This window comes from Enoplosus armatus, chromosome 1 (assembly GCF_043641665.1).
Source record: "Enoplosus armatus isolate fEnoArm2 chromosome 1, fEnoArm2.hap1, whole genome shotgun sequence".
Taxonomy (NCBI): Eukaryota; Metazoa; Chordata; class Actinopteri; order Centrarchiformes; family Enoplosidae; genus Enoplosus; species Enoplosus armatus.
The window spans coordinates 28,897,011-28,969,099 of NC_092180.1; the positions used below are offsets into that span (position 1 = coordinate 28,897,011).

Below are 72,089 nucleotides of genomic sequence, written 5' to 3' on the forward strand. Positions count from 1 at the left end.
TGAACGAGATCCCAAAGTGAAGCTTTCATTCAAAACAGGTCAAATATGCAGTTTGAGACTGAACGAGGGACAAAAGTGAATCTTTCATTCAAAACAGGTCAAATATGCAGTTTGAGACTGAACGAGTGCCCAAAGTGAATCTTTCATTCAAAACAGGTCAAATATGCAGTTTGAGACTGAACGAGGGCCCAAAGTGAATCTTTCATTCAAAACAGCAGGAAAGGACAAGTTTTCAGTCAAAGAGGCCTGAATGTAAAGTTTTCAGTGAAAGAGGCCTGAAAGTCAAGTTTCCACTCAAAAGAGCAGGAAAGGTCAAGTTTTGACTGAAAGAGGCCAGAACGTGAAGTTTTCATTCAAATCAGCTCCAAAGTCACGGTTTGACTCAAAACAGGTGTAATACGCAGTTTATGACTGAATGAGTGGCCAACGTGAAGCTTTCATACAAAACAGGAGGAGAGGACAAGTTTTCAGTGAAAGAGGCCTGAATGTCAAGTTTTCACTCAAAACAGCAGGAAAGGTCAAGTTTTGACTGAAAGAGGCCTGAAAGTGAAGTTTTCATTCAAATCAGCTCCAAAGTCACGGTTTGACTCAAAACAGGTCAAATATGCAGTTTGAGACTGATCGAGGGCCGAAAGTGAAGCTTCCATTCAAAACAGGTGAAATATGCAGTTTGAGACTGAACGAGGCCTGAACGTGAAGTTTTCATTCAAATCAGCTCCAAAGTCACGGTTTGACTGAAAACAGGTGTAATACGCAGTTTATGACTGAATGAGGAGCGAAAGTGAAGCTTTCATTCAAAACAGGAGGAAAGGACAAGTTTTCAGTCAAAGAGGCCTGAATGTAAAGTTTTCAGTGAAAGAGGCCTGAAAGTCAAGTTTCCACTCAAAACAGCATGAAAGGTCAAGTTTTGACTGAAAACAGGTGTAATACGCAGTTTATGACTGAAAGAGGGGCGAAAGTGAAGCTGTCATTCAAAACAGGAGGAAAGGACAAGTTTTCAGTCAAAGAGGCCTGAATGTAAAGATTTCAGTGAAAGAGGCCTGAAAGTCAAGTTTCCACTCAAAACAGCAGGAAAGGTCAAGTTTTGACTGAAAGAGGCCTGCACGTGAAGTTTTCATTCAAATCAGCTCCAAAGTCACGGTTTGACTCAAAACAGGTGTAATACGCAGTTTATGACTGAATGTTGGTTCAAAGTGAAGCTTTCATTCAAAACTGGAGCAGAGGACAAGTTTTCAGTGAAAGAGGTCTGAATGTCAAGTTTCCCCTCAAAACAGCAGGAAAGGTCAAGTTTTGACTGAAAGAGGCCTGAACGTGAAGTTTTCATTCAAATCAGCTCCAAAGTCACAGTTTGACTCAAAACAGGTGTAATACGCAGTTTATGACTGAATGAGGGGCCAAAGTGAAGCTTTCATTCAAAACAAGAGCAGAGGACAAGTTTTCAGTGAAAGAGGACTGAAAGTCAAGTTTCCACTCAAAACAGCAGGAAAGGTCAAGTTTTTAGTGAAAGAGGCCTGAATGTCAAGTTTTCACTCAAAACAGCTCCAAAGTCACGGTTTGACTCAAAACAGGTCAAATATGCAGTCTGAGACTGAACGAGGGCCGAAAGTGAAGCTTTCATTGAAAACAGGTGAAATATGCAGTTTGAGACTGAAAGCGGGCGAGGAGGAAAGGACAAGTTTTCAGTGAAAGAGGCCTGAATGTCAAGTTTTCACTCAAAACAGCCCCAAAGTCACGGTTTGACTCAAAACAGGTCAAATATGCATTTTGAGACTGAACGAGGGCCGAAAGTGAAGCTTTCATTCAAAACCGGTCAAATATGCAGTTTGAGACTGAACGAGGACCGAAAGTGAAGCTTTCATTCAAAACAGGTGAAATATGCAGTTTGAGACTGAACGACGGCCGAAAGTGAAGCTTTCATTTAAAACAGGAGGAAAGGACAAATTTTCAGTGAAAGAGGCCTGAAAGGTAAGTTTTCATTCAAATCAGCTCCAAAGTCAAGGTTTGACTCAAAACAGGTGTAATACGCATTTTATGACTGAAAGAGGGGCGAAAGTGAAGTTTTCATTCAAATCAGCTCCAAAGTCACGGTTTGACTCAAAACAGGTGTAATTCGCGGTTTTTGACCGAAAGAGGGGCGAAAGTGAAATTTTCACTCAAAACAGGAGGAAAGGTCAAGTAATCAGTGAAAGAGGCCCGAAAGTGAAGTTTTCATTCAAATCAGCTCCAAAGTCACCGTTTCACTCAAAACAGTAGGAAAACGTAGGTTAACGTAGGTCACATCTCTTTCAAGGACAGACAGAGGTGTCGATGTTAGAGGAGGGGGGGGGGGCACTGTGGGGGCAGCTGTGGTGGTAGGAGGCGTGAAAGTTCAGTCCCAGGTGTGATGAGGGGGTTGGGGCTGTTGGGCTGGAGTTGGTGGGTGATGGTGTGGGGGATGGTTTTAGGACTTTCCCATTGTCTTTCAAAGTGACAGTAGAAGTTGTTGAGGCTGTTTGCGAGGCGTCTGTCGTTATCAGAGTTGGGGGCTCTTGGCTTGTAGGTGGTGATCTGCCTGAGCCCCCTCCACACAGAAGCAGAGTCATTGGAGGAGAATTGATTTTGTAGTCTCTCCGAGTACAGTCGTCGCCTTACTAAACCTGTACTTGGCTTCCTTAAACTCTGCTCTGTTGCCACTCTTAAACGCCTCTTCCTTTTCCAAGCTCAACTGTCGCAGTCATGCTGTGAACCAGGGTTTGTCATTGTTATAACTCACCCTGGTGCGAGATGGTACACAGCAGTCCTCACAGAAGCTGATATATGATGTGTACCTCTGTGTACTCATCCAGTCTGTTGGTAGCAGTCCTGAAAACATCCCAGTCAGTGCAGTCCCAACACGCCTTCAGGTCCTCTGCAGCTTCACTGGTCCACTTCTTCGATATTCTCGCAACAGGCTTAGAAAGTTTTCATTTCTGCCTGTATGCAGGAATCAGGTGGACCATGTCATGGTCAGAGTGTCCCAGTGCAGCACGGGTGACGGCCTGAAAAGCATTACTGACTGTGGTGTAACAGTGATCCAGAGTGCTCCCCTCCCTGGTGGGGCATTTAATGAACTGTTTATATTTGGGGAGTTCATGACTGAGGTTACCTTAAAGTCACCAAGGACAATAACTAAGGAGTCCGGGTTGGTCCGCTCCATTTCCAGTATCTTGAGAGTGCGCGCTGTGCGTCCTGCACGTTGTCCTCCGGTGGAATGTAAACACCGACCAGAATGAATGAAGCGAACTCACGGGGGGAGTAGTAAGGTTTGTAGTTAATGAAAAAGGTTTCCAGGGAAGGAGAGCAATGCCATCGGATCACTGTCACGTCGTCACACCAGCTACTGTTGACGTAAAAACAAATACCTCCACCCTTTGTTTTGCTGGAGAGGTGTGCGTCGCGGTCAGCTCGGAGTAGCTGGAATCCGTCCAGCTGTAGTGCCGTGTCGGGAGTTCTTTCACCCAGCCATGTCTCCGTGAAGCACAAAACAGCAACTCACTTCGGAGCTGAATTGGGTAAAAACTTGAGTTTTCCACCTCATTCGAGTGAAAACGTCACTTAAGAGCTGATTGGGGTGAAAACGTCAATTCGGACCTGATTGGGGTGAAAACATCAATTCGGACCTGATTTGGGTAAAATCGTCACTTTGGAGCTGATGTGGGTGAAAACGTCACATCGGAGCTTATGTGTGTGAAAATGTCACATCGGAGCTGATTTGGGTGAAAACGTCTGTTCGGAGCTCATGTGGGTGAAAACTTAGGTTTTCCTCTTTATTCGAGTGAAACCCTCACTTCGGAGCAGATTTGGGTGAAAACCTCACTTCGGAGCTGATTTGGGTGAAAACTTGAGTTTTCCACCTAAAATGAGTGAAAACGGCATTTCGGAGCTGATTTGGGTGAAACGTCACTTTGGAGCTGATTTGGGTCAAAAGTTGAGTTTTCGACCTTATTTGAGTGAAAACGTCACTTCGGAGCTGATGTGGGTGAAAACGTCACATCGGAGCTGATTTGGGTTAAAACGTCTCTTCGGAGCTTATTTTGGTCAAACGGTCACTTCGGAGATGATTTGGGTCAAAACTCAAGTTTTCCACCTCATTCGAGCGTAAACTTCACTTTGGAGCTAATTTGGGTGAAAACGAGTTTGAAGGTGATTTCAGAGAAAACTTGAGTTTTCCACCTCATTCGAGGTAAAACGTCACTTTGGAACTGATTTGGGTGAAAACGTCACTTGAGTTTTCCTCCTCATTCGAGTGAATCAGAATCAGAATCAGAAATACTTTATTGATCCCCTGGGGGAAATTGTACAGTACCGGTGCTCCCATTCAAGAGTAGAAAGTAACATAAATTTATAGCTAAAAGTATGTACAAAACATAAAAATAAGAAATAGAAAATAAAAATATACACATTTATAGTATTTAAGTGAAAAATAAAAGTAAAAAGATATATACACTAACAATGTATATGTATGTGTATATATATATATATATATGTATGTATTGCACTATTGTGTATGACTATATATGTATTGCACTGAAACATTTAAAGAATACATAATGAGGTAGTATATGGCAGGTGATGTAGGTCCATATTCCCAGTCTGTTTCTTCTGAGTGTCAGTGACACTCAGAGGGAGGAGTTGAACAGTTTGATGGCCACAGGCAGGAATGATTTCCTGTGGCGCTCTGTTGTACATTTAATCATTTATACATCTTCAGAGAGCACAGTGCAATCATCTATGGCCACCACTGGACAATCTTTGAGAACTTGAGAACACTGTAAACACTACTCAAACCTATTATTTGTTGTAGTTTGTTCAGAGTCTGCTGCTGATCATACTTTATATCCTGACATACTGCTCATACTGGAGGAATGAGTCTCCCACTGAAGGTGCTCTTGTGTCTGACCAGTACATCACGGAGAGGATGTGAAACATTGTCCAAGATGACCCGCAGCTTGGACAGCATCCTCCTCTCTGACACCACCAGAGTCCAGCTCCACCCCCACAACGTCACTGGCCTTGCGGATCAGTTTGTTGAGTCTGGTGGAGTCCGCCACCCTCAGCCTGCTGCCCCAGCATGCAACAGCATAGAGGATGGCACTGGCCACCACAGACTCATAAAACATCCTCAGCATAGTCCGGCAGATGTTGAAGGACCTCAGCCGCCTCAGAAAATAGAGACGGCTCTGGCCCTTCTTGTAGGTTAGTGTTCTTTACCCAGTCCAGTTTATTGTCAATGTGAACTCCCAGGTACTTGTAATCCTCTAAAATGTCCACACTGACCCCCTGGATGGAAACAGGGGTCATCGGCACCTTGGTCCTCCTCAGATCCACAGTCAGTTCCTTTGTCTTTGTCACGTTGAGCTGCAGGTGGTTCTGCTCGCACCATGTGACAAAGTTGTCCACAGCAGCCCTGTACTCCTCCTCATCACCCTTGCTGATACATCCAACTATTGCTGAGTCATCAGAAAACTTCTGAAGATGGCAGGTCTCTGTGCAGTAGCTGAAGTCCGTGGTGTAGATGGTGAAGAGGAAGGGAGAGAGGACAGTCCCTCCTTTATGATGTGGGAGGTCAGTTCCACAGGTCTGTAGTTCTTGGAGCCACTGGGACGCGGCGCCTTCGGCACAGGAACGAGGCAGGACGTCTTCCACAGCATGGGGACCCTTTGAAGACATGGTGAAGTACTCCACATAGCTGGGGGGCACAGGCTTTAAGCACCCTGGGGCTGGCACCATCAGGGCCTGCAGCCTTGCTTGAGTGGAGTCTCATCAGCAGTCTCCTAACATGGTCAGCAGTGAAGCACATTGTAGAGGTGACCGGCGGGGGAGGGGTGGTGTCGTCAGGTTGAAGAGTGCCGTCAGCCTGGGGACTGGGGAACGAGGTGTGAGGAAAGCTCTCACAGGGGGGTGGGGGGCTGTGAGGAGCAGGAGGGGGAGGGGGGAGTGGAATAGGTGAAGGTTGGAGGCAGAGAGCAGAAGAGTCATGGGGGTGAGCAGGGCCCACATAGTCAAATATTCGTTCGCCCGGTCCACATTGCCTTCAACTCCTCTTTGTTGTTGTTCACTTTGTGGCTCTCCCCAAGCTCCCCAAGTAGTCATGATATGTTTTATAAGATAATTACTGCTTGTACTGCCTCCAGTGGACACACACCTCCCGCCTTGCTTGTCATCCAGGCATCAGCTGAACTCTGTCCCTCCTAAAGCAACGTTTCTGGTGGCCCTCCATGATTTGTGATACTCTCTATCTTTTCCATGTTTGCTCATGCCAAGGCCTCCCTCCAACCCCCCACCAGCTTACTTCATCCTCTGCCTATTCCAGCCCGCCCCTGGTCGCATATTGCGCTGGATTTCATCACATTGTCGACAGATTCTCTAAATCTGTTAATTTTGTGGCTCTCCCCAAGCCCCCCCACAGCCTTTAAAACTGTGGACCTTCTGGTGAACCATGGTAGACCCCACCGTGTAAACTTCAAGTGAATCGAAAGCAGAGTGTCACACGAGGGTCACTGCCTGTTGCTAGTAGGTGGCGTTGTGACATGTAGATGTGTTCAGGGCAGGACCCTTATCACACGTGAAGTTTCGGGCATATTGGACATTGTACAGTGAAGTTATGGCTCCATTTTGTGTAATGGCAAAGAATCGAACAAATGTCAAAATTCGCCACGGCCAAACTGTGAGTTCTTAACAACTTTTAATCAACAACTTCTCCTCTACAGGCTGACCGAGTTTGAGATGGATCGGATGAATCCCCTAGGACGAGTTCGTTAAAATATGACTCTGGAAGAGATACTGGAAATACTGAAATTTTTGACAATAAATTCAAAATGGCTGACTTTCCTGTTGGCTTTAAGTCATGGCTCCAAGAGACATTTTTTTCATCTTTGTATGTTACATGTACCTCATGTCATTCATACATATAGCTTAAACGTGCTGCGGGGGCTGCTTCATTGAAAATTTCTAGGTGGCGCTATAGAGCCATTTTGGGACGTCCGATGCTGATGACTGGATCAGATATCAGGGTGGAGCAACCTTGACGTGTTTGCCAAGTTTTGTGAGTTTTCAAGCATCCCTTGCCTGTGCAAAACTACTTCTACTTCCACGGCAACAGCGTTCAACAAAATGTCACAAGCTTCACAGGTGGCGCTGTGGAAATAAATTAATGTTTCAATTCAGATGTGTTCAGGTCGAGACTCTCATCAAACATGTCAAGTTTCAGGCCGATCTGATCATGTACTGTTAAATTACAGCAACTTCCCGTTTCTTAGCGAAAGACCGAAATTCGCCACACCATTTGACGAAAACGCCCAATCTTAATAATGCAAGATCTTAAGGTTCTCCTGAGTGAATTTGAGGTGGATCTGACCAACCTGCTAGGAGCTATAAAGCTAAATATAGAAACATGTCATTTCTTGTTGCCACAAGGGGGCGCTGTCACTAAAATGAATGTTTGCATATGGATGTGTTCAGGGTGGGACTCTTACTACACATGTCAAGTTTGGGGCGGATCGGATTACGTACAGTGAAGTTATGACAATTTTTTTGTCTCATGGCTGACATGTCTCGTCATTTAAGTTACCGTTTTTGTCTCGTTTAGTCATGTTGTCATGTCATTTCCTGTTTTATTTTGTAGTAACTGTGTTCCCTCTCGTTTCAGACCACTCGTCTTGTCCTTTATGCCATGATTACCAGCCGTAAGTCTGTGTCTTGTTACCCTGTTAGTTCCTGTTTGAGTTGGTTCAGTGTTCTTGTTATTTTGTTCACTTTTCTGTCTAGGTTTTCCCAGTTTTGTTCCTTCACTTGTAGGAGTGATTTTCTGTTGTTTACTTTGTTAGTTTAAAGCTCCTTTGTTTTCTTGCATTTTTGTATTAAGGTTTTTCCTCCGTTTCTTAGGAGTGATTTTGATTTATTACTTTGTAGAGATATCTTGCCTGGTCAAGCTTCTTATTTTGTTATCAATAAAGACTCTTTATTTATATTTTGTTTGAGGCGTGCGTGTGGGTTCATTTTTGCCTTGCCCAGTCGTAACAATGGCGAAGGATGGGAGAAATATCGAAATTTGCCATGTCGCCACGGCCAGGCCATGTGTCAAAAACTTGGATTTTAACAACTTTTCATCATGCATGACTTTAGATTGCACAGTTCAAATTTGAAGTTGATGGCTTTAATTCTCTAGGAGGAGTTTGTTAATGCACACTGTCCAAAAACTTTTTGTAGGGGGCACCATTAAGCCCCCATACCACACCCACACACTTGACACATTTTACGACCTATGATGTGTGTGCTGAGTTTCGTGAGATTACGAGCACATTTACCCTAATTTATAGGCTACTTCCTATCCAGATTTATGGTTAAGATTCACCGGGCCGCCATGGCCACGCCCTTTGATAAAACATCAAGTTTTTAACCACGTTTCATCATCAAGGTGTTTACATGACACAGACCAAATTTGAGATCGTTTGGGTGAAATCTGTGGGAGGAGTCTGCTACAACATGTGCAAATTGCCAAAAATTTCACAATAAAGCTTTAATAATAGCAATAACAGCTTTAATAGTAACAGAACTACTAAACATAATAACTGTAGTGATGAGAGTCAGGCAGGCCCTTGGCAGCAGCACCCAGGCGTACCAGGACCACGATCCACAGGAACCTGCGAAACGACAAAGCACAAAGAAATTCCGGAAGATATAAAGTTAATAACATGCATTGGAGGGAGATGAATGTGTAAAGATGGAGAGGGAGAGGAGGAAAGCTCAGTGCATCATCCCCCCAGCAGTCTAGGCCTGTAGCAGCATAACTAGGGGGCTGGTCCAGGCAGGCCTGAGCCAGCCCTAACTATAAGCGTTATCAAAAAGCAAAGTTTTAAGCCTACTCTTAAAAGTAGAGAGTTTGTCTGCCTCCCGGACCCAAACTGGGAGCCGATTCCACAGGAGAGGAGCTTGATAGCTGAAGGCTCTGGCTCCTGTTCTGCTTTTGGAGACTCTAGGAACCACAAGCAACCCTGCATTCTGGGAGCGCAGTTCTCTAGTGGGGTAATAGGGTGCTATGAGCTCTTTAAGATATGATGGTGCCTGACCAGTAAGAGCTTTGTAGGTCAGGAGAAGGATTTTAAACTGTACTCTGTATTTTACAGGGAGCCAGTGCAGCGAAGCTAATACAGGAGAAATATGATCTCTTTTCCTGGTACCTGTCAGTACACATGCTGCAGCATTCTGGATCAGCTGGAGAGTCCTCAGGGACTTATTGGGACAGCCTGATAATAAGGAATTGCAATAATCCAGCCTAGACGTGACAAATGCATGGACTAATTTTTCTGCATCTGTTTGAGACAGGATCTTCCTGATTTTTGCAATGTTACGGAGGTGAAAGAAGGCAGTCCTTGAAGTTTGTTTTACATGGGAGTAAGGGACATGTCCTGATCAAAGACAACTCCGAGATTCTTGACAGTGGCACTGGAGGCCAGAGCAATACCATCGAGGGTAACAATATCCTTAGATACTGTGTTTCTGAGGTGTTCAGGGCCAAGAACAAACTTCTGTCTTGTCCGAGTTCAACATCAGATAATTACAGGTCATCCAGGTCTTTATGTCCTTAAGGCATGCTTGGAGCTTGGCTAACTGATGAGGTTCTTCTGGCTTGATCGATAAATATAGCTGGGTATCATCCGCATAGCAATGAAAATGTATGGAGTGTTTTCTAATGATATCTCCTAAAGGAAGCATATATAAGGTGAATAGTATTGGTCCAAGCAAAGGACCTTGTGGAACTCCATGACTGACTTTGGCATACATGGAGGATTCATCGTTAACATGTACAAACTGAGATCGATCTGATAAATACGACTTAAACCAGCTTAGTGCGGTTCCTTTGATGCCAATTAAATGTTCCAGTCTCTGTAATAGGATATGATGGTCAATGGTGTCGAATACAGCACTGAGGTCTAACAAAACAAGTATAGAGACAAGTCCCTTGTCTGATGCAATTAGAAGGTCATTTGTAACTTTCACCAGTGCTGTCTCTGTGCTATGATGAGCTCTGAAATCTGAATGAAAGTCCTCAAGCAACTTATTGTCATGTAGAAAATCACACAACTGATTGGCGACTGCTTTCTCAGGGATCTTGGAGAGAAAGGGAAGGTTAGATATAGGTCTATAGTTGGCTAAAACCTCTGGATCAAGAGTGGGCTTTTTAAGAAGAGGTTTAATTACAGCTACTTTAAAGGACTGTGGTACGTAGCCTGTTAATAAAGTATGAAACGACACATGTGATGTTGCCAGTAGGTGGCGCTGTGGAAATAAGTGAATGTTTCAATTCAGATGTGTTCAGGTCGGGACTCTCATCAAATGTGTCAAGTTTCGGGCAGATCTGATCATGTACCGTGAAGTTACAGCAGCATGATGACATGTATATGTGTTCAGGGTGGGAATCTTATCACACATATGACGTTTGGGGCTGATTGGACATTGTACAGTGAAGTTACAAGAACTTCCTGTTTCATGGCGAATACGGCGTCGCCATGGCAACAGCCCATAGAGAAAGCTGACCAAGATTTAGATGGATCGGATGAATCCCCTAGGACAAGTTCGTTAAAATATGACGCCTGTAAATGAGCGAAAATACCGAAAAATTTCACAATAAAGTCAAAATGGCTGACTTCCTGTCCAAGAGATGTTTTTGTTCGTTACATATACCTACCAAATTTCATACATATAGCTTAAACGTGCTGCGGGGGCTGCTATATTGCAAGTTCGTATAGTGAATTAGTAAGTGATTGAGGTAATTCCTGGAATAAATATTGACTAAATTCCGGATTTCATATCACTAGACCCTTTTAACCTATCCTAACCCTAAGGGGCCAGGCTAGTGCTAGTCAACTAGCAAGCCACCAAAATGCTCAAAAAACAAGTCTACTCCAATCGACTCACAATTGCCTGAAACGACTCTCTGGAAGGACTATTTTCTTAGGGATTTTTCTCCTCCCTCCACACTTTCGCTTGAAATTCGCCCCATTCATTTCCTATGGAGGATGTCTGCCAATCCTATCTCCACTTAGGAAGGTCGTAGAGACCCGTAGGTGGTACCGTTGGAAAGGCAATATTCGATATATGCTAGACGGACGTTTGTCCATGTCCGATATCTCCCGAACCAAAGGTCCTAGAGACTTGAAAACAGCTTCCGTCTGCCATAATTCGACTCTCTACGACCTTCCGTTCCCGAGATACAAAACTTTTGTACCAAAGGAAGTGACGTAGCTCCGGACCGGAAGGTCGAGTCAGGGGTGGTACCGTTGGAAGCCCCGTAGCCGATATGGGGGGTTACATCTTGGTTTCATCTCTCTATGACCTTCCTATCTGAAGTTAAATAGTTTTGTCTCCCTTTTGTCCAGGCGGACAAATCTCTTTTTACCCCCTAACTCCTAACCCTAAACCCTAACCCTAACCAGTCAGTGCTGAAGGACCTCTTGGATACAGAGATGGATAAGCGAATACCTTCCACTTATGCAAGAGAGATGTAAATGTTTGAACCCCAAAAGCAACTTTACCAAAGATGACCTAGTGTCAATCATAGACAACACCGTCCCCAGAAACTCTTGGCTCCTTGGGCGGGTTGTTGAAACCTTGCCCAGATCAAAAAGTCTTGTGCAAAGCGTCATGGTGAAGACTAAATCAAGTACTTTCGCGAGACCAGTAAATAACCTGTCTTCTCTTGGAAGCTGAACCTAGAACTTACTTTACTTTATTACTTTAGTTTCATTTTGATTAATTGGCTCAGTTTTTGTTTTTTAGGTAATTGTTCTCCTATATGGCTAACAATTAGGGCTGGTAAGTTAGAGCCAATTCAGTTTGATATGCATTTTAATGCCTGCTAGATGCCAACAGGATACGGCACCCCTATTAAAGAGGAACTGAGGCCTTAAGAAGGGGGGTTAGTACTGGAAGCGAGAGTGAGAACAGAAGCCAACAGTTTTTTGACCATATTTTATTCATGAAGTTTAGTTGTAAAAAAAACCCAGGTTGATCAAATAGGAATAAAGAAAGAAATGAAGAGGGAGAAGCTTTATTTTGTAGGATGCTGTCATTTACATTTAGAAGGACCGTAGTTCCTGTTTTCTGTGGTTGTGGATTATAAACGCTATAAGGAATTTGTTAGTTTGTTTTGTTTGTTTGAACATGAGTCTGAATTCTCCCTCTGTCTCTGTGCTGGCTGGCCACTTGAAAAAAGTGGCAAGCCGCTACAATATACTGTCATGATATGTGCACTTCAGTTACCATGGTAACACTACTCACATCATCATCCTTATCATATCATCATAACGTTACTTGACAGCATTATTGTCAGTGTTAGCCAGCTTCTCCAAAATGGACAACAAAGAGAATACAAAAAGAAAAAGAAAGCAGAAGATATGTGAAGATGAGAATGTTGAAACGGTAGACTTGTATACCTTGAAGTCATCTCCCACAACACTTGCAGGACTGCTGGCAAGGCATGATTCCTCCTAGTTTGGTGTCCAAGGTCCGGTTCAAGTTTTGTAGATATTTTGAAGATCTACTGACAGTCAAATCTGTACTCTCAGTTGCACATCACTCATAGTGTCCCGTGGGTTTTCCCTGGAGGTGTCTCCTCCTCCTCTTCAATCACCATAAATTCAGCCATCGTCTTTTGTTCCAAAAATTATCTCACTCTTAAGAGACTAGTATAGTTCCTTTAAAGTTTTCTCAGGAAAATGGTTACTAATACTTAACTAGCTCAGGGTAAACACTTTCCCTTAAAACATCCTAAGGGAATCCTTCTGGTGATTTTATGCAACCCTTTTTTCTCAGGCATCCTTAGATGATCCTTAGTGGTTTTATGCAACCGGACACAAATCTCCACTGACTCTAGAACTGCCCCTGAGTCAACATTAAAGCTCAGGAAAAAAACATCCCTTGGTATTACTTCTTAAGAGTTTAAAGCATTGTAGTGACTACAGTGAGGGAGAGTGTCTCCCCCAGTTTCATAGACATCCTGCAGGACTGATTCTTCACCTTCAGGAATTCCAAAGGGGGGTGAAGAACTCTCTTTGGGGAGACCTCTCCTGATCTGTTAACTGACTTTTCACATCTTGAATAGTAAAGGTGTCATTGGGACACTTTCTAGAGAAAGGACCAGGACTTTCTACCCCTGTGAAATACACATATTGTCAAGATAACAAAGTAACAGATGTGAAGTTACAACATGACTCTTCTGATTATTTTAGTTGAATATTAAAGGCAAAGAGGAGAGACTGAAAACATCACACTCTCTCTCTCTCTCTCTCTGTCTCTCTCTCACACAGCCTCTTCTCTCTGTCCTTTTCACCTCTGATCCGGCCTGCGATAAGATGACCAGGCCTGTCGTTAAGTGCATTCCTGAGGAAGTAACACTATTATATTCAGCCTAAGCCTGAATCAACATTAAAATAAGAGGTAAATTGAAATCAGTAAAACTGGAAAATAGTGTAACTCCGATCTGTGCAATGTAAGACGACTGAATTATTAATTCATGGGTTTCATACATTGTGTACCATTTGGCCACAGTGCCATCTGCTGACCGTAGAGAATGAGTCTCTGTTTACTAAGGATGCAATTCTAAGTGTGTAAAATGGTAGTTTATTATAGTTTTAATGGTAGTTTAATTAAGTATTAACCCACTGTTCACCTATTAGCAACATTGGAAATGTATGTTAGTAGTCAGGAATGTTGGATAACTTCTTGAATGATTTTCTGAAATATGATTTGCTGCAAAACCACGTGTGCCCGGAATGATTTTGTAACTACTATGTTATAATATGTCCTGAATCATGATTGCATAGCCATAGTGATGTTTGAGAGTATGTGAATTTTGCGTGTACAATTTAAATTCATTAGAGTCAGGAAACATGAACAGTAATATTAGCGTTTCAGACAAAGGAAAAGAGTTTCCATGCGAAACGCCTTCCTTCATCCCAAACTCCGCCTGTTTTGGCACAGTGTTAAAATAGCCTGATGATCTCCAGTCTTTGGGCTGGTCCTCAACTTGAATTCAAGCATCATCTCTTAGTTATCTTCGTAATCAATGCACAATGTAACCCTTTTTTTAAGCAAGTCTCTGAGTGCCTCAGTGTTAAACTGAAGAGTTATTTCCTTTGATTTTTATCATTTTTGTACCACTAACCCTAACTCACGGTTTTGGATTATTTATTTATTTCAATTTGAAGGTGGTGCCCCCTTAGGTCAGGTTAGTAGGTCAACGGCCTGTCACAAGGTGTGATGGCCACGGCCACACAGGGTAATAAAATCCCAATTCACACTCTCTCACCTTATTAGTTTTGTAAACATACTCAGGTAATTTAATTTGCAGTCATCAAAACTTTATCAATTAACATCACAATTTTTTGATTGGTAATTTGTTATATTGATCATTTGTTTCTTTGAGTTACCATGGTTGTTGTTCCTGGTCCAGCAAAAGGCGTGGCTGAGGGCTCTTAAATCCTGGAGCCAGCTCATCGGGCCAAACCATGTGCTGCCTTGTCATGGGGGGATTTGGGTTTAATTAGTTTTGCTTTGTATTTAGTTGTAGTTGGTGTCCATTTTGTTTACCCTTTGCATTTTACTTGGTTTGGCTGAGCTTCTATATATGTTCCCTTGTGTGTCATTGTGGGAGGTAAGTTTGTTCAGTTAACACCTTGTTTAGTTGTTATATTGAATATAGTTATGTTGGGTGGACCTCTTTTATAGGCCTCATTATCAACACCTTGGTTTACAATGTTTTTGCATTGTAAATACCTAGAGTCTGGTTCTGCTCGAGGTTTCTGCCTCTTAAAAGGAAGTTTTTCCTTGCCACTGTCACCAAAGTGCTTGCTCATGGTGGGAACTGTTGGGTCTCTGTAATAAAATTATTAAGAGTCAGTCTAGACCTGCTCTATTTGTGACTTTTGTTGCGCTATATAAATAAAATTGAATTGAATTGCATTTTTTGGATAAATAAAAACCCAGTTTTTCAACTCCTGTTTCCTTGTTACCTTACTGCTTGGTCCATGACACAAGGCTAACACAAATAGACAATCACTCACTCACATTCACACCTATGGGCAATTTAAAGTTGCCAGTTAAGCTAACCTGCACCATTATCACTACATTGTTATGTGCTAGGCGTAGCATAAAACTCATACAGCAAGCCATCTCTCTTAACATCAGAGGGCAGCCAAATGAACTAGTGATCATGCTGTCCATGACCATTTTGGTATTTTAATGGTTTCCAACACAATTAAGCGGCCGTTGAACACAGATTTGTTTCTAAGATAAATGATCTAGCTATGTTGAGGCTATGTTATATTAGAAGATGTGGTTATATTAAGTAAGAAGCTAAGTTGAGCTGTTGGATGGAGTGTGTTTCTGATTAAACTCTTGAATAAATTTAAGTCTTCTATAGTTGTGGGCTAGAAAACCAACAATGTGCTCTGTAGTGCTAACAACAACAGTACTTCTTATTGTTGTAAAAAGCACATTCATTATAATGCAGTTTTGTACATGGTCAGTACAGAATATTTGTACACATTCCACATACTGCAATTCATACAAATGCCCATTTTAAAAAGATCCATGAAATGACACCTGCCTTTAGAAACCTGCAAACATACAACTGAAGAGTTTCAAAAGTGACATATCCACCATTTGTAAAAAGATAAAAACCTTGTTATGATGAATAGCACAAGTTAGCTTTTTATAAATGATAGATTAGATAGAGCTGATTTGGCCAAATGATACTACTTCAGTTGTTATCTTTGTTTAACACTGATTGAGAGTAAGAGGTCTTCGGGAGGTGGTTGGTTCCTCATCCATTCATCAGACAGGTACGGCAGCAGAACTGACGGTAAAGCTTCTTCTCACAGAGACGGTTGGACTTGACCATCTCACAGAACACCTCATCAGCTGACAGACAGATCAGAACAGAGACAGAGAATCAGCTTAACTAAGTAAAGCTTGCGTTGATCTGCTTTGTAAAATATGATTGATTACCATTTTTGGTACCAATTATAAGTGATTCAAGTGAGCTGACACACTTTACAATACGATTGTTCAATTCTGAACATGATCTGAAACCTGAGGCCCGATTTTCATGTGGTATTAACATGCAATCTTTATCTGGATAATGACATCTGATCACAGGGGCCTTTGCATTTATACTTATATAAATACATAATACCAATATGAAAATTCATTGTACTGCTGTATGGGATACTTGTTTTTTCAGAGGAAGTGCACAAGGAATATGTGACCTTTCAAATTATTGGACACATTTTTTGTGGTCACAAAAAGATGTGGTCACAATGTACAGATGCCATTCACACTGACTGAGATTCAATTTAATTCAATTTAATTTTTTATAGCACCAAATCACAACAAAAGTAATCTCATGACACTTTACAAATAGAGCAGATCTAGACCGTACTCTTTATAATATTATTACAGAGACCCTACAGTTCCCATCCAATTGATAAATGAATGGTAAATGATCTCACTTAAATAGCACTTTTCAAGTGAAACAGCTAAGTCTCATTCACCCATTCACTCACTGATGGCGACCGAGGTGCCATGCAAGGTGCTGGTCTCCATCAGGAGAACCCATAGGGTTCAGTGTCTTGCTCAAGGACACTTCGGCATGACAGGGGTAGCCAGGGATCAAACCCCCGCTCTACCCTGCTCTACCTCTCGTGCGACAGTGCTAACCACTGCACCACCGTGCCGCCCTTGATCAATGCAAGCCAGACCACCTCCAGAAGTGGTCTAGCCAATCAGATTGCATCCAGATGGTGTTCTGCATAAATTTATACCTGCATTAACACGTGTTTATCCTTATCCAGATTGCATGTTAATACCAGGTGTCAACATCTTACATTGAACTTTAAAAGGGGCCCTGTGGAATTTTCTTGTAGTTCTGTTTAAATTCAGTGTCATGCAATAACATTTTCAAAATCTTATCCTAAACTTCTCTTACTATTGTGAGGCTTGTTTGTACGAGTGTTCCAAGTCGGATTCACCAAGCTCTCTTCAAAAAAAGTTGTGATAAATTCTTTGTTTCAGCCTGACAAATACCCATTGTTCATGAGGAGGAGTACATTTGTCAGATTTCATCACTAGCATTATCTACTTTACTTCAAAACTGCCATATAATGCTATCTGTTCCACTCTGTCATTCACAAAAATGTTATGAAAGAGACAAAAGACGACTTTCACGCTGCGGTGCTGCAAGTCCTGCTGTTGGAAATCAGCAGACAAAAACATTTAGCAGTAGTGATGTTAGAGGACTTTAACAATTAGAAAATATTAGTGGTACAGCTGCCAACGATGTGTCATCAGAGCACAGCTGTACTGTGACAGACATAAAGAGGGAATGATTTGACAAAGTTGGTCAAGTAGGACTCGGTCAAGTAGATGTGACAGTCGTGGAGATGTTAGATATTTTCCAACTAATTTGTTCGTACCTCAAACATGGTATATGCCACAAATGATCTTACATGCCAGAACAAATCTATTTGTACGAATGGTTCTTGCATGAGACACATTGTGTGTATCCTTGAGGTCTAACAAATGTCTTTTTAATCTAAATCTAAATCTTAATCTTTAATCTAAATTGTGCATTGTTTACATTCATGTTTACTTGCTAGCAGTCTTCTTCTTTACCTACTGTTGATTCACAAAACAGCGTGAAACCAGGGGCAGGATGAGAAGCGTGTGCTCGTGTGTGTGTGTGCTACAAACAGAACGGGAACCCACTCTTAAAACATTGCTCTATTGCGCTACTAGTGGCCAAAAACTCCACAAGGTATCTTTAAGTATTTTGTTGTACAAATTAGACAGGGAGGTGAGTTGTTATACTAGTCTTAGTTAGCTGACATTATCTAAACATAAAATAGGTCAAATCATTTATTGGGGAAATGTTCACTTCCCAGTTAGAAAAAAAGCAAAGAAATTAATAGGACATTTTGAGACAAAAAGCTGTATGGAGCTCTTATCCAAGAGATCCTCCAGTATTGCCAGTAGACGTGTACAACATCACACAAAAACCCTAGGTGATGGGGGTTATAATTTCAAGCTCACCATTATTACAGGATGCATTCACAATACAAGTCCTGCTGACCAGACTATAACCCTCTTTGCATCTGGTGCAAGTAGTTCCGGGGCCACTGCAGCTCAGACAGTTTTCCTCACACCTGGAGAGTCAAAGTAAGATAAAAACCTGGACAACAGAGATGACATCAGACCCTAAACAAAAAACCTATTTCTTCCACTTCCTTTTATAGAAATGGTTGAGATTGGGGTACCCCCAAGCAGCAAAAGTATCATTAATTTAACTTTTAAATGAAAATACAACTGAAGCTGGTGTGTTCTGCCTTTTTACCAGAAATTATCAGGTGTATAATTCAAATGTAACAGTACGATCCAAGATTCCAATTTTACAGTGGATTTTAAGTTAAGAAGAAAAACATATCAAAATGATCCAGGTATGAACCAGTGACATCTGTATGACTGAGAATCACGTACCTGTGACACATCTTATGAGGGATTCCTGCTGCCTCTCCAGAGTAGTAGCCAGGTGTACAGGTCTGCACACACCTCCACTCCTGCTGCATACAGCCCTCAGCACACTGAATACACTCCTCCTTACCTGGCCCTGGGGAACACACGGAAAACTTAATGTCACACAAGAGGAAAACCTCAAGGTCATTGTACAACACATAGCTATTTTGGAAAGACATGATCAAAGGTATTCACACCTGTACCTGAAACTCTTCAACTTTGTCTGCTAGGCCACATGTCTTCAAATCAGCATGTGCCATCACCAAGAGGTTTTATTTCTGGTGCTTCTGTGAAGGCACTGTAGAAACTGCACATACCTGGCAAACACACTGACCTGTACAAGTCCTACAAGAGAAATGGCATGGGCTGCACGTCATCTCTTCCAGATGGAAAAAGGTTCCATCGGTGCATTCAGGAACACAAGTCATCCCCGCCAGACTATAAAACAAGACCCCAAACTACATTACAATATGTTGTTTTAAACCAAAGTTCAAATATAAATGGCAGTCTAACTGTCCTTACATACCTGTAGCCTTCTCTGCAGGCAGTGCATCTGTCTGCATACCTCAGGCATCTCATACAGGTGTCATGACACTTCAGACACTGCCTCTGATCTGGCATAGACAGCATGCACAAGCATCAATACGGTGGTGGAAATAACACAAGTGGGCCTCCTGGATTTTCTTTACATCTATTTCATTTAAGACTTATTTACACATGTATTTATGTAAATAAAAAAACTAAGTATTATTTTCATTCAATGTTTCACACAAAAACGCATTGTGTGTGTCCTTGAGGCCTAGCAAACATGTTGATTTGCATGTTGCATTTCCTTCCTCATAAAACATTTGCGAAGCCAGGTTTGTGAATATTTTGAAACCTGCATTGTTTGCATCCATGGTGGCTAGCTAGCAGTTTTCTTGTTCCCTGCCTTCCGCCGGCATATTGCTACATTTCTTGGTTCATTACTGCCACTTACTTTCAATCAGGGGAATAGTGCAGAGCCAAAAACTAAATAAGGACTCCCTAATAAAAACTTTGCTCCATAGCGTTACCAGACTTCAAACTATAATATCAAAAAGTTTCAAATATTTACTTAAAATATTTCGGTAACATTTTATATTAAAAAGGTACACATATTCACCATTAATTAGTTGCTTCATAGCATGCATATTAGTAGCATACTGGCTCTTTATTAGCCATTATAAAGCACTTATTAATGCCTTATTCAGCATGACCATATTCTACAACTACTAGGCCATTAACTAAGAGTTTTCCCTCAATAACCTTCTAATTACTGCTTATTGATAGTAAGTAAGGAAGTTGTTGTACATCAATTACGATTTTTATGTGCTTTGCTCAGTATGGGCATTATAAGGTGGTCTCCCTTAATAACACTTCTCATTCTGTTATTCTCATGTTCTAACTCAGAATATGTTCTCCACTCTAAAGTGAGGTCTAATTCTCTAGTAGTGTGTCACTTGTTAACCATGCAAGTTCCCTATTCTAAAGTTGCCTCCTCTTCACACTTTGTAAATCCATTATAGCACAATTATTGGTATAGGTATGCAAGTGTGACTGCCATTTTTAAAATTTGCAGTTGTATTATTGTATGGCATCCTTATATACACTTCTCTGATCATGTCAGTAACTCTAACTGTTTACATCCCAAATCCTACACCTAATGACAAAGGGTAAGCAGAAAACTTATGTAGTCTCTGGTGCTGTTGCCTGGTTTGTAATCAGATGTGGGGTTTAGGGCACTAAATGGAGCCCGTCTCTGAGAATCGTTTATATTTATTAAGTGTTATTAAGGGAGAATGATATTCTTGTGGTACTACCACCTTATGGAGGCCCATATCGAGCAAATTCATGTACAACAACTTCCTTAGTTAATATCAATAAGCAGTAATTATAAGGTTATTGAGGGAAAACTCTTAGTTAATAGCCTAGCAGTTGTAGAATATGGTCATGCAGAATAAGGCATTAATAAGTGCTTTATGATGACTAATAAAGAGCCAATATGCCACTAACATTCATGCTAAAACTAACTTGTTAATCTGTGTACCTTAATATAAAGTGTTACCAATATTTCATTTACATTTCTTTTAAATAAAACCCAACTGTTAAAAAATAGTCAGTGTTTTCTTGAAAAAAAAAGATGAGACTGCAACAGAAAAGGTTCCATTCAAACTTATTTACTACTCTTATTACTAACACTGATAGTATTTTTTGAATATGATTAGCACATGACCTCAGAATCAGCGAACCAACAGCAGGCCTCAGAGCATTTACTACTCAGCCGTGAGGAAACATCATGATTTGTCCATATAAGATGAATAATAGTCCCTCTAACGAACTGTTAAAGGCTATTTGTGGTGTAATTACCTTGAACTTGGTGAGGTTTATGCCCACATAGTGACTAAACAACAAGTCATCAGTATGTAGAGTCAACACACGTTGCTTGTGTTGTGTTCTTATTACTGTTGCAACTAACTTGCTGATATGAATGAGAAACAAAAACATTTATGACTTTGTGAGGTAGTTTGAGTTTTTATTAGGTGGGGGAGATAACCTTTATTTCGATGATGATACCATCAATAACTACACACACCCCCACCCGCAAAAAGTTCCTTGGGCAAGACACTGAACGTGGGTGGTGGTGCGTGGGAGCTCGCTGCCATCATGTGTGTGTGACTGCGTGAATGAACGGCTTTGAATTTAAATATAGCCATTACTGTTACATATTTAATAAATACATTCATAAAACTGATTTATTTTTAATAAAAGGCCAACTGAGTTTGGTTGACTTACTCTCATCAGCAAAGTAACCTGGGGGGCAGGTATCGATGCAGCTGGAGTTGAGTGTGTTAATGTAAAGGCCTCTTCGACAGGAGAGACAATCGCCAGCTAATCGGCCAACACATCTCTCGCAGCCTTTATAGCAGCGTCTACAGCGACGAGATGCTATGTCCTCATGGTGTCCCAGTGGACAGTGGCTCACACAGGTTCTACACACACGTGGGACGTGCAAAGAGAATTAGAATTAGAATATGGACATTTCTCAGAAGAGCTGCTCTTGGTAGAGAGATCATTTCATAGGTTAAACTGAGCTTCAGAACCTAAATATTTTGTAACACACTTACATAAATAATTTAAAGTAATTGAACTTCAATTTGAATGGGCTTTGAAACATGACATCATTTAACACCTCATGATGTCTATCTACCTGCTGGTGGCAGCTTTTTCTCTACACTACATTGTGACGATGGTTGCTTATGTCATCACATGGCTCAAACTGGATCAGGGTGGCTAACATTACAGTGGCTTGTATGGGTGGATCTGTATTGATTTGTGGCTAGTACGTTTAGCCTGTACAGCTAAACAGGTGACCATCTCTTTGCTGAATGAGTTAACCCATCTTATTCCTTGCTGTGTACAGTTTACTCATTTTCAAGCAAGCCAATGTAACTTTCTAGCCCCTAGCCCCTAGGGTAAAAAGTGACAACTGGATTACTGGATAAATACTGAAACTTGATGTGACAGTTGCATAAGTAGAAAAGAGATGAGTCAAAGTCAGCAAACTGAGTAATTTGTTACTCAGCAATATCTACATCTACATCTAACATTTTCTAACATTATCCACCATAAGCTACTAGTCATACCAGACCAAGTGACCCCTGAGTGTACTGACTTGAATGAGGGAGAGTTTTACTGCTTATGGATTCAACTTTAGAAGAGGTAAAATATTATTTCATCTTTCTTAGGTTACATGGTCTTACTTTAAGCCTGTATTATTACTGACATCAATTCATAATTAACATCCCATTTCACAGAGAGAATGGAAACTATAACGTTTGTAGTCAGACTAAGTCCATAACTGTATAAAGCAACAACTAGCCATGGTACAGTAGAGATGTCATCTACATCTCTGCAGGGAGAAAAATAATGCTTTTTGGGGGTGGTAATGAGGAGGTGACAAAGCTGCTGAATATAAGTTTATGCGAGCAGTGTAAAAAGGCAGAGTATAGAGATACACTTGAGACTCCATGCACCAGCTTCTCCCACTACTCCCACTCCTAGTACTTGCAGCAGGAGACACACTGGACCCACACTCAGAGGCTTGCTGTATAACCATAACAGCAGGAAAGTGGCTGGTTCTGATCTGGTGGGCAGCGATAACCATCCCTGTACCTAAGAGGTCCCTTGTTAGTGGTTTTAATGAACAGACCTGCTGCACTGACGTCACTTTTGTTGATGATTCCTTTAGCCTACACTATCAAGTTGTTATGGCAAATGCGTTCGCAAACAGTTGCCTATTTAGACATCCAACAGACAAGAAGCAACATTATAATTTAATGTATTTACTGAGTTGTGTTTCTGGCCAACTGACTGACCACCTTACACTCTCCTTTTAGCTCTGTTTTAGTCTCCAACAACTCCTGATAATTTTATCACTATATACTCCAACTTTCCGTCTGCGCAACACGCCGGTGTTACCCGAGAAGAGACGCAATGCCCCCCGTGAGCTGAGGAGGTGGAGACAGGGAAATCGTGCTGGAGACGAGCGCAGCGCTAGGAGGAGACGCTTTAAACCCGTCCTTCCATCGATCACTATTGGGAATGTAAGATCTCTCCCCAATAAGATGGACGAGTTAAAATCTGTAAAATCTAAACAATCAGCTGAAAGAAGCTAAAACGTACCAAAGAGCTGAGGACAACTGCAGAGTCTGTGATAATTCTCTGTGAATTCATCATTTACTAGTGACGTTTTTCACATTATACAGTCAGTGGATCCATTGTTTATTTATTTAATACTGAGGAGTGCAGCTTTAAAGTGTGTGACTTTCCACTGTATCTTCTATCGATTCCATTTCCTTCTATCAACTCTTACCTGCCACTTTTCAAGCTGCCCAGGCTGAAGTGGACACAGTTAAGGCAGTGGTCAGCATCTGGTCCATCACAGCCTTGGTCTCCACACTCACTATGGCATGGTCCTTGATGAGCACCACATTGATTATGATCAACAACAACACCAGAGTCGTCATCATCATCAGTGCAAACAGTTGATAAATCACTTTCCACAACATGTTACATTCATTATTCTATCACATGGAATAAGAACATTTCCATTCTGGTTCTACAGGGAGACAACTAATGAGCTTTATTCTTACTAAGGCAAAAGAAGTTGAGTGCCAATTCTTACAAATTAGCATTTATTTTAAGATTTTATTGTTTGCCTAAAAATTATTAAAAGGGCTAGCTCCAAGGTCAACAGTTGTTTCTGGTTGTCCCAAGATCAAGGTTGAAGCACAGAAGAGTTCGAGCCTTTGCAATTGTGGCCCTCAAACTCTGGAATGAGTTGCCTCTACATGTTATGCTGGTCCCTACTCTGCCTGTTTTCAAAGCTTTTAACTCACTATGAGGATAGCCTTTTTCTATGTTCTTTTTCTAACCCAGTTTTTATTGCGTTGTTCTATGGTTTTCTTTGATTGTACAGCACTTTGGTCAACTGTTGTCGTTTTTACATGTGCTTTATAAATAAATTGGATTGGATAGCACTGGATTATTTATAACTGTAACATCTGCCTAAATTAACAAATGTCTGTGCTTGGTGTGAAAATGAAATGTATATTGTCCCCTGCTTTTTTCTAATTTTATTTTTAATTCATTCAGCATCTATATGACGTACGTTTATATGTATGATAGATAATTTCCATTAATGAGTGTAAAATGTATCTAAAAAATTTTTTCAGAGGGTATATTTTTAGAGTCTTAAAGTGCAGACTTCTTGAGAATATTTGTTTTTATGTATATATATTATATACAGTAGGGTCCAAAAATCTGAGACCACTAATCAAGATACTTCTATTTTGCATTTGTTTCGAATGTAACACTATTATTTCATTACAAATGATAATATCAGCTTTGTAGGTTTCCACTGTCTGAATGAAGCCTTAGCTTCTATCGATCCCTCTCGTCTTAATCCACATCGAGAAAATCCACAGGACCACTCCGTAAAGTTTAATAGTTTACTTCGGCTCACACACACTTACAAACAAAACGGGTGGTACAGAAAAAATGTTCAAAAGTGTCCAAAGTTACAAAATCCGTTAAATCCAAGTAAAATCACCAAGGAGAGGAAAAGAGGGAGAGAGAGGTGGCTCCACTCTCTGCCTGCCTGACTCACTGACCTAAGGTTACCCCCCTCACGGGAGCATCAATTAACCAATTAAAGGTGCATAGTTACTTGAAAGCACCAAACAGTTAGCACCTAACCCAATCATTACAAATATCACGTAAATAACATTTTTATCCACTTTAAATAATCCACAAACATTTTAAATGATTAACTTATTACATTATGTACATATGAACTGAAAAATATCTGTAAATAATATTTCTAATTCCTTCTTGATCAATTAACTTAAATTACTGTAGTTTTACTGTTTTTAAATGAACTTAAATTATCACTTACTTTTTTAACCTATATCAATGAACTGCATTTAGGCTCCTACAAGCTTAACAATTTGAGCGAAAAGTTGAATCTTTGAAAAATGTACTGGAATTTCAGAAAATATATTAGTATATGGTATGTCCCCCTTTTGCTTTAAAACAGCATGCACTCGAGCTGGTTTGTGCAAAACCTGATGACCCATGTTATCCCAGCATGATTTGACAATGTTCCAAAGGGCTTCTTGTGATGTTACAGAATGCTTGGCTTTCTGAGTCTTCAAGTGCCCCCATAAATGTTCAATGAAGTTGAGGTCAGGTGACTGTGGAGGTAAGTCCATGACAGCCCTAACCCCCTAACCCTCACTGATGCCATGTTTCCCACTATCACAATGCTACTTAAGAAGCAATGATCTCCTGGAAACTTGAGGAACAGCCATATTTATAACAGGTGAACACTGGCTGCAAACTGAGTTAATTGAATGAGCCTCCAATGAGTAAAACAAGTCCACCTGAGTGTCATCTGAATGCATGCCTCAATGGAAGGGATACAACTCAACAAAATCTGACCTTTTGTACGAAGGAGTTAAGTTGGTCAATTCCACAAATTTGCTTAAATTTTATTGCTGACCTAAAAATAGTGCAGAATCAAAATATTTCTTCTTTATTATACGTCATAACTTCTTGTGTTTTTAAATGTTTCTGAATCCTCAAACTTCTTCTTGAACTGCTTCTTTCCAGGTTTAGAAAATATTTGAGATTTTCAATGTGGTCTCAGACATTTGGACTCCACTGTATATTATATATTTGTTATTTCAGTTTATATCAGACTTTTTAATCCTCTCACCATTGTATTCATCTTCCTCCTCCTTTTCCTCCTCCTCCAGCTCTGGCTCCTCCTCAGGGTCTGGGATCTCCAACATCCTTGAACAGGAGTGCTGAGCACTGTAGGGCTGGTAAGGATTCTGAGATGTTCCATAAAGGATCAGTGTCCATTTTTTTAGGTTGCCTGTGCCAAGTGACAATCATTTTTTAGGTTGCTCTGGGTCAGCTTCAAATGTAATGGTAGATCTAAATGTAAATGTGTGCCTGAGTGTGCATGTGTTGTTGGACCTTACCCAGCACCTCAGGGTTGCGTAGTTTTGACTGTGAGTCAATAATCTCCAGAGTCCAAGTGCCCTCTGCCCTCTCACCCCAGAAATGAACTGTCATGAACTCCCAGTTGCTGAAGCCCTCGTTGGAACTGTCAAACAACCTGTAAACATAACAGTGAGATGAAATGAGACGTGAGAAAGATTAAATTAAGAAGATAAAGTTTCCCCTTAAGGTCACTTTATAATGTACGATTTACACAAGACGAAATCTTTGGTTGTCAATCAAAAATGGTGCATGGTCTTGACCGTACTGTGAAACATGTCCCCCTGACAGCCAGTTTAGATTTTTGGCGACCAAAGACAGCCTGTGTCAAAATTCTGAGTCAGAAATGTAAGACCTCTCAAATCTCACAATGTGAGTGCTTCTACTCACATTTACATACATACATACATACTCAGCAATCGGAATATGACATGAAATGGAGCAGAATGCAGTGGTTTTCGAGTTAAGCTTTTCCTGAAAATGTCAGCTGGACATCCCAGTCTGTTTGTATTACATGTTTATATACAAGGCATTTGAGATACAGCAAATTCTCACATAAAAGCCAGAAACAATAGCTGTGGGCATGGCCAGCATTACAAATGAAGGCCTTTCTCTAATAAAGGCTCCTCTCATTTTGGTCTACTTCACTTCCTGTCTTTGTGTGTTTTCCCACCTGTGTGATTGTCTTCACCTGACACTCGTTATCGCCACCTGGCTTCTATATTTAGTCTGCGTTTCCCTCTCCCCAGTGCTAGTTCGTTGTATGTCATTGCTGTGTTATTTGTCTTGGCTCCCTGTTTCCCCTACGTTCCTTGTTTTCCCAGTGTCTTTGGATTTTTTTTCTTTTGGACTGTTTTTGGACTCTGATTCTTGTCTGTTCCTTGCCTGTTCTGTTTGCCTGTTTGGACTACTTTACTGGCTTTGACCCCTGCCTGCCTCACCACCTTGTAAGTCTTTGTTCCCCTGTTTTTTTTGCAATAAAACCTTTTACCTGCATCAGTTCTGCCCGTTTTTGCATTTGGGTCCTATTCCCTGTGTTCCTTGCTGCCCTGCTCCACCAGCCGTGACAGATACAGAGAAGATTAGCATGGCCTTCACAAAATGATGACACGCAAGGCACTCTGGAACACGCATAAACTATTTCACAAAATTCGTTCACAAAAAGTCATTTTACTTAGAAATCAGTCCACAGGCTGTTATAGGCAACCGAGACAGTCAGGCATTTTTTAAGTTACGTTACAATACGCTCAGACATTGACAATAAAAAGCGATTTATACATGGCGTGGGTTAACAGACAGGAAATCTCTTTTGAATTGAATCACAACAGTCTCTGGAAAGCATCTCACAGGAGCTTTTTATCCCAGGAAGACGCAAAAAATTCCATGTTTTTATTTCCAGTCGGTTCTGTAATGTATGTAAATAAAGTTTTGCTTGCTTGCTATAGTGTTGCTTCTATTGTTGTCAAAGTCATGCTGCTGTTATGTGGGAACACATTGCACACTTTTCACATCAATCTGCACTGAATTGTGTCACTGCAAAACTATATTTTTCTATTTTTGTAAAATAGAAATGGTTAAAAAAAAACTGATTTTTATAGCTGTATGGCATAAAAAACATGATAGCACACTATTTAAACTCTGAGCAAACAAGCTCCCAACCCTGATCAGTTAAACCTTACACTATCTTGGTGGCTAGTTATAAAATGTATTTAGCATGTCTTCTTTTGGCAGGACAGGTATGTTGGAGGAATATGGACTGAGCAGCACTGTCAGTCAAACCTTTGTAGGAAATAGACAAGAAAGGACAAGAAAAGTAGTCAGACAGTGCTGCAGCAGACACTGAGAAAGACATAAAAAGTGGTGAGTGTCATTTAATTAAACTCTGATTATTAAAACCTTTTGTGAAATAAAATGTATCCACTGTTGTTTGACTGTGAGGCTTCCCCAGACACTTCAGAAACCAAAAATATTAAAAAAAGGGTTTTATTCATAAACATTGTGTACCCAGTATGACAACGAACAGCAAGATGTGGATGGATGTGAGAATGCAGAAACAGTTTAACTTTATCGAGTGATTGGAGCTGCTTCACTTTGACAGGAATTCAGCAGAAGGACATGTGCCTGTCCTTCAGCCTGTAAAGCCATAAAGCCACACTCTGTGTGTGTGAGAGAGAGAGCTTGATTCCTTTTCTTGGTCAGCCTTTTTATTTGAAGAATGCTTTTCAGAAATATAATTTGAATCTTCACAAAACCATTTGAGGAAACCTAGATTCCAAAAAGATGAATCCAATCTCTCACAGTAATTCAAGGAATATGTTTTTAAAATACAGGAGCTAGTATTTAGGCATATTTGATGTTTGGAACATCATAGCATGCTCAGTTTAGCAGAGATTGAGTGTGACGATAATAAACTCCACTTAGGTACATTGAAACTACAAAACTACAGCATATACATGGATATTTGGTAGAGGTCACCCATTAATTAAAAGACCTATGTGGGTTTCATATATAGTTGGAACTGCAGCGTGCATTGGTGTGTACAGTGTAGCTCTCACCTCTTGGCCAGTAGCTGTGATCTCGTCCCAGACGGAGAGATGAGGTTGATCTCCAGGTCTCCTCGTCGTGGGTGGACTATCAGGACCTTGACCACCACATGCTCCAGGTGATCCACATGCTGCTCAGGTTCTGCTGAACACCCAGAGGTAGTTATGCTGCTGTTCAGGCTTTGGCCAGCATGGATGTACCTGGGACAGCCATAAGCATAAACATTATGCAATTACATGATAACTATTACAACAGAATGCCCTCATATGTATCCTCCATTGATGTGGAGCACTGTGCCCGAAAGATGCAATAAAGCACATGAGCAGTATGTCAGGATATAAAGTATGATCAGCAGCAGACTCTGAACAAACTACAACAACAATAGTGAAAAGGTTTGAGTAGTGTTGAGTGTTTACAGTGTTCTCAAGTTCTCAAAGATTGTCCAGTGGTGGCCATAGATGATTGCACTGTGCTCTCTGAAGATGTATAAATGATTAAATGTACAACTGAGCGCCACAGGAAATCATTCCTGCCAGTGGCCATCAAACTGTTCAATTCCTCCCTCTGAGTGTCAGACACTCAGAATAAACAGACTGGAAATTTTCTACATATACTACCTCACTATTACTTATTCTTAAATGACAATACATACATATATACAGTGCTTAACAAATGTATTAGACCACCACCCAGTGTAAGGTGTTTGCCACTACTGCCCTGAATTAACAGTATTGCTGATTACCAAAATATTTTTTTATGTTTCTGTAATGGTTAATCCACCAGTATGTGCAAGCTCTTTAATCAAAATGATATCTTTAATGCTAAAATATAATTATTGTTGTTATCCATGAATTTTCCAATTTACTGTTTTACAAAAAAGCAGAAAAAAATAGTAAAGCACATTATTATTTTTTGATTGAGATGCCAAATTACAGTTATTTACTTGCATTCCTGAACAGAAAATTTTGTTTTAGTGGTTGTATGTTATTCTTGATTAATTTCTGACTTCTCAGAGAATTCCAGTGTGCTCAAATTTGGGTATAAAAATGTGAATTCAGTTTGAAATTCCTCACTCCTGTTCAAAATGGTGAAGTGTAGGGAACTCACTGAGAAAGAAAGAGTCCGAATTAAAGCACTTCATGATGCAGGATGGTCTTTGAGACAAGACGAAGTGTTCTCACAGTGTGGTCAAGTATGCCTTGGACTCGACTGGTACTTACAAATTGCGTCAAGGAAGAGGCCGAAAACGAAAGCTAACTGAAGCAGATGTCAGGCAAGTCAAGATTTTAAGTACTAGAGACAGAAAGAAGACCACTGCTGATCTTCAGGCAGAGATTAATGCTTCTAGATCAGAATCTGAGAAAGTCTCCAGAATGACTATAAGCAGACGACTGAAGAAACAAGGCTTAACGGGAAGAATAGCTGCTAAGAAGCCATTATTGAGGCCTGCAAACATCCAAAAACGCCTAAAATTTGCCAGGGAGCACAAACACTGGACTGTAGATGACCGGAAGAAGGTACTCTGGACGGACGAGTCCAAGTTTGAACTCTTCGGTCAGCATCGTCGTGTTTATGTCCGCAGAAAAGCTGGAGAACGTTTTCATGCTAGATGCATTGCACCCACAGTGAAACACGGTGGAGATTCCATTATGGTATGGGGTTCCATTTGTGGAAATGGCATGGGCAAATTAGTTAAAATTGACGGTATCATGAACAAGAAGGTCCACCACAACATCTTGGTGCATCATGGAATCCCTTCTGGATTTAATCTGATTGGTTGTGGGTTCATATACCAAGAAGACAATGACCCCAAGCATACTGCAAAGCTGTGCAGAGACTACTTGACCAAGAAAAAGGAATGTGGAGTACTGGAACTGATGGACTGGCCAAGTCAAAGTCCAGACTTGAATCGTACTGAACAGATCTGGGATTTATAGAATTCAAAAATAGATCGCACAAAACTTTCATCCAAAGCAAGTCTCTGGGAACAGCTAGAAACTATTTGGAACTCAATAACAAAAGGGACTGCCAGCGAGAACGCAAGCTGTTATCAGGGCCAAAGGAGGTCATACAAAATATAAAATTTTTTGGTTAATAAATGTGAATGAGGACTATTTAGTTGTTCCAGTTTGTTATTTGCCTAATAAATAACAATACAACTTTTAGTTTGAAACAAGTTTTTGACAGATTTCTAAAATATGTATAATGTATAATATTTTGATTGTGCCTCGTGAGAAGTACAATTGAGTATCATTTAGCACCAAATGAGGGGAGATTGATGGCACCTGGGTCAAAGTGGCACTAATTCCAGAGACCATCCCTGATTGGCCACAGACAATAGGTGACGGGGTATAAAAGGTTTTGGAAGACAGCAAACCAGTTGGTCTCCTTTTCCCTCTCCAGAAAAATGAAGGAGGGCCAGAGTTTTTTGTACTGTGAATGTTTTCCCCCACTAATTATCTGCAGAGGACCCTGAGTGATGAATGGGGAAGCATCATCATAGCAACATAGAAGGCAAGAGTATACATAACATATATGTATATGAAGTAACCAAAGAATGTGGATAGTGATAGCTTGTTAGCTAATCATCAGTTAGCTAAGCTCCAAGCATGCCTTAAGGACATAACTGAACTGAAGAACTGGATGACCTGCCATTATCTGATGTTGAACTCAGACAAGACAGAAGTTATTGTTCTTGGCCCTGAACACCTCAGAAACACTATCTAAGGATATTGTTACTCTAGATGGCATTGCCCTGGCCTCCAGCGCCACTGTGAGGAATCTCAGAGTTGTCTTTAATCAGGACATTTTAACTCATGTAAAACAAACTTCAAGGACTGCCTTTTTTCACCTCCGTAACATTTCAAAAATCAGGAAGGTCCTGTCTCAAACAGATGCAGAAAAATTAGTCCATACATTTGTCACACCTAGGCTGGATTATTGCAATTCCTTATTATCAGGCTGTCCCAATAAGTCCCTGAAGACTCTCCAGTTGATCTAGAATGCTGCAGCATGTGTACTGACTGGAATCAGGAAAAGAGATAATTTCTCCAGTATTCGCTTCTCTGCACTGGCTCCCTGTAAAATCCAGAACAGAGTTTAAATTCCTTCTCACTTACAAAGCTCTTACTGGTCAGGCACCATCATATCTTAAAGAGCTAATAGTACCCTATTACCCCACTAGAGCACTGCGCTCCCAGAATGCAGGGTTGCTTGTGGTTCCTAGAGAATCGGAACAGGAGCCAGAGCCTTCAGCGATCAAGCTCCTTTCCTGTGGAATCAACTCCCAGTTTGGGTCCGGAAGGCAGACACACTCTCTACTTTTAAGAGTAGGCTTAAAACTTTGCTTTTTGATAACGCTTATAGTTAGGGCTGGCTCAGGCCAGCCTAGACCAGCCCCTAGTTGTGCTGCTATTGGCACAGACTGCTGGGGGACTTCCCCTGATGCACTGAGCTTTCCTCCTCTCCCTCTCCATCTTTACACGTTCATGTCCCACCAATGCATGTTACTAACTTTGTATCTTCCCCGGAGTTTCTTTGTGCTTTGTCGTCTCGCAGGTTCCTGTGGAACGTGGTCCTAGTACGCCTGGCTGCTGCTGTCATGGGCCCGCTTGGCTCATCACTACAGTTATTTTTAGTCGTAGTTCTGTTACTATTAAAGTTGTTATTGCTATTATTAATCATATCAGTTATTACAGCTGTAACTACTATTATCAGTCATATTTCCATTGTTATTATAACATCTCACCCACCCACCCAACCGGTCAAAGCAGATGACTGCCCATCTAGAGTCTGGTTCTGCTCAAGGTTTCTGCCTCTTTAAAGTAAGCTTTTCCTTGCCACTGTCGCCAAAGTGCTTGCTCATGGTGGGAACGGTTGGGTCTCTGTAATATAACATTATAAAGAGTACGGTCTAGACCTGCTCTATTTGTAAAGTGTCATGAGATGACTTTTGTTGTGATTTGGCGCTATATAAAATTGAATTGAAGAGTGACAGGAAATACGGGAGAGAGAGGGGGGAAGATATGCTGAGCTACCAGGGTGCCCATATGTATAATTTTCTAAACAATTTAGAATAAATAACAATTTACAATAAAACAAATATTCTCTGGTATCCCGGTAAGAAGAGAGCCATTCCCTCACCGACAGTGCATGTGGTAGTTTCCAACGACAAGCTACCATCCTTTTAGCAGCTGTGAGACCTGCTAACAACAGGTGCCTATGATTTGTAGTTAAGTAAAAGCAGACACTGTAAGTGAGGGATGGCTCTCTCAATAATATTAGACATAATACTTCAGACATTTCCCCAAAATCTATTAACCTCCAGACACTGCCAAACTATATGAAGAAAAGTACCAAATGGTATTGTCTGGACAAAAGTTGCAATATGGATTATCTCTGAGTTTGGTTTGTTGTAATCTTTGAGGTGTGAAATTAGACCTGTGAATAAATTTATGTTGTATCATTTGATGGTTCTGGATGACAGGGATATATTTGACCATATTGTGTGCCAATCCAGATCCGAGGAAGTATTAATATCTCTCTGCCGTAGTGTGTTACGTGGCAACGGTTTTATATGAGGCCGCAGATATAAATGTATAGAGGTCGCAGACAATACCATTGTTTTTACCCTTGGTGCCAAGTATCAAAGGAAGGGGGTGAGTTTCCAAATCAGTGCCCCATGGGATACCTTGAGCACACATTGCCGCATGTAACTGTAGATAAAAAAGTGCCCGAGAGGTTATAGGACCTTTGTAAATCTTGGAATTCATGGAGACCCGAGTATGGACAACTTTGTCACCCCACCTTGGAAAACAATTGGCTTCCCGTCAATCAAACAAAAATAGTTATGGAAAATTGGAGACTGACGAAACAATTTGTTGCAAATATTTGCAAATTGCTGGACTTTGTGCCATATAGTGAAAATGTACGATATAATTCACCCAAATTCCCATCTTATGGGTTATGTTGGAATATATCAAATGTTCTACATTAAGTGGATATGTCAATTGTTCAACAATGGGGCGCCATGACACACAAGTCTCTGGATTCAACAGGTAGTAAGTGGATACAGAGCAAAACACCATGAGTACCATTCAAAATTTGGTATGTAGATGGAATGGGAAGCCAATTTTTTTCCAAGGTGGGGTGACAAAGTTGTCCATACTCGTAGGTCTCCGTGAATTCCAAGATTTTCAAGGTCCTATAACCTCTTGGGCACTTTCTTTTTCCACAAAAAAGTGCTGATAAAAAAGCGCAACTTTTCCAGTGGCCAATCCAGTAGGGCTGGAGGTATCATTAAGCTGACAAAATTGATACTATCTTAATGACTTAATGATTCATCTTAATGAGTGAAAGTCTAGCCTGAAAGGAGGTAGGGAGCATATCCCATCTCTTTAAATCGGCATTTATGTTCACCCCATGGCATTAATGCTGATTTTGCCCAGTTAATTTTTAAGAGATGCGAGAATGATTTAAAGAGATTTTTGGTAAAAATCTAAATATTGTCCGCATACAAGGAATTGTGATGCGGTGTGTTGTGTGTGATGACTGGACCTCTGACTGTCATTACCTGAGCAACAGACTCCAAAGAAAGAGAAAATAAAAGTGTAGATAAGGGGCAGCCCTGACGAGAGGACCTCACTGAAGCTCATGTGTTCAAGCACAGCCCATAGAAAACGCCATTCCAGCCAGTTAAATGTGCATCTAGTGAAAGAATGGCACTGTTTCTGACCTTGAAGCTGAATCTATAACATGAAGCAAGCGACAGACACGATCAGACGCTAGTCTGGATTTTAAACCCAGTTTGGTCATAGTGGACCAGATGAGGCATATAGCGCTCCAACAGGGAGGACCTAATATTTTATTTTAGCAGAAAGGAACCTGTACTGATGGAAAAATAAAGTATATTCAACAGCAGAGGGCCAAGAGGAAATATATAATTCTGGAGGTAGTCCATCCAGGCCCAGAGATCGGCCTTTATTCATTGATTTGATGGCTTTTATTAGGGCTTCTAGAGTGATAGGCGCCTCTAATGAATCACACGGCCTCCAGGGGCAGCTTAGGTATATGTAATGATTCTAAAAATTCAGTACATCCGTGTCAGTATCCCCAGTTTGTCTCCCTGTGTTTCTTCTCTCTCTCTCTCTCTCTCTCTCTCTCCCCCTTGTGTGTGTGTGTGTGTGTCTCCCCCCATCTGTCTTGGAGAGTTGCCACCAAGCGGAGACAAGGAGGTTACGCCAGTTCACCTGTCCACACACCTGCTTCAGATCATCCAATCAAGCCATCTACACCACTCCAGTATAAAAGACCGGCTCAGCTCTCCACTCGTCGCCAAATCGCCCGTTACCTTATCGTGGTAATTTGTGTGGCTCCTTGTGCTTAAGTTAACCTGCTCGTACTCTGTGATTTATGCCTATTCTCTCTTCGTCTCCCAGACCTTGGTTCACCTGCACCTGCCTACCTGCTCCTCCTCGTGTGGATCTCCGGCCCTGTCAGCTCTCTCCCCGGTCCTCGCCTGCTCCAACCACCATGGTATCCAGCCTCCTCCACGATCCCCCCCGGAACCCCCTCTTAGCTCGGCCTTCTCTCTGTCTCACGCCTGCTTCAGTTACCACGGCATCCAGCCTGCACTACGAATCCCCCAGAACTCGCTCTCTTCTCCATTTAACAATAAATCATTGTTTCAGAACTCTGAACCTGCTCCGCCTGTATTCTTGTGTCTGCATTTTGGGGTCCAGCCAGTTAGCTTTCCTAACATTCCAACTTATAAAACTTCTGATGGAATAGTTGAAAAGTAGTATTAATCTTTATGGGATTAAATCTTAAATTTGCCTCTTAGGTCCTAATTGCTGATGTGTTTGCTAAATGATCATTCGTCCTTAATTTAGGAGCAAGATGGCGGCTGGGTCAAGCACTATTCATGTAGTGGCTCTGCCCAGTGCAAAAAATAGTGAATTCTGCTTCCTGTCAGAATAGGAACTACTCCTTACCATCCTGAGTCTGGTTGAAAGGACAATGGTACTTTAAAACAAGCCAATCATCAATACATTTTATTTGTCACACGCAATCATAGGTGCAATCCCAGTAGTTTGAGAAAGGCATCAAGAGACAGGCAAATACTGGGATAAATGGTTGCCTTTCATGTTGTTTTACTTTCTGCAGAAAGTGTATGGTCAATTACATACTGTACCTGCCTGCAGTTCACCTCACCTGGTGTGTCGCTCAGGCACCTGACTACAGGTGTGCTGAGGAGGAACAGTCCTCCACTTCGTAGCCTCCAGCACCATGGCCTCTGCATCCACCAGGCCAAAACCATACAGGTGGCTGACTTTGAGAAAAGACACAGACTGATTACAAAGGAAGACGGAATAATTATTTACTACTATTTATTTATTTAATCATTCATTTAATTATTTAGTATTAGTTACTTATTTCTTAATTAGTATAATTATGTCAGCCTTCAGTGTTGTTGAAAGGGCCTGTGCTAATTTTAGTTAACAAAGCCACAAAACATTTTCATAGTTCAAAGTATTTCAAGTATAAAACAGTATATGTACTATGTTAGTATTAGATGTAGAATGCAGTGTACCTCTGTGCCCGGCAGCATTGATCTTCCAGTCATCAGCTTTCAGGTGGACTGGTCTGGATGTCTTCACCAAAAGATGTTGCACATCCCTCCATGTCAGCAGAAGGCTATAGAAAACAAAGACACTGTGTTATGCCCTCTGCTTCCTGGAAGGATTCTCTCGCTTTCCCCGTCTGTGTGTCTCTGTGCTTGATTACAGGAGTGGGATAAGGTGTGCAGGTGTTGGGCGCCCAGCGACAAATCATCTCCAATCAGACTCTGCTATTTAAACCAGGCCTCAACTCCATCACGCTGCCAGATTGTAGACTCAGTTATTAAGTCAGTCTCGTTTCACCCTCCAAGGTTTTTATGTGCCGTATCGCTAAATCCTGTCTTCTGTGCCTACAGCCATCCTGACCTGACTCTTGCCTCAGACCCATTCCTGTTCCTCCTGAAGATTCTGGATCTGCACTCTGGATCTCTGGACTTCCTCTGCCTGGCTTCCCTACTCATTCCTCCCCTGCCTTGCTCTGATACTTATATTATATATATATTATATATTATATATATTTATTTTTTATTCTTATTTTACCTTTTATATTCTACTTATTTGTTATCAAAACAATAGCACCTTCAGACCACGGCAAATTCCTTGTAATGTATGTTACTTGGCAATAAACAGTTTCTGATTCTGATTCTGATACTCTGGCTCACGGCTCTGCCCTTGCACTTAGCCCCTGATAAGAGACTCATTCATTTCCACTAAGTATTCAAATAAATACCTTTTCTTGCACCGGTTCCCTGCCTCAGTGTTCTGTGTTTCATTGGTCAACTTTATCCTTTACAGTGCATTCACACATGTAGACACAAAGATACAGAAAGAGACAAGGCACCAATCATTGTTAACTGAAGCTATAAGGATTAAACTACTGATGGTCTATAATTTTTCTTGTCAGCAAATCCCATGAAAAGACACAAACCAACAAAGACTGTGTCCTACACTAGTATTGTGTGTGTGTGTGTGTGTGTGTGTGTGTGAGTGTGTGTATCCAAAGCCTGTCCTCAGATGAAAATAGTTCCTGAAAAACTCACTGTTTGTTTGACTTTTGCCTAAAACTGCAGCATCCAGCTTTTTTAAAAAAAAAATTTTTGTCAGCCAAATTTTAGAGATTAATGTTTTCAGTAGGAACCAAAGGGCTTGGAGCTGACTGCCACAGACAGAGTAAGGAAGTCCTGAGATGGACTAAAGAGGCTCTGTTTTAATCCACCAGGCCAACCATCGGGAGCAAATTGGGGTTCAAGGTCTTGCCCAAGGACAACATGTGGACAGGAGCAGATGGGGATCAAGCCATCAAGCCTGTGATCAGTCGATAACCCTTTCTATCCCCTTGAGCCACAGCCGCCAAATTACTAAGACAGAGTCTCTGTTTTCTGTCCCTACTTGAGTTTACACCCGTATGTGGGTGTGGTCTGCTGCTGTTGAATTAGGTCATTGTCTTGATTGCTTTGACCACAAGGCCCTGCAAAGAGTGGTTAATTCAGCTGAACATACAATAGGTGGTGCTCTACCCTGCCTAAAAGATATTTATACCACGCGCTGCAAGAATAAGGCTAGGAGAATCATTTCGGATTCCAACCACTCGGATAACGGTCTTTTCTCCATGCTGCAGTTGGGAAGTAGGTGCCAGATACACCAAGCCAGCACTGAGAGGCTCAGGAAGAGCTTCTACCCTCAGGCCACTAGGATCCAAAATGAAATCCCTGCCTAAGACTCTCCAGTCATACACATATATGACTGCAACAAGTATTACTGCACTTGCCACAAATAACTGGTAAAGAAACATAGACCTAAGCTTTCATGATCCTTCTCAGTGTTGCACTTCCAGTCCAGTCTGTTTGACCTTTCTTGTGGTCCTCTTCCTTCTGAAATCCACATAGCTCCACAAAGCGGTCCATCAGTCTCTGTACTCCAACTCCTGTCCATCCCTGACACACCCAACAATTGTAGAATCATCTGAAAACTTCTGCAGATGGCAGGACTCCGAATATTGAAAGTCAGAGGCGTGCAGGGTGACGAGGTGAGAGGGCAGTCCCCTGAGGTACACCTGTGCTGCTCACCACCTGTTCAGATGCACAGCCCGGCAGCCACACAAACTGGGGTCTGTCAGGCAGTAAGTAATCCAGAAGTTTGTGGAGGCGTCTATACCTGCATCTTCTGGAGCTTCTCTCTCAGCAACAGGGGTTGGATTGTGTTAAAGGCACTGGAGAAAGAACGTGATCCTCACAGTGCTGTCTGCTTTGTCCAGATACAAATTCAATTCAATTCAATTCAGTTTTATCTATGTAGTGCCAAATCACAACAAAAGTCATCTCATGACACTTTACAAATAGAGCAGGTCTAGACCGACTCTTTATAATGTTATTACAGAGACCCAACAGTTCCCACCATGAGCAAGCACTTTGGCGACAATGGCAAGGAAAAACGTCCTTTAAAGAGGCAGAAACCTCAAGCAGAACCAGATTCTAGGTGGGCGGTCATCTGCTTTGACCAGTTGGGTTGGAGGGAGAGAGAGAGAGAGAGAGAGACATAGAGAGAGAGGGAGAAAGAGGGAGGGGGAGAGACAGACAGACAAACAGAAAGAGACAGAGAGAGAGAGATAGACGTAGAGACAAAGACAGACAGGCAGACAGACAAACAGACAAGGAGGCAGGCAGAGATGTATGGCAGCACGAGCAGTAGCCACAGCAGCTATAATTATAATAATAATGGAAATATGACTGATAATAGTAGTTACAGCTGTAATAATAGCTGAGATTAATAATGGCTTTAAAAGTAACAGAACTACGACTAAACTACTAACTACGACTGGGAGCGCAGTTCTCTAGTGGGGTAATAGGGTACTATGAGCTCTTTAAGATATGATGGTGCCTGACCAGTAAGAGCTTTGTAGGTCAGGAGAACGATTTTAAACTCTATTCTGTATTTTAAAGGGAGCCAGTGCAGCGAAGCTAATACAGGAGAAATATGATCTCTTTTCCTGGTTCCTGTCAGTACATGTGTCACAGCATTCTGGATCAACTGCAGAGTATTAAGGGACTTGTTGGGACAGTCTGATAATAAGATAATCCTTTATTAATCCCTTAGCAGGGAAATTTGCATTGTTACAGCAGCATACAGGATAGTGCAATAACAAGAGAGTATAATAAGAAATTGCAATAGTCGAGCCTAGACGTAACAAATGCATGGACTAATTTTTCTGCTTCTGTTTGAGACAGGATGTTCCTGATTTTTTAAGTATTACGGAGATGAAAACGGGCAGTCCTTGAAGTTTGTTTTACGTGAGAGTTAAAGGACAACATCAGATAATTGCAGGTCATACAGGTCTTTATGTCCTTAAGGCATGCTTGGAGCGGTTTAATTACAGCTACTTTAAAGGACTGTGGTACGTAGCCTGGTTTGGTTTGAAAAAATGGTTTAAGTAATTTGGTGAAGGTCAATGGGAGAAAAGCAATTTAAATATACATCAGGTTTTACAGCTGTTTCTGAGATTCCTGTGTTTGAAGGTAAGGTACCACCTGAAGACAGGAGGTGATCAATTCTGTCTCTAATAGTTAGAATTTTATCATTAAAGAAGCTAATGAAGTCATTACTGCTGAGGGTTATAGGAATACATGGCTCAATAGAGCTGTGACTCTCTGTCAGCCTGGCTACAGTGCTGAAGAGAAACCTGGGGTTGTTCTTGTTCTCTTCTATTAATGATGAGTAATAGGCTACTCTGGCTTTACAGAGGGCCTTCCTATAAGTTTTAAGACTATCTTGCCAAATTAAACGTGATTTCCTTTCAAGTTTCTGCAATGTTTGCTTTAATTTGCGGGTTTGGGGGTTATACCATGGAGCTGACTTTACTTGTTATATTATCTTCTTTTTTAGAGGGGCAATAAAGTCAAGTGTCAGTCGCATTGAGCCTGTAGCACTGTCAACAAGATCGTCCACTTGTGAGGGACTAAGGTTAGCATAGGAGTCCTCAGTTGTATTGAGACATGTCATTGAATTAAATGCCGATGGAATCACTTCCTTAAATTTAGCTACAGCACTATCAGATAGATATCTGGTGTAGACTTTTTTGCCTAATGGTGTGTAGTCCAGTAATAGGAATTCAAAAGTTATTAAATAATCCGATAACAAAGGATTCTGTGGAAAGACAATTAGATGCTCAATTTCAAGTCCATATGTCAGAACCGGGTCGAGGGTGTGATTAAAACTGTGAGTGGGTTTCTGTACCCTCTGACAGGAGCCGATCGAATCCAATAATGAGATAAACGCAGTACCAAGGCTATCCTTATCATTATCCACATGAATATTAAAATCACCTACGACAATGACTTTGTCTGTTTTAAGGACTAAACCTGATAAAAACTCTGAGAATTCAGATAAAAATTCAGAGTACGGACCTGGAGTGCGATAGAATATAACGAATAAGACTGGCTTCAGTGTTTTCCAGGTTGGGAGTGAGAGACTCAGAACGAGGCTTTCGAATGAGTTATAATCCAGTTTAGGTCTAGAGTTCATCAACAGGCTTGAGTCAAAAATGGCTGCAACTCCACCTCCTCGACCGGTACCTCAAGGGATGTGAGTATTAGTATGACTGGGCGGAGTGGATTCATTCAAGCTGACACATTCTTCACGACACAGCCAGGTTTCTGTCAGACACAGTAGATCAATATGAATATCTGATATTAACTCGTTTACTAATACAGCTTTAGATGACAGAGATCTGATGTTTAACAGTCCACACTTAATTTTCCTATTGTTTTGGCCCATAGTAGCAGTGGTCTTAATTTTTTATTAATGACTCCTCTCCTGTTTATTTTTGATTGAATTAATTTAAGTGCTCGGGGGGCAGACACAGTCATTATGGGGCTTTGGGTGGGTAACTGCTCTAATGGAAGCGCAGAGAAGCATGTAGGACTGCAACTCTGCCTCCTGGTCTGGACTCTGGGTTGTCACAGTTTTGGTTCACGGACACCACCTCGACAGCCAGCGGTTGAATGGTGACATGCGGCTAAACATATCATTACTGGTCAAATTGGGTAGGGGCCCTGAGAAAACTATGGAGTCCGACAAAGTTTTTGCAAACGTACACACTGACTCCACGTTAATTTTTGTGACCTCCGATTGGCGTAATCGGGAGTCATTTTCGCCGACGTGAATAACAATCTTACTGTATTTACGCTTATCCTTAGCCAGCAGTTTTAAATTTGATTCAATGTCGCCCGCTCTGGCCCCAGGAATACATTTCACTATGGTCGTTGGGTGTGTGAGTGGGGAGAATCTGTTAGAAACGTGAAGTGGTTGGTGGTGAATCGTGGGCTTCTGCTTAGGGCTATGCTTCCTTCACCCAGCCTCCCTGGCTTCCCGGCTGCTCGGGAGCTGCCAGGGGACAGGTAGCAGGAGCTACACTGGGTCGGTCTGCACCAGCTACTGGGGACTGGCTGACTATAGCCATCCCCATGGTGTGGAACCGCACCTCCAACTCGCTGAGCCTCGCCTCCAGCATGCTAAATAAACTACATTTATTACATTTACCACTGTTGCTAAAGGAGGCGGGGGAATAACTAAACATCTGACACACTGAGCAGGACAGAGTAGGAGAGTGAGAAGGAGAGAGAGAAGCCATCGCTAGCTGCTAAACTAACATAACAGACAGAATAGTGTGTAAACAACTGTGAGATTAACAAAAAAGTTACTAAAAGAAGGAGAGAGCTATCAGTGTTAAGCAGTACTAGTGTACGTTTAAGTGGTTAGCGGCTGATTAGCCGCTGTAATATATAACAAACAAATATAACTTGTTTGAGCTTAGAGCAGCCAAACACACACACTACCAGTGACACAGAAACCGGAAGTGAAGCAATGCGCTTACCGCAGTACGTCAGTGTTGGTTTCAATTAAGTGTGAATTAAGTGCTCAGTGACAGCAAGCCTAAAAAAGCATTCCTCTTTGTACCTATGTACCTATCTGTCTGAACGCACCAGTAGAGAACAAACACCAAAATAATTAATGTGTCTCCACCCGTGGCCCATGCTAACCTTCTATTATCGCTGATTCTTAAGCATTTACAACCCATATACACTGTTCAACATCACTAATTAAAAGGTTTTTTTTGCCTTTGACTGGTCCTTTTGTGTACGCTAAATTGCCAGCCATGGAGCCACTTATCCACAATATCAAGGCAACAAGTTGTCCTAATTAAACAACAAAACAGGTTGTTTCTCATTGAACTCTAATACCACCCGTATGAGGGTTTCCTGATCTGACACCCTTTCACTGGATAACATTTGTCAGTGCCTTCCAAAACCATCCACTCCGACTTCCTACCTTTGTTATTTGCATGCCAACTGTCCTGTGAGGACATTCCCTGTAAAGTGGATGGTATTTGAGGATAAGAGGATATTTGTTTCAGTTTTTAATGAGTTGACCAAAAGCACAACTTCCCAAAAACTTGGATATGAAAGAAAAATGGATATGACTAGGTTATGTAAACTGTAGCCAGTTACTAAATGGCTACAGAATTAAATAAACCAGTACTGACTAGAGTTAGTTCATGCATACTAAAATGATTTCTTCATCAAAGCCATCAACTTGTCTCTTAGACCCTATCCCAATGAGGCTGCTTAAAGAGGTTTTACCTTTAGTCAGCACTTCTTTACTAGATATGATTAATCTTTTTATTAACAGACTTTGTACCACAGCCCTTTAAAGTAGCTGTAATTAAACCACTTCTTAAAAAGATCACTCTTGATCCAGATGTTTTAGCCAACTATAGACCTATATCTAACCCTCCCTTTCTCTCTAAGATCTCTTGGGAAAGCAGTCGCCAACCAGCTGTGTGACTTTTTACATGACAATAGATTACTTGAGGACTTTCAGTCAGGTTTCAGAGCACATCATAGCACAGAGACAGCACTGGTGAAAGTTACAAATGACCTTCTAATTGCATCAGACAAAGGACTTGTTTTGTTAGACCTTGGCACTGCATTTGACACCATTGACCATCATATCCTATTACAAAGACTGGAACATTTAATTGGCATCAAAGGAACCGCACTAAGTCGTATTTATCAGATCGATCTCAGTTTGTACATGTTAATGATGAATCCTCCATGTACGCCAAAGTTAGTCATGGAGTTCCATAAGGTTCTGTGCTTGGACCAATACTATTCACCTTATATATGCCTCCTTTAGAAGATATTATTAGAAAACAGTCCATAAATGTTGATGCGGATGATATCCCGTTATATCTATTGATCAAGCCAGAAGAACCTCATCAGTTTACTAAGCTCCAAGCATGCCTTAAGGACATAAAGACCTGTATGACCTGCAATTATCTGATGTTGTCCTTTAACTCTCACGTAAAACAAACTTCAAGGATTGCCCTTTTTCATCTCCGTAACACTTAAAAAATCAGGAACATCCTGTCTCAAACAGATGCAGAAAAATTAGTCCATGCATTTGTTACGTCTAGGCTCGACTATTGCAATTTCTTATTATACTCTCTTGTTATTGCACTATCCTGTATGCTGCTGTAACAATGCAAATTTCCCTGCTAAGGGATTAATAAAGGATTATCTTGTTATCAGACTGTCCCAACAAGTCCCTTAAGACTCTGCAGTTGATCCAGAATGCTGTGGCACGTGTACTGACAGAAACCAGGAAAAGAGATCATATTTCTCCAGTATTAGCTTCTCTGCACTGGCTCCCAGTAAAATCCAGAATAGAGTTTAAAATCCTTCTTCTCACTTACAAAGCTCTTACTGGTCAGGCACCATCATAACTTAAAGAGCTCATAGTACCCTATTACCCCACTAGAGCACTGTGCTCCCAGAATGCAGGGTTGCTTGTGGTTCCTAGAGTCTCCAAAATCGGAACAGGAGCCAGAGCCTTCAGCTATTAAGCTCCTCTCCTGTGAAATCGGCTCCCACTTTGGGTTCGGGAGGCAGACACACACTCTACTTTTAAGAGTAGGCTTAAAACTTTGCTTTTTGATAACGCCTATAGTTAGGGCTGGCTCAGGCCTGCCTGGACCAGCCCCTAGTTATGCTGCTATAGGCATAGACTGCTGGGGGATCTCCCATGATGCACTGAGCTTTCCTCCTCTCCCTCTCCATCTTTACACATTCATGTCCCTCCAATGCATGTTACTAACTTTATATCTTCCCTGGAGTTTCTCTGTGCTTTCTCATCTTGCAGGTTCCTGTGGATCATGGTCCTGGTACACCTGGCTGCTGCTGCTATGGGCCCGCTTGACTCTCATCACTACAATTATTATTTTTAGTCATAGTTCCGTTACTATTAAAGTTGTTATTGCTATTATTAATCATATTTCAACAGCTGTAACTACTATTATCAGTCATATTTCCATTATTATTATAATTATAGTTGCTATGGCTACTGCTACTATATATCTCAGCCTTTCTGCCTGTCTCTCTCTCTCTCTCTCTCCACCGGTCAAAGCAGATGACCGCCCACCTAGAGTCTGGTTCTGCTCGAGGTTTCTGCCTCTTAAAAGGAAGTTTTTCCTTGCCACTGTCACCAAAGTGCTTGCTCATGGTGGGAAATGTTGGGTCTCTGTAATAATATTTTGTTGTGATTTGGCCCTATATAAATAAAACTGAACTGAATTGAAATGCTGTAGGTGAATTTCATCAGAATGTTGCTATGGGAGCAAGTAATTTAGAGAAATAATTATATTTTTGGCTGTCTATCTGTCAGGAGACAGATGGCGGCAGAAAAGGGGAGAACAGAGTAATGACATTTTTATGACAGCAAGACAGAAAATGTGACTGACTTGGCCTCTAGGGCGAGAGCTATGATTCCAGCCACAATGGGAGCAGAGACAGAAGTGCCAGTATGACCATCAGTGCAGCGCTGCCGGAGATCAGTGGTTACCTGCAAGGGACCACAAAAACAGTATAGTTCCCATTTGATTCACTGTTTATAGATCTGATTTCATATGAATTTCCTTCTATTACTAATCAATGCTGTATTGGTTGTCTACAGAAAGCCCTTAATTTGACAACATTTCAATCAGACTATACATACACAAATGTTTAAACAGAGGTAAATCACAAAAAAAGCGTTGAATTATTCATGCAGGCTTTCCCTCCCACGCCTGCTCTCTCTTGGTTCTCAGTCAATAATGTTGTTGTTTGTAAAATTACAAATGTTATTGATGCCATTGCCCCCACTAAGGTAATGGTAGTCTCTGGTGCACAAAAACCACCAAGAAAAGCTCTGAGAGGGTCAGGTAGAGCTCTTTAAAATCCTATTTAAATGTCTTTTTGTATTGTGTGTTTCTTTTATATCTTGTCTTAATGGCGTTTGTCTTATATACTGCTCTGTTGTTTAAAGGTGCTATACAAAAAGATTTGCCGATGCATATGTATTATGTTATTCATGATTCATTTCTATTTGTCAGAGTCTCAGACCTGGTGTTACGAATGGACTACATGCTTTTTATCAATGTGACGTACGTTTGTGTGGTGCCAGAACTGCCTTCAGGGCAGCGTGAGTCACTAAAGGAGTGAGTTCCTTAATAAATACTTAGCCTGAAAATCAGACTGAGCTGCCTTTTCATTTCACTGCATTGTTCAAAAAACAGACCCTGACAGGAAACACTGAAAGTCTGCTTTGCTCATGCTGGAGCTCATAAGCCCTGCTTGTTTAAGTAAATGACAGATTGGAGAAGGGGGTCTGTGAGACACTCTGTTTGTGGTGTCCTCTCCACAAGCTGGCCTGACTGTTTGGCTGGCCTCCACCTTAGGCACTAGGGTGCTTGTTTTCGTTTCACTCTGGTTAGTTTTACACAAGCCAAAGCATAATATTTACACTGAGAAACACAGTGTGGGACAGGGCCACAGAGAGACAGATTCTCACAGTTTGCTCTTAACTGCAGCAGAGCACCACATTAAAAACTTTTTGAGTAGCAGTCTGTTATAACATCCGTCATTTTTATCTCTTCTCTTAGTCATCTTTCTCTTATCTTCAGTCTACTCTTCACATGAGATGAGAAGCACACCACAGTACAAGCAAACATAATCTACGCAGACGTGGCTTGTTTGCTCCACGCTAACAACTTAGCATACTGTCACATTCACAGGTTGTCATTTGTCATTTTTGATTGGTTTCCAAGCTACAAGAAGGCGAGTCTTACGTAATATGAGCCAGCCTGAGGGTAGACAATAGAGGGAGGAAGAGGAGGGATGTGGATGCTTGAGGGTGGCATTGCAAAGGGACACTTTTTGTTGAATGAACTATCATCCTTTAAGTATTCAATTCAATTTCAATTCAATTCTATTTATATAGCGCAAAATCACAATAAAAGTCATCTCATGCCACTTTACAAATAGAGCAGGTCTAGACCGTACTCTTTATAATATTATTACAGAGTCCAACAGTTCCCACCAAAGGCGACCTTTGGCGACAGTGGCAAGGAAAAACTTCCTTTTAAGAAGCAGGTGGGCAGTCATCTGCTTTGACCGGTTAGGTTGGAGAGCGAGAGCGAGAGCAAGAGAGCGAAAGAGAGGGAGACGGAGAGAGAGAGGGAGGGAGGGAGACAGACAGAGGGACAAGCAGATAGAGAGAGACACATAGAGACACAGACAGAAATGTATAGCACCACGAGTAGTAGTCATAGCAACTACAATTACAATAATAATGGAAATATGGCTGATAATAGTAGTTACAGCTGTAATAATAACTCAAATATGATTAATAATAGCAATAACTTTAATAATAACAGAACTATGACTAAAAATAATAATTGAAGCGATGAGAGTCAAGCAAGCCCATGGCGGCATCAGCCAGGCATACCAGGACCATGATCCACAGGAACCTGCGAGAAAGAAACTCCAGGGAAGATGTAAAGTTAGTAACATGCACTAGTGGGACATCAATGTGTAAAGAGGGAGAGGAGAAAAGCTCAGTGCATCATGGGAGATCCCCCAGCAGTCTATGCCTATAGCAGCATAACTAGGGGCTGGTCCGTGCAGGCCTGAGCCAGCCCTAACTATAAGCGTAAAAAACAAAGTTTTAAGCCTACTCTTAAACGTAAAGTGTGTGTCTGCCTCCTGGACCCAAACTGGGAGCTGATTCCACAGGAGAGGAGCTTGATAGCTGACGGCTCTGGCTCCCATTCTGCTTTTGGAGACTCTAGGAACCACAAGCAACCCTGCATTCTGGGAGCGCAGTGCTCTAGTGGGGTAATAGGGTACTATGAGCCAGTACAGCCAGTACTGTCAGTACACGTGCCACAGCATTCTGGATCAACTGGAGAGTCTTAAGGGACTTATTGGTACAGCCTGATAATGAGGAATTACAATAATCCAGCCTAGACGTAACAAATGCATGGACTAATGCATTCTGCACCTGTTTGAGACAGGATCTTCCTGATTTTTGAAATGTTACGGAGGTGAAAAAAGGCAGTTTGGTTTGGAAGTTTGTTTTATATGACAGTTAAAGGACATGTCCTCATCAAAGGTAACTGAGATTCCTCACAGTGGCGCTGGAGGCCAGGACAATGCCATCTATAGTAACTATATCCTTAGATACTGTTTCGGAGATGTTCAGGGCCAAGAACAATAACTTCTGTTTTGTCCAAGTTCAATATCAGATAATTGCAGGTCATCCAGGTCTTTATGTCCTTAAAGCATGCTTGGAGCTTAGCTAACTGACTAGGATCTTCTGACTTGATTGATAGATATAACTGGGTATCATCCACATAGCAATGAACATTTATGGACTGTTTTCTATATATAATGGCCTAAAAGAAGCATATATAAAGGTGAATAGTATTGGTTCAAGCACAGAACCTTATGGAACTCCATGAATTTTGGCATGCATGGAGGATTTATCGTTAACGTGTACAAACTGAGATTGATCTGATAAATACAACTTAAACCAGTTTAGTGTGGTTCCTTTAATGCCAATTAAATGTTCCAGTCTCTAATATGATATGATGGTCAATGGTGTCGAATGTTGTGTCTCTGTGCTATGATGCGCTCTGAAACCTGACTGAAAGTCCTAAAGTAACTTATTGTCATGTAGAAAGTCACACAGCTGGTTGGCGACTGCTTTCTCAAGGATCTTGTGAGGGTTAGATATAGGTCTATAGTTGACTAAAACCTCTGGATCAAGAGTGGGTTTTTTAAGAAGAGGTTTAATTACAGCTACTTTAGAGAAAGCAATCTAAATATATCATCAGGTTTTACAGCTGTTTCTGAGATTCCTGTGTTTGAAGGTAAGATACCACCTGAGGACAGGAGGTGATCAATTTTGTCTCTAATAGTTGGAATTTTATCATTAAAGAAGCTCATGAAGTCATTACTGCTGAGGGTCATTACTGCTGAGGGTTATAGGAATACATGGCTCAATAGAGCTGTGACTCTCTGTCAGCCTGGCTACAGTGCTGAAAAGAAACCTGGGGTTGTTCTTGTTCTCCTCTATTAATGATGAGTAATAGGCTGCTCTGGCATTACAGAGGGCCTTCCTATAAGTTTTAAGACGATCTTGCCAAATTAAACGTGATTCTTCCAGTTTGGTGGAGCGCCATTTCCTTTCAGGTTTGTGCAACGTTTACTTTAATTTGCAGATTGGGGTGTTATACCATGGAGCAGACTTTCTTTGTTTTATTATCTTCTTTTTTACTTTTTTCTTTTTCTTTTTATTTTCAGTTTATTTCCATCCCCTAACTTTATCTTAGCTAACTGGCTACTGATAATAATATATGGCGCAGTGGTTAGCACTGTCGCACGGGAGGTAAAGCTGGTTAGAGCGGGTTGGGGGTTCAATCCCTGGCTGCCCCCGTCATGTCGAAGTGTCCTTGAGCAAGACACTGAACCCTAAGTAAGCACCTTGCATGGCAGCTTGGTCGCCATCAGTGTGTGAATGTGTGAGTGAATGGGTGAGTGAGACTTAGCTGTAAAGTGTGAAGGTTGAAAAGCGCTATGTAAGTGAGATCATTTACCATTTACTTAACCACTGTTGGCCACATGAAAGTCCCACTTTAAGGTTGAGAAAATGATGGCTAAATTCTGAAGAAATAACAGTTTTCGCTTTATTAAAATGATGAGGTGCTGCAATGTTACAGTAGTGCACATTAGTAGTATATACCCAATTTAAGCTGCATTGACTTTTTTCGAAGCAACATGTGACATATTGTCACTGTATAAAATTGTCACGGTGAATGTGTTCCCAAACAATTTCACACCTCCAGCAGACAGAGTGCAACATTAGATTGTTTCTGGGAACTTGAAGTCCAATATTCACTGTTTTTGTCTCTACCAACTCCTGAGGGAAGTATCTGGTTCTTTAGCTGCTAACTGCTCCACTATGTTCACCAGCTAGTAGCTAAATTTAACTGTCTACTCGAAACTATGCTGATGAGAGTTGAGTTTGCGAGCTGTACAACCAAACAATGAGCTACAAGAGGCTAAAAATAGTTTACAGCTGCTTTAGACCAATTAATGGTTTTCATTTTTGTTACCTATCTAAGCCAATGCTATGGGCTTATGGACATTCAACAGTCACATGCTACTGAGGTAAACGTTAAACTGTAGGTCTAACTATCTGAGCTACAGTTGATGAAATAGCCATTTAGCCAGTACTCACAATCTTCCTCTCATTAAACTCTCCACTGCTGTAGGTTGTGGCCATGATGGAGCTGCAGACCTCCAGGTACCAGGGCTTGTTTCCATTCTCTGTGGTGCTGGAGATGGAGATGGTGTAGATACTGCTGGTGTAACCATCACATGAACAGTGATCACCCTGCCGACCACCGTTACCTGACGCCCAGACAAAAATGGACCCCAGGCCTTTACGGCCCTGTGTGACAAATACATAGTGATGGGGTGCTGTGGTTCCACTCAAACATTAATCATACATACATAAGGCATAACATAACTTTTCTTTGTGACAGATCGAACCTTCTTGATGCCTTGCTCAAAAGCCTGCTTAGTTAGCGGCCCTGGGCCATCCACTGTCTTGCCATCATCTTTTGGCCCCCAGCTGGCACTGTAGATGTCGATGTAGTCAGGTCGGATTCCCAGGGACTTGGCCTCTACTATATCAGTCACGTCGCCATCTAGCATCCGAATCCCTGTGTCCAAGGTAACATCAATCTCAATACATCAAACAAATTTCAAATGAAATTAATTTAAGTCACCCAGTAATCCTTGCATCTTCATGTGATTACACAGAGAATAGGTGTATAAGTAAAGGGCTAAAAATAATATTTTGCAGCTTAGAGCACAAATGTAGTGGGGTAGAAAGTAAACATTTTCCTGTATGGGAAGTTATGATTGTAGTTACTTGATTTTACACACTAAGGGTTATTTCACATATGCTTTAACTACTCAACAGTAGTTGAGTATAGTAGTGTATATTATATAGTAGTGTATAGTTAGCACCATCCTGGTCCAGCTCACACCTTAAACAGTTGTTTACAGGTTAATGCAACACTAATTTCAGTGGTGAAGTTCTTGCCCACCCCTGCAGAGACCTGAGGTTCTATTGTTGGTAGTCGAACACCACTTACAATAAGGTAGAAATTGCATCTTTGTATGATTTGCTTTTCTAAGCATCGAAAAAGACTATTTTAATCATGCAGAAAAGAACTGGCTAAGAGATTGTTTCGTTTCTTCTATGGCTATTAGTATTATAAGTATTCTCATACCTGAGTCAGTAACATTTGAGAGCTGATGCAGCTCAGCGTTATAACCAAACCAATGGTGCAATCAAGCAAACTGACCTTCCCTTTGAGCTAATTGCTAACGTCAACATAGTAACATGCTCACAATAACAATGACACAATGATAATATTTACCATGTTCATCTTAGTTTAGCATGTTACAGTAGTTTGCAAGTGCTTGGCCATAAACCATAGTACTGGGCACATTTGACGTGATGAATAGTAAGACCAACAAAGTCATTATCATTCATTGTCTGGGAACCATGAATATCTATACCAAACTTTGTGCCAATCTATGTAGTTACTGGATTACTGGTGGTGGTGCTAGAAGAAAAGACCAACTGACATTGCCATCCCCAGAGCCAAACTGCTGGTGTGGCTAAAAAGCCATTTTAGGGTAGTGACTCAAACGTGACAAAGTAATAAAATAATGAGTAGAGTAAAAAAACTTTAAACCTACATTGACTCTTGCAAGTGTAGCGAAAAGGACAGAGAACTCTACCTCCAATGTGAGCATTGTAGGCTATCCCAACAATGCAATGGGAGTTATTGGCCACTGCTGCAACTTCACCTGCACACCGAGTTCCATGTCTACATGAAAACAGAGAGCAAACACAGAAATTACAACTTGACATACAGCTGTGATCTGTTTCAATGTTCAAGGCCGATTGCTGTAAAGCTTTCTCAGAGGCACATCTGAAATAAAATAACTTACAATATCATTTTATATATCATTATAAGATATGTCATCACACCACGTGCCGAGAGCTTCTTTACAGGCTCAGCAGGAGAATCATTATTCAGAGGCTGACACATTCCCTTTCTTTACTAGTCCTCCTTTTATAGAAAGTTAACACACAGATGCTAAGCTTTAGGCTACCCTTCAGTGCCTACAGATAATGGAAACATATTGGAAAACAACGAACAAAAAACATTGATTGCCTTATCTCCATTCAGCGTTATCAGCCATTCTACTCTCACATGCATCAAGCATCACCGTTATGAATTTTCGACTCCCTCTGTGAAGCCAATATATAGAGGACAGAGAATATGGTGACCATCCTAAAACTCATGCCATCACTTTCTAACGTTCACTGCGTTCCAGAAATTGTCTATGTTCAACTGTCCATTTTCCATCATGCCATCTGATAAGGTCCAGAGAGGCCACATTAGCTGTCATGTAAAAGTTTACAAGGTTGTATACAAAATTACAAGAGTAATTTATTCAACTTTGGGTTAGATGTTTCTGTGATCACAGGCACAAACGCACTATGGAGACTGCTCCTGGTGGATTTCTCCTTGTATGATCATTCATGCAAAATGGTAAGTCTAGAAAGATGTCGTCAGTTTTTCATTCCTTCGGGACTGACATCAAATTCTCATTTATTGTTAATATTTTAGGTTACTTTTGCTCACAAAGTTTATGGTAGCTCTGCTGTAAAAAAGAGGAGGGTTTGCATATAATCATAATCTGCGGGATGTGGGCGTGAAAGTTACAAAAACAGTTTGACGCATCCCCCGAGTCAAAAAGAGGTTACAGGTGCTGTTAGACAATCCAACAAGTACTTTGTTTGACGCACACTGCGCCCTTAGTACTATCTATTCTGAAAATTAGTCTGGGACTCATCTAGAACTATTCCTGTTGTATACTTTGGCCTTATACCAAAAGGATAGAGACATGATCAAAGTACAGAGAGATAGTTGGAGGAACTGCAGAATAGATTTAAGTTGAATGTGACAAGGTGGAGACATTGGTGGTATTCATTCTTACATGTTTTCATTGCGGGAGTCATAACGAGGTGTAGGGTCATGGTCATTCCCATTGACATCATAACTTGCTAGATGGTCCTACAGAAATGATAGGACAACAGAGGAAATGGCAACAAATAGGTGAGGCAAACAGCTAACAGTTATTGAAGTTTATAAAAAAAGAGGTAGTATATATCAACCAGTGCCTTTTCTATCACACTTCTTTTTGTGTGGTATTGGAGTGATGAATTGGAGCCAAACATGGGTTACAAACTTGGGGAAATAATTCAAGATGTTACATATGAAATCCTGAGGTAGTATTTTGATTTTGAACTGTATCCATATTTGGACATGGTTGGATGGATAGCACATACATAGTTCGGAGCCAGGTCAGGGTGGTTTCGCTCTATGCCATCATCCAATATGGTGACCACTACATTCTTGCCGGTGTAGCCCCTCTGCCAGGCTGCCAGAATGTTCATCTCCGAGCGACAGCTGCTGCTCTTATCATTGCAATGCTGAAGAGAAACATAGATGACAAACACCAGACATCTTCTTATCTCGTCAAAATGGGAACGGCAGGATGAATGATTCAGTGTTCTGTACTTACAATGTACCACATGTTGGACCATTTAGGGTCATTGAAATGAATGAAACTTGGGTTACTTTGGGCGTGCCTCTTTACTCTTGGTTTTACTACCTGCTGCTGGGCCCAAACCACCTAAGAATGGAAATGGCAATAACACTATACATCAGTTTCAAGTACAAAAAGAGCCATATACATACATAGAGTTCATATAGTTCATCTACGTAAGGATACTGAAATGACTGTAAGCATTTTACACCAGTGTAGAGTCCTTACCCTGACTTTCGTACTTACATGAGTGTCCCATGTATACATCAGATTTGAGGGAAAAATGCCTGAATGGGGTCATTGACTCATGCCATAAACCTCTGAAACCACAATGTCAAGTTCTATTTGGGTTAAATTCTGCTTGTTAGATTATTTGCTATGGTCCACATGACATGTGCCAATAGACGTTTTTCTGTCCCAGTAAGACATGACAACGTGGCAGTGAGCCAGCATGAACAATACCAGTGCCCTGAAACTGAAGCAGCTAAATGGAATTAGCTATCATTACTTTTATTATTTACACCTGTGCTTTTTGCATGTCAAAATGTCTTCTGTGAGGAAAGACCATATGAAAATAACAATATATCAGACAGAATCATCTTTTTCTGTCTTTGCTATCAAAACATTACCATCCACCACGATAAAAACAGTGTTTAAAACATACAGCATTTTCTCATAGAAGATCCTGCATACCTATTGACCTAATGTGGCCCGCCTTTTTTTGTTTGTTCCATTTCCTGTTCTGTCTTGTAACGTCCAGTTGCTATCACTGACTATAACTAACTACATGTCTGGGTTCTCACATACCCTACTTTACAAATCTCTTGAAAGTTGGGTACACACATCCACATTTATGAGGAGGTCATGTGACCTGACACCACCACATCCACCACAGACATCAGATTAAAAACTCGATCTTTGATGCAAAGGTACCTACAGTGTTGACTAATTTACAACTAGCTTACTTTGTGTTGCAGCAAACCTGTGGATTTTTCTTTGTTTCTTCTGGAAGCTGATTTATAAACATGAATGAAAATACAAACTATGTAGTATACTTTTTATTAATACTACAGTTTTGAATAATCAGCTTGTTACACAATAGTAAGACCATGTCATAGAAAACTGGACTGCAGTAATTTATTGAACCTCATAAAAATGTATGAGATGGTATGAAAACAAGCACTCGCTAAAACAGGTGTGGAAAAGGTTTGGTTTGACATGTAACTTCCTAATTATATCATAACGTTATACTATTGTGAATAGACTTGAGAAAAACACAAACACCAACACATTCTGTCACCGCGACAACAATAACATGACCAGCTGATCCCAGCATTGTGCAGGAGATATTATCTAATTAGAGTCACTTCATAAACAGCAGTAGATGAGACCTGTCTTATATGATCTAATGATAGCTTCACAATAAAATGTGTCATTAGTTGTAAATAAAATTTGAAACCACCATCACATGGCATGTCTCTTTCACTTTTTTAATTAGTAGTCAATCTACTCCACCCGCTCCACACACACACAACACCTTGTCACACAAGGCCTGTGGAACTGCCAGTCAGCTTCCCGCAAGAGTTCATCTCTGGCTACGCCTCCTGGCAATCTTGGGACTCTCACTGACACTTGGACCACCCCAGAGAACACCCCAGTGCAGCCCTCTCCTCAGCCTACTCCTTCTCCCATACACCCAGACCCGCCAGCAGAGGGGGTGGCACTGGTTTGTTAATATCCCCCTTTATATCCTTTCACTCTTTCCTTTGAATTTCATGCTGCATCTGTTTGGACAATACACAATAACAATAATATGAACGTTAACACAACATCAAGATTGATATATATTAATTTTATACATCTACAGTATATGCATGTATATGTATTTGAGACCCTTGGCCACTTTAGTCTCACCAACGCCCCTTGCTGTCTTCCAGGCTGTGAATTTCAAATGTGAATTTCATGTCAACTCCATTGCTTTCCTGGTCTTTGCTGAACTTGAGAGACGTTTCACATCAACATCCAGCCAGACCCATCTTGTGGATGGTGGATAGCTCGGTCAAGCCCGGCAGGTGCTGTTCTTTGGCCAGTTCAACTATACCCTCACTTACCATCCAGGTTCCAGAAACATCAAGCCTGATGCCCTCTCCTGTCAATACTTTCCCAACAAAGCTCCTACCAACCATCACACCATCCTTCTCTTGTCCTGTGTGATGGCCGCGGTTACTTGCGAGATAGAGTCTCTCATTAAACTGGCTCAACGGATTCAATCAGACCCACGTATTGGCCCACCTCATCATCTCTCTGTACCAAATTCAGATTATCTAAGGCTGTGTATTTTGTGGCTCTTCCCAAACTCCCTACAGCTTTGGAGACCGTGGACCTCCTCTCAATCACCATGTGTTTCATCTCCACGGCAAACCTTTGGACATTCAGGTCCCCAATTCATCTTGCAAGTCTGCAAGGCTTTCTGTCAGTCTACTACTGGCCAGGTCAGAGAGTTTGCTTTGTTCTAAAGACATTCCTTTAAAAACAGACTCTCCAAAACTTTCCCCCCACTACATTGGCCCTTCAACAGCATCATTAATCCCTCTGTTGTCAGACTCAAGCTACCCAAGTCCATGAGAATTCATCTCACCTTCCATGTGTCCCAGCCTGTCTCTGTCTCTGCGTTTGGGTCCACACTGCAATCCATAACATTATCCATCGCAGACTGACATATCTGTTCAGACTGCAAACTTTTTGTTTCTCAAAGTATCACTTGAAGCAGTTCAGCTTATTTGATGAAGTTGATATACTTGCATGATTCTTGCAATTTTCAGTCACTTTGGACAAAAATGGTGGCTAAATATGCAATGTAATGTCTTGGCTGCATTTGTGTTTCATTACCATCCAACTGCAACTTGGTCCAAGAACAGTGAATTTGTTTGCTATTACGAACTTGTTAACCAATTTGTATTTTAATTCAATCAATGGATGGATTATGGATTTTTAAGTGGAAAAGAAAACACACGTCAATCTTTTTACAGAAGAGGAGGTGTACAGCATTTTCACACCACTGTATAAACCAATAAAAATTTTAAAATACAGTCATGAGAAATATGTGAACTTCTGCCAGTGTGGTACTATGTCCAGGGTTGGAAGGTCAGCATGAAAGGCTTTAGACAAGAGGAAAAAATTGTTCATGTGACCATATCTCCTCTGTTGTGCATTTTGATTGCACTTAAGAAACTGATTCAAGTCTCACCTCGGGATCCATATGTATGAAACTGTGGGGGCCTTTCAGAGAGTGGGCAGCTCTGCGAACCACTCTGCTGTGGTGGAAATGGTAATGATCCTCCAGACTTCCTATCTAAACAAACACATCCAACAACAAAATGACATCAATTGCACTGAGACTTAGAGTATTTAGCCATCTGTTTATAGTTAGTTTTATTATGTGTATATCTATCTGAGCTGCTTTTATCGAAATAGATTTTACACTGATGTGGTCTGACTTTTAACATAAATCTGATTCTACAATGCTGTCTAAATTCAAAACACATTTGAGCCATCTGTATATAGTATATGATGTCACTTAATAAATATGCACATTCTCTCCTGACTTAGCGCCAAAAATGTGAGCAGGATTCTCAGCACATGTGCAAAGCTGGCACACTGCAGTCATATTCTTCAGACTCTAGTCTGCTCTGACTTGAACCATTCCTCTTAAATCTGTCTTCATTTTTTGGTACCACTTTCTAATAAGGCAACCTTTACAATGGATTTATAAAGGCTTAATAAGATGATGTAACGTATAGGCTTATCAATGTTAATAATTTACAGAAGGTTTAATTTTGCATGCTCCCAAAATTCTTTATCGGGTAAACATCCATGTGAACAAAAAGCAGGCTATATACAAACATTAAATGAGCCACCAAGTCTAGAGATATGAATGTTAAATTGTTAATACATTTTAGTCCCTATACTTTGGATAATCAGATGGTGAGTGGTCCATAAGAATGTCTTCCTGATGAACCATAGCTCCATCGAAAGGATAAATCAAGTGTCCTGCCGAAGGAGGACAAATACCGGCCAGAGGGATTTTTGTCAACCCAGCAATTATTCTTTTTAAGCATGTAAGTGAGCTACTAACTATGAATAAAGCCATTAGTTATAGAACCTTGTAAAGGCTAGACATTCGAAAGTGGTAACGTTTTTTTTTTTTTAAATCCTTGTATATGCTGTGTTTTCATATCACATTAGAAGGCTGTCAAGCATTTTTCAGTCAATAAAATGTAGGCCTACACCGTTTTGAAAGTTAGAACTTTCACAGGAAACTCATTACACATTTGACCTCACAGCATTTTGAAGTTAATCTCTTTAATTAAAGAGTTAAAGTTACAGGAAATCCATTCATTTTTGTAGTTTCATTCACAACACTTAAGACGGTCATTACCTGTCCCATGTTTATATATCCATATCTTGCTGCGATTTTATCAGCTTGCTCCTGACCACCTGTGATCCGCACCGCCCAGTGGTTCGTATAAACGTCCCCGAGTCCTGAGACCACTGATTGAGTTTCAACAGTTAATAGAATCAAAAATAATAAAGTCATCCTGGACTTCAAAGTCGGAAAAGTCGGAGTCGGTTTACGAGATAAGTGTTGGATGTTAGGTCCAGCAGCGCAGCTTTGCGTGAAGTCTGTCATGAGTCCATCGTTTTGTGATCACGTCCGGGGAAAATTCACTGTCCTGTTGAAAACTAGTTCCCACGCCGCGGAGGGGGGCGGGTGTTGTGCGATATGAACTCACAGCAGCCAATGGCTCAGAGAGGCTAGAGTCCATACATCAAACTGACAGATCAGCGCTTGATGAGTCTGTAAACTCACTGGATGCCTTGACCTGCAGGAGCGATGACGTTTACGTCACATTACATTCGAAAACCGCATACAAATGTTAAACACTTCCTACAAAGTCATTTTTTGCAGTCTTTGGAAGGTATTTAATTAAAGGTGCCAACTTCAAAAATAATTCAATTGAAAACTCAAAGTCGCCCTTCAGAAATGTTTGAAGACAAATATTCTGCTTTTCAATAAACTAGTCAAATTCTTAACACATCTCCTACCTCAATGAAAAATCCAGAATCTGAATATGAATGTTTTTAAATGTTGAACTGCTGGAAACAAGATGTCTCCTACTTCACTGAAGTCCACTCTGACCTGAAGGATTCTAGTTTCCACACATGTATGCTACATACAGGACTGACAAGTTGTGATGTCACAAAATCCTGCTCATATGTAGCCTGTTAAACTCAGATTTAAGGTGAGCTCAGAGAAACTGTCTCAGATGAATGTGAAAACAAACTGCAGAAACATTCTGCACAGTGCAGCTCAAACATCAGTGAGGTAACGGAAGATATTTCTGACTGGAGGGAGACTTGGAGCCTACCCACACATGTAATTACATTTGCAACACCACAAACAATCCAGCACATTTAAAACTATGTAAATAAGTGAATCTATTAAAACTTGTTAAACTCAACCAGGGAGAATGGAGAGAGGACCAACAAAGCCACCCTGGGGAATTGTACCCCAGGAAATATCAAACATTTTAAATATTGCTTGAAGAGTTATAGTAAGGCACACAAGTTTGTGACTGACCATACAGACATGTTTGTCAAAATACACCAAATGTTTTGATATCAAAAATAGTCAAATAGACAGGGACTGGAGCTGCTGGGGAGAAAAGATTATAGAGAAGTTAATTACACCAATAAGGGGGATAAAATGAATACTTTTATTATAAATTTAGCTGAAAAGTGCTTAATACAAAATCTAAAACTGTAAGTACTATCTAAAACTGCCAGTCCAACATAAACTAAGCAAAACTGGGGAAGGTGAGCTGAGGCCACTTGTGGATAGGCAGACTACACTGAGGAGTGCCCAGGGGTGCTATCACTAATTCAATTCATTTTTGCTGTGAGGATTGCTGTGTTGAACCTGGTGAAGTATCTCATATTCACATTTTAAATGTAAAAGCACTTTACATACCTGCTACACCAAACAACACCACCACCACCAACACCAACGGAGACAGGAACCAACAGGGTGAACATAGACCAACAGGTGCTTTAAATAATCTGGTGCTCATTAGGAGAGGAGTTAGGCCTGGGGCTGCATTCAGACACTACACATGATGCTCAGTTATTTGTACTAGGGAAGCATGGCCCACCACACTAGCATGGCAGGAGACTCTTGTTGTATGATACCTTTTGAAAACTGATCACCACATATCAGTGTTGGTTAGTGGATCAGGCAGTTGTTTTGGGTCTCTGTAGCTACCATGGGGTATTTCAATACTGCACATCCTTTAAAGCACCAGTAAGAGGTATTTTTAATGTTAACATTGAGTCTAATGAAGTTCAGTGTGGAAGACTATATTTATGCCTCATTCTCTTATTCTTTCTCTCTCTCTCCACATATATATATCTATATCTATATATATATAGGCATATATACAGTATATATAGATATATCTATATATAGATATATTTATATATACTGTATATATATATGTCTATAGTCAGCTCTCTGACTAGAGAGAGAGAGAGAGAGAGAGCTGACTATAGGCATTACTCTCTCTTATCCAACCAGATCTTGCCATGATCTCCATCAGCCAATCATAGTGTGGCTTTCAAAATTTAAATCTGTTCTCCTCCTTGCTTGCTGTCAGTTGTCATTTCAGAGCATTGCTGTGACCCGCCTCCACCCTATTCACCTCCTGTTCATCAGTGCCCGGTCACCTACTTCTTGTCACATCCAGATCTCAGCCCCCCCTTCACCACCACCAGTGTCTAGACTCTGTCAGGGGTGGGGGGTATCCTAACTATCTCACAGCTCACTAACCCTCTTTTAAAACAATGGCGCTAGATGGGGTTTAATTTCCAAAGACTTCTCATATCCTCTTCATTTGCATGTGTCAATAAATAATTGTTGACTCATATCAAGGGTCTCCTGATTGAAATGATAATGTGAAAGTGTAATGTGAATGGGTCACTATAGGAGTATTAATGCCAAATTCTGCTTCTAGACACTTCTAGCTCATTGTTTTGGTTCTGCATGCAGACTTTATGGTTGCTTCCCAACTGCCTCCACGTATGGAACCACAGACAGCTGTTCAGAATCTGATTCTGATTCTGATGTTTCGAGCATATAAACTCAGATATGCCAATGTATCTTCCCAGCACAAAACTGGTGTCAAAAGTCCAGCTTTGTACAAGCTAAAGACAAGATGATGTCATTTCAGGCAGCTTTCTGTGGGGGGAAAAACATGTTTGTTTTGTTCTGTTTTTTATGATGAGTTCAGTAGGCTCAGCTTGGCATGCAATGGCCGATAGCTGATGACCGTCAAAACCGAAAGTCATTTCACTTTATTACAACTAAGTTCAAACTTTTTTTTCCGTATTCCAATTATTATTCTGTCCTTGCTCAGTGATATAAGACTTAGATCTGTTCTCTGAAATCTTTAAAGTTTAATGTAACACATTATGTAAGACTTTTATTTTGTTTATTTTATGACATCTGTTGTAAATCTTCAATTATTGTGACCGTATGATTAGGCTAACTCAACAAGTTTGCCTAATCATACTGATAAAACCGGTTTTATATTTTATCTACTATCTTATCTATTGATCTACTAAACTTTGATTTTGTATTGTGGAAAGTTTTTCATTAAACGTGTTTGTCTCTGTGTGGGTGAGTGATTTTGTTTTCTCTGAAGTTTGTACAAACACATTATCTGGCAGGTCTTTGCCCTGGCAGAAGCCCCCGCTGTGCTGGCAGACTGGCAGGGTTGTGTTTGACGTTCTCAGGTAGGGTATATGTCACTGACCGATGAATCACCTATTCCAACATACTGAGGTCTTTAAGTGCTGTTGGACCAATGTGAACAAAATGTTGTGCATGGATTCATCACCATGGCTTGTTTGATGTTGACCTATCAGAGTTAATTTTCTTCATTATCTTTTGTTTTTTTCAATTTTATTTATATAGCGCCACAACAAAAGTTATCTCATGACACTAATCTACACACTCTTTATATTATTTACAGGGACCCAACAGTTCCCACCTTTTAACAGGCAGAAAACTCAAAGAGAATCAGGCTCTAGGTGGGCGGTCATCTGCTTTGACCATTTTAAAAGATGTCTCACATTTTATCCACTGGCTATGTGATAGAATGACTGGAAGTATGACATTTTCAGATTTCATGAACCTCTTCATCTACCTAAAATGACTGTAGTAACACTGTCCGTTAAAAGTCCTGTGTTGTGCTTTTTTCAGCTCTATCTTTTTATACTAGGATTTCGCTAGAGTAGCTTTGCATGATTCACAGTTCAAACAAGTCCTCATTTATCTTATACTGGCCCTTTCTACAGCCCCTCAGTTCACCCTCTGTCTGAAACAAGCCATTTTAGACAAACTGAACAACCTCCAAAAACTTCAGTAGCTCTGAGCAAAGCGGTCCAATAACTTAGACAGACTGAACAAGTGGATGAGCATCCCTGTACTTGGTGGGGGTGCTGTACCAGGATCAGATGACCTGCTGGAGACATGGCTTGAGTGCGGTGACTGTATAGTTGTGACATCACAACCTTTTGGAAGTCCTGACGGCTCGTTTAAAGGCACAGTGTCTGAATACGGGCTGTGTGCATTTCTCCATGGACTGAGAGTTTTAAACACTAGCATTGTCTTGACACTGCTACCATCTACTGAAGAAAACACGTAAAGACAGAGAGAGAGTAGACTGACAGTATTGTTAAAACACTATTCATAAAACAAATTTGGCCCTAGAATGTCTCCACCTCGCACAGGGAGCAGTGGTGGTACCACCAGAATTGCTCAACACTAAATAAACACAACAATGCTGTGCTCAGAGAGATTGCCAACCAGGTTAATATTCCTAGATATGCAAGTAATACAGGTGGAGGTCATGAATGTAAAACTACTGTAATACAATCAAATCCAGCAGTTAAAGTCAATGTGTAGATACTGTAAATAACTAATGTAAATTAGATAAGTTGTTCTGACTGTTCTGTAAGTCCCCACACTTCCCAGGAACTATGAGTGGCAACTTTTTATCAGTTAATACAGTTTATACATTTCTAACCCACATTTGCTACAATCTCAGTAGTGAAGTGATTTCAACTATTCAGATGCACAGTGAAATATAGATACTAAGTTAACATTTACCACCTCCTCGGCCAGCGTCTGTTGTTAATGGTATGTGGCAGTCATTGCAAAAAAGATAATAGGCTAACAGACACTTAACACTTGTAGTGCTTCTCCGCCATCTTGTTCAAATGTGTCAAATGTTATACTGAAAGGTTGCTCTTGTGTCCCCTCACTCATGGCCCTTCACTCCTCAATCCTCTCTCCTCTGAGCAGAATTAAGAGCTTTTGGATGGCCTGCAAAATGGCGGACCAGAATGACTTCTGGTTAAAGCGAGGAGCGAGGAAATATCAAATAAGAGACTTACTCAGTGACTACATCCACACCTGGTCCTCACCTTGTCCTCACCTGAACCGAGTCCTGTGTTCAGGAGGTCTGGTCCCTCCTCCCAGCTACCCACCATTGGTTCTCCCGGCTACACCCTTGTGTCCAATTGGTTAAAAGCAATGTCAGTTAGAAAGTAAGGGCTCGACAAGGTGCAGATATTTAATGTTAATATGGTCACAGCCATGTTTACTGACTGAGTGACAGTCAGTAAACATGCATTTAAAACTACAAGTACATTTCAAACTAAAAGCATTGAACTAAAACCAAGCACAGCAATACAAATCATTTAAAACAATATATAAAATCATGCAATATAAGCACAGCAGAACTTAAAAGATATAAAGAAATCAATAAAACCAGTACTTCCGCCATATGCCATACATATTATCTGTTTTATATCCTTAGGGTATTCATGATAAATATTCTAGGTTCAAAGGAGGGTTGTAGTAAAACCAACTGTCCAATGATGTACCTCTTTCCAGAAATCCCTTACCAACCTAGTTCCCACAGATAATGGAAGAGTGTTCCTGATGTCATTACATTTAGTGCAAGTATTAAGGATATTACTGTCAAATTTGTGAACAGATTTATGTCTGTGGCCAACTGTGATGGGAACAATTCATCAACACAATACATTTTCACCAAAATCCAGCACCCTGTGAGACAGTAGTGTTTGGGAATATTTTTTGACTTGCTGACCCGGTACAGTAGGGGGTGCTGTTTTCTGCCTCATCAGTGACTCGTGTGACTCCAACTGTGACTGAAAACACACTACAGCAAGCATGACTGTCAGTTAACTCCACTCACATGTTGCCCTATAAAGTGATGAACAACCCTAACGCCACATGGTGCAATGGGATATTGGATCAAACAAGAATGAGAAATAAAAAAAAATTTAAAAAAGGACCATTTTGAGTGAAAACCTGTCTTTTCCCACTCCTTTTAGTAATAAATTATGTTTTGAACTGTTTTGAGTGAAAACTTGTCTTTTCACACTGTTTTTACTTACTGTTACCAATACAGCTTTAGATGACAGATCTTATGTTTAACAGTCCCCACTTAATTTTCCTGTTGTTTTGGCCTATAGCAGTGGTGGTGTTCATTTTTATTAAGTTTTTATTAATGACTCCTCTCCTGTTTTTGATTGAATTTATTTAAGTAGTCGGGGGGCAGACACTGTCAACTGTCATTATGGGGTTTTGGGTGGGTAACTGCTCTAATGGAAGCGCAGAGAAGCATGTAGGACTGCAACTCTGCCTCCTGGTCTGGACTCTGGGGTCACGGTTTTGGTTCACTAATAAAGTGGGAAGAATGCAGTCTCTCTTCATCAGACCAGGTCATCTCCAGAAAGTCCACCAATTATCTACAAAGCCCACATTGTTTTCTGGACACCACCTCGACAACCAGCGGTTGAATGACGACATGCGGCTAAACATATCATCACTGGTCAAATTGGGTAGGGGCACAGAGAAAACTACGGAGTCCGACAGTTTTTGCAAACGTACACACAAACTCAATGTTAATTTTTGAACCTCCATTTGGCGTAATCAGGAGTCATTAGATGCCAGCAAATGTCCATTTGAGCTACTTACAGGGATAACCTCACTTGTTTCAGTGAGATAAGTTCATTTTCAATGCTGTTGAACGGTCAACATGTGTCTTTTATAATCTAGAGCCAGCAGATGTCCATTTGACCTTCTTTGAGAGATAACTTCACTTTTCCCACTGTATAGGTTTTCATCTGTCTTTTCTTAAAGGATTCCTCTCTAGGCCGCAGATGTTCACTTTTCAACTTGTTTTGGTGAGATAAGTTCCTTCTGTCGGTGTACAGTTGGTCAAGTTCGTTTTTGCCAGTGCAGTGAAGTTTTTTCTTTGGGCCATGTATTCACTACCTGCTGGGAATTTAAAATGGTCAATATAATGCTTGTCACACATAACCAGACAATAGTTTGTTAAAATAAAAGCTCTCTTTCTCTATGTGCTGCCTATATAGTGTTTGTTTTACTGTGCTTTATCTCATGGTATTGACTTGAGTTATCCAGTGTTAGTGATCAGTTGTATAAAACATTTCTCTATTTACAAATGGTTAATATGTCTGTTGCATATAATTAATGTAGGTGTTCTATTGATAGGTTATAGACTTTCTACTGTTCTCAACTTTAATTGGATAGTCCTAACACATCTACAAACACTTAGTGGAGAATGCCTACTAATTATGGAGGACCACAAGTGTCACAGAAATAGTATTGAAGCATTTAATAAATTAATAACTAATTGTACAATAAAAATAGGCATGAAGAATAATTAATAATTTGTTTAGAAATGAATGTATTTATAAATAGACTAAATGAGAAAGTAATTCATTATTGGAAATAATGAAATATTAATCCATCAATAAATAGTTAAAAATAAGGGATTTACAAAAACATTAAAAGGTCAATAATTTCATGACTTAAAAATACATGATTTCATAAATGGAATTTAAAAATCTATTTGAAAATGCAGTTTAAAAAGATAAATAACTAACTGGATTCACTAATTCCATTAAGAATTCAGATTTTAATCAGGCATTTAAAAAGGGCAATTTCCTTTCATCTATTCAATTTGCTTTATTTAGCCTTTCTGTGACGCGTTGGGCCTTGCTGTAGTAAAACAATCCAAATTATCCATGGGCTGTAACAAGCTCTCTGACAGGTTTGAGAGCCACACCCACCTCATACCCTAGCTATCACTGTTTAGGCGCCAAGAAGACCCTAGCAGGAGTGTATGTGCTTGCATCAGAGCATTTTGCCTTTCACTCTTTTAGAATATCCAACACTGACATTTCAAGGATTTTAAAAGGACATTGCTCTTGAAATGGACCGCCAATCCTCTGAGAGTGTTGCACGGGTGGAGACACCCTCAACTGCAACCCACCCTGTCAAGACACCCTGTTGACGGTAATATGCATGGCAATGTGCATGGCTAATGTTAGCATCACTGGATGTAGCCACTAATTTACGAGCAATGTTTTTCAATGGATAGTTCCTACACCAGGTTTAAAATCCGTCTCCCAGACATCAATCAACAACACTAACCTGTTACGCACACTGGAGGGACCCAAGTGCAAGACACGGACAGAGTTGTGTTTGGATAAGGTGATGTCTTTATTGTTAAATGGAATCTGGATGTGGAGACGATGGCAAGGGAAATGGAATCCAAAGGCAGCAGGGAAGAGTGAAGGTAATATAGGACGAGGCTGGCATGAGCGTGAAGGGAAGCGTGGCAGATGAGGATAGCTGGGAGGCAGGGTGGTGGCAGGCAGGCAGGGAGGGAGACAATCAGGAAGACAGGCAGGCTGAAGATGATCCTGGACACAGAGAGGCAGGTATTACTCACAAAATAGTACAGCGATACTGAACAGCCTTGAGAGGCAGCTACCACTAAGGTTACACAACAATCAGGCAATGAGTGGTTGAAGAACTGGGGTAGATATACTGCAGAGCTAATGAGTTAATGGATGGCAGATGTGATGGCTGGGAGAGGTGACGAGCTGATGGGAGACAGGTGCGCCGGTGACCAGGGAGCCAGGAGAGTGAGGAAGGGAGCCACGCCCACGCCAACACACACACACACACACACACACACACACACACACACACACACACACACACACACACACACACACACACAACAGACAAACACTGGGAACAGGGAAGAGAAAAATACAAGGAAACACTAGGGAATGGCCGCGGCCGTAACACTAACCAGTGGACTGTGCCTCAGCTCAATTAATCTCACAGATCTGCCTAAGCAAATAACGTAAAGCACAACAAATGTGTACTGTTACCTGCTGCACGATCTGCTGCTTTCTCTGCGTTGGGCCGATAGAGAATTGTGGTGGAGTTGTTATCGTTCGTTTCACTGGTGACTTTGTGTATCACAGACAGTTAGAGAGAAATGTTAGAACACTTTCATTAAGTTGAAGGCATTCTTAGCGTCTTTGTTAACTCTAAGTGGTGTAATCCAGGACATGTAATTGTGAAGGGATGCATTTGCACTCCCGATATTTAATTGATTGAGACCTTACTATCTACCATGGGAGTTCCTGCACGGCATTGCTGTGATGGTTTACATTACACCATCTGCTGTGGCAGCAAGCATGACTGACATCATCTACACTTCATCCAAACATCCCAGCACCCTCATAATAATGTGGGATAATGTGGAGATTTCAATCATGTCTCCCTCTCCCCTGTCCTGACTTTAAACAATATGTGGAGTGTTCAACAAGAGAGTAAAATGTTGGACCTCTTGTATGTCGATGTGAAGGGGGTATGAATCTACTTTCAGAAACTTTTAATGTAGACTTAGACTTAGACTTTATTAATCCCACAGCGGGGAAATTTACACGTCACAGCAGCAAAGACAGAAAGGTGCAGAAACACACAGCAGACAAGCACTGTGTCAATAAGAATTAGAAGTATTTTTTTTAAAGAAAAACAATATACAAATAATAAATACAGATATAAAAAATATGGGGGACAAAAATAAATATATACACGGAAAATATACAGTATGTACAAATTGAGCAGATTTATGTGCAGTTAAACAGTCTTATAGCCGTAGGAATGAACAACCTACGGTAGCGCTCCTTCTTAGACCGTAGGTGTAACAGTCTGCTGCTAAAGGAGCTGCTCAGGGCCCCCACCTCCAGTGGGCAGTCCAGAACAGAGCCGGCTCGTCAAATCAGTCTATTGAGCCTCCTTCGATCCCTGTCCATGCTGCCCCCCCCCAGCAGACTACAGCATAGAAGATAGCTGAAACTACCACAGTGTCATAAAAAGTCCAGAGCAGTTTCCTGCACACACGGAAGGACCTCAGCCTCCTCAGCAGGTGGAGGCGGCTTTGACCCTTCTTGTACAGGGCCTGAGTGTGGTCAGACCAGTCCAGTTTATTGTTCAGCTTATGACCTTCAGTGTAGACGTGTTTCACATGACTACTTTTGTTGCTATTTTTATAAATACTGATTGGCATGTTTAATTGAAACAGATTCATGTATCTAAATTTCTTTCACAACTTAAAATCAGTGAAGTCTGTAGATGACCCTTTTGGGATGATTGGCCCGGTGGTTTCCGAAGGAATGTTTAAAATCAGATTTTAGAAAACTGAGGAAAATTCTCAAAATTTGACATTTTTTGAGCAGAAAACCAGACCCAAATGACTCAAGAGATTAAAATGAATTGTTAAGCCGTTTTTGAGATAAAACATAAACTTGATTATTACAGCGTCACTTTGAGGTCAGTGGGTGTCATTATATGTGCCTGTGTAATTTTTGTGTTTCTAGGTCTGCACAAACACATTTTAGCAGAGAAATAAAAACAATAAGAAAATTTCACAGGGTCTTAGCACAACAAGCAATCTTCGACTTGATATATATATATATATCAACGAGCACTTGCCACAGTGTTGGCAAATAGGACATGGTCTCCTGGACATTTGTATCCCCGGAGAAGATGACTTACTTACTGCACCAAGGGGGAAACATGGTTTCCACACACTCACTTTCCACTCAGATGTGGCACTGTTTACACTGTTTACGTAAATCACTTGCACTCTTCCATGGCTGTCCAGCAGTCCATCTACCTCTGGAAAAGTTACAAAATCTGAGCCAGAGATGGTAAATAGGCCTACAGATGCTGTTACCATGGACAACCAGTACTCCACCATGGTTGTGACACTAGGTAGGTGAAGGTGTCACAGAAGTATCGGACAGTAACCAGTCCATTGTGATGGAAGAACTACGTGATGACAAAAAATTGGTGTCCGATACAGTCCTGTATCACACTGACATAACACTACATACTGCAGTGAGTCATTGCAATCCTGAACCCAAATCAGTTACTGCTGACCATTTTTCAGTTGAGGAATCTCCCAGACCATGTAAGTAACATCTCTGCAGATCCTGGATTAACAAAACCAGCCACTTCTGCTATCTAGTTTCATGTGGAGGACAGGAAACGGAAGGGAAAAGAAACCTTGTCTGCCCTTATAATCGATGAAATGGCTGTATATAAACACATGGAAAATGGTGCTGGAAAATTCCATGGATAAGGGCCTGTGTTCACCAAAGCGTTTTTCCCAGCTGAAAATGCCAGGCGCTCTTCTGAAAACGCCCAGCTGGGAGCACTTGAAAGCGCTTTGGAGGCACAGCGTTTTTTCAGCTGAGATGCTTTGGTTGCTATGATATGGAATATACACAGAAGTTCGTGTTGCAAGTAGTCTACTCAATTTCGCAGATAGTTTGTGTTATCAACAAATACTCAATGTAAAAATGTCAGCACAAGGTAGAGTACTTGCTCTGGCCCTTGCTCTGGATAAAGGGAAGGCTGAAGCACGTAGGGAGAGAGGACGGACCCGCTGGTCTGTCTAGTTTCATGTGACTTTGTGTGTGAGAAAACATCCCAATTGGTCTTTGTGGTATTTATCCTGCCCCGCCTCCATTGTGATTGGACAAATGACAGTGACAAGCGCAGCGTTTCACCCAAAGTTGAACATTTTACAGCTCTCGGTGTTGACTAAAAACACAGCACCTCGTCACGCTCCTGGCGTTTGTAGAAGAACATTAATATGAGGCACCCCCATTTGGAAACAATTAAAAAAATATGCTGGCCTCAGAAGAAATGCTTTGGAGGACACAGGCCCTAACTGGACCTAGGACCTAAGATGCCTTGGTCCCCATTGATAATGCCTTGGTCCCCATTGACAGCGCATCTTTAAAAACGTGTGTAACAGCTCAAATCGGTAGCCTTAAAAAATGTAACAAATGTTTCTGTTATTCATACCTTCCTTCTTTATTTTAATTATTATAAATGTATGTCACGTCATACACTATATCTTCATGTCCTGCGTGGTACCAGTGCCAAAGACCCAGCACCCCAAGGACTTCAACAGTTACAGGCCGGTGGCACCGACATGGCACCTGATGAAGACCATGGAGAGGCTGGTCCTTGTCCACCTCCGCCCCCTGGTGAAGCCGTTGATGGACTCGCTACAGTTCGCCTATCAACCTGGCATTGGGGTGGATGACGCTGTCATCTACCTTCTACACAGATCACTCACTCACCTGGAAAAGGCTGGGAGCACTGTGAGAATCATGTTTTTTGATTTCTCCAGTGCCTTTACACCATACAGCCCACGCTTCTGAGGGACAAGTTGGAGCGCAAAGGGGTGGACTAGCACCTCACAGCATGGACTCTGGACTACCTCACCAACCCGACCACAGTACGTGAGGATACGGATACGGAACTGTGAGTCCAAAATGGTTGTCTGCAGCATGGGGGCCCCGCAGGTAACGGTCCTTGCTCCCTTCCTCTTCACCCTCTACACTGCAGACTTCACACACAACTCTGCCAACTGCTACCTGCTAAAGTTCTCTGATGACTCTGCAATTGTCGGCCTCATCACAGATGGAGACGACAGGGAATACAGAGAACTAACCCAGGACTTTATAGACTGGTGCCGGCCTCCTCATCAGGGAAAACAAATGAGATGGTGGTGGACTTCCGCCGGTGCAAACACACCCCTCCCACACCAGTGAACATCCAGGGAATGGACATTGAGTTGGTGAAATCTACCTGGGTGTTCACCTGAACAATAAACTGGACTGGACTGACAACACAACTGCAGTGTACAAGAAGGGCCAGAACAGACTCTATATGCTCAGGAGACTCAGGTCTTTTGGAGTGAGGGGGCACTCTTGAAGACCTTCTTTGACTCTGTGGTGGCATCAGCCATCTTTTATGGAGTGGCAGCAGCATCTCAACTGCTGACAGGAAGAAATTGGACAGACTTATTAAGAAGGCTTTTGGTATGCCCGCTAGACTCAGTGGAAGTGGTGGAAGAAAGGCGAATGATGGCTAAGCTATCATCCCCGAGGGAGAACATGTCCCACCCCATGCAGGACACTCTGGCAGCACTGGGCAGCTCCTTCAGTGACAGGCTGCTTCACCCACGGTGTGTGAAGAGGTACCGCAGGTCTTTCCTCCCGGCTGCAGTCAGGTTCTACAATCAGCACTGCTCCCAGTAGACAACACACACCAAAATGGACAATCCACATATTTCTGAATGTATAACGAATGGTGCAATATCTACATCTCTCTATGTGCAATATAATACAATCCCTTCACCTTTATTTCGTTTGTTCTATGAACTTGTGAATTTGTAAATTGTAAATTATAGTTGTTTTTTAGTTTTAGCAGCTTTTTTATAACAGTCTCTATTGTTTTTATTCATTATATCCTGAATTTCTACTTATGTCGCTTGTTATTGCACTATCCTGTATGCTGCTGTAACAATGCAAATTTCCCCGCTGAGGGATTAATAAAGGATTATCTTATCTTATCTCATATCTTATGTACATTGAGGTACCTGAAGTCAATGCAGAACCTCAGTGAACCATCTTTTTTAGGGCCCAACAAAGTGGGACTGCACCACTCACTGGACGAAGTTTCAATTACCCCCAGCTGCAACATCAGCTCAATCTCCTCCATGAGCTTTGGCACCAAACGTTCAGGGATCCTGTAGCACTTTCAGCGGGGAGTAGCATCATACTTCAGGTGACCTTGTGCTGGACCAGCGTTGTGAAGCCAGGTTTTTCTTGGAAAAGCTCTGGATCCAGCAGTGCTCTTATCTCATCTCATAATGAGATGTGTCCCATCAGACAGCCGGGAGATGGGACACATCCACTGTACTGGGCTCAGCGATGTTGGTGGGACACAGATGTGGAGCTGCTGCTGGACAGGCCGCTGGATTGGCAATGAAGGCACCTGAAACTCCTTCAACAGGTTGACTAATTTATCAGGCGTGTATAGGTTACCTTACCCAGGTGCTTGGTGATTTGGTAAGACCCCAGCCATTTGGCCAACAGCTTACTGTCACTGGTTGGGAGTAGCAGTAACACCTGCTGCTGTCCTGGATGAAGAGTCCTGTCCCTGGCCTTCTTGTCATACCAGCTCTTCTGGTTGGCTTGCACAGTCCTCATGTGCTCCTGTGCTAGAGCAGTCATCTGTTCCAGTGTGTCTCTCATTTTTACCACATAGGCAAAACATTCTCTGATCCTCCCAGTGCTCCCTCAGGAGGTCCAGTGGCGCCCTCAC

General features: G+C 41.2%; 1 protein-coding gene and 1 pseudogene across 1 annotated transcript; both read right to left on the bottom strand.

Annotated features, from left to right (window-relative positions):
* Positions 1-15,841: 15,841 nt before the first annotated feature.
* Positions 15,842-58,013, bottom strand: pcsk6 (proprotein convertase subtilisin/kexin type 6). The gene is made up of 21 exons (XM_070906824.1): positions 57,855-58,013; positions 56,664-56,768; positions 53,393-53,503; positions 53,157-53,300; positions 52,805-52,881; positions 51,536-51,624; positions 50,270-50,442; positions 49,956-50,168; positions 45,136-45,236; positions 36,314-36,417; positions 35,935-36,052; positions 28,734-28,922; positions 26,160-26,296; positions 25,889-26,050; positions 23,483-23,585; positions 21,403-21,599; positions 19,115-19,202; positions 18,923-19,026; positions 18,553-18,682; positions 18,109-18,221; positions 15,842-15,939 (listed from the first exon to the last, which is right to left on the bottom strand). The coding sequence occupies exons 1-21, from the start codon at positions 58,011-58,013 to the stop codon at positions 15,842-15,844; spliced, it is 2,715 nt and encodes a 904-aa protein (XP_070762925.1).
* LOC139284881 (uncharacterized) lies at positions 41,307-41,967 on the bottom strand (annotated as a pseudogene).
* Positions 58,014-72,089: the final 14,076 nt, after the last annotated feature.

Bases quoted from the DNA above. Each gene is read 5' to 3' on its own strand.
- pcsk6 (XM_070906824.1), bottom strand. From the start codon at position 58,013: ATGACTTTATTATTTTTGATTCTATTAACTGTTGAAACTCAATCAGTG. The intron at 50,443-51,535 runs GTAGAGTTCTCT...CCTTGGACACAG, and splicing joins CTACAATGCTCACATTGGAG to GGATTCGGATGCTAGATGGC. The intron at 15,940-18,108 runs GTGAGCTTGAAA...TCTGTCTGTCAG, and splicing joins GAATGCATCCTGTAATAATG to CTGATGAGGTGTTCTGTGAG.